This window comes from Pelobates fuscus, chromosome 7, assembly GCF_036172605.1.
Source record: "Pelobates fuscus isolate aPelFus1 chromosome 7, aPelFus1.pri, whole genome shotgun sequence".
In the NCBI taxonomy this organism is placed as follows: Eukaryota; Metazoa; Chordata; class Amphibia; order Anura; family Pelobatidae; genus Pelobates; species Pelobates fuscus.
Window position 1 is genome coordinate 28,053,733 of NC_086323.1, and position 60,948 is coordinate 28,114,680.

Below are 60,948 nucleotides of genomic sequence, written 5' to 3' on the forward strand. Positions count from 1 at the left end.
TCTTCCCTCCCAACACTTTATATACACGGGCAAAATTAGGTAACTGATGGTATTTTTGAGAATACATTCATTAGGCTGCTTACATCTCCGTATATTTAATTATTTATATGTGTTTTGGAACACCTATTGTGAAATATATACGCTTTATGACAAAAATTCTATTTCAGTTTCTTTGCTAACATTTTCATGTCTTAAATATTGCAAAATAAGGGGTACCATCTAATCTCTAAAACGTTTTATCTCCCCCCCCCCCGCCCCATCCACATACTATTTCTGTTCAACAAATGAATGAAAAAAAAAATGCAATTGTGTAAATTGACATAATTTGAATAATCCATGTTTACGTTGACTGTTTTTGACTATTTAATGTAAAAAACATTTAACCTCTTCCCTCCCAACACTTTATATACACGGGAAAAATTAGGTAACTGGGGGGCGGGGCTTTGTCTGAGCCCCTGCCTCGGAGCTGGTAAATCGGCGCAAACTGTGGGCCATGGGCACACACCAGCCCGAAAAAGCAAGCACAACATCACCCAGGCGATGGCGATTCGAGGGGTACCCGACAGGACCCCCAACGGCTTCAAAGTCACCCAATCGAGGCCTGAGGCCTACGGGCTTGAGCTCGGGTGGGACGGCTGCTCACCCAGTTCTCTGGCCGGAGGTCTGCCACCCCCCCCCCTCTGGGCCGGGGGGGTCATCCCGGTCCCCACGGGAGACCACCACCGCACACAGCTACATCTCTACTCGGATCGAGCACTGTGAAACGGATGGCGCGCACCAAGATGGCCGACCCCCAGCTATACGGCATAACCACAAGCAGCGCACTAACGAGTTTATTACCTCGTGGCGAAGAACTGCTGCGGCTTCCTCACCAAGCCCACCTAGTGCCATCCGGGCTAACGACCTCCCTGGGCATTCCTCTTCAGGCAATGATGCAGGCACACAGGAGAATAAATATCAATCGGAAGCTACGACTACACACACTGCCAGTGGCCCCAAGGGGTTTCTAGCTGGACTCTCACTCTGCCCACACAAAGCAGCGGACACAGCACACAGACAGTGCTCTGCACCCAAAGCTGACGCTGGAAGAAGCACAAACGCAAGCACGACCATGGCTAGCAAGTCCCAAAGCAATCAAGCACCAAGCGGGAAATTATAAAGGACTTGACGATGCCCAGGATGCCAGCCGAACCAGCGCAGCAGCAAGAGTGGCTAAGCGGCTGAATATATATCAATATATGCATGTAACTATCATTCTAGCAGAGCACTGTTTATTATTGAGTCTGGCATACCCCTCTTATTATTTTCCTTGATGTAAATGCAATATTTAGTACTACTGCTAATCTGCATAGATATTACCTAAATTGCCTGAACCTTGCATGACAACTAAACCTGGCTAGCCCAGTGACTCACTGCCCCCTGGTGGTCAACCTTAAGCAGTGTGAAGAAACTTGCACCCGACACAAATTTATGTAAGCCTGTAACCCACTACTTGTAGCACCCCTACTTAAATAAGCTTGTATAGCTCAGTTATAAAGTTTTATCAACGTACACCAAACCTGTTATATCTAAAAGCTAAATGAGCTGCTTACTTTACCATAACTTTGTATGACGCTATTGTTTAACACTGATCGCCTAAAAAAAAAAAAAAAATGTATGCATACCCAACTTGTCACAATAATGATATCATATGTCTATGAAAATCGAGCCTGTCAATGCTATTGTGGCGACACAGGCACTGTTGTAACTACCTGCATACCAAAAATAAAGAATTAAAAAAAAATAAAAAAAATTAGGTAACTGATGGTATTTTTGAGAATACATTCATTAGGCTGCTTACATCTCCGTATATTTAATTATTTAAATGTTTAAATGTGTTTTGGAACACCTATTGTGAAATATATACGCTTTATGACAAAAATTCTATTTCCGTTTCTTTGCTAACATTTTCATGTCTTAAATGTTGCAAGATAAGGGGTACCATCTAATCTCTAAAACGTTTTATCTCCCCCCCCCCCCCTCACCATCTACATACTATTTCTGTTCAACAAATGAATGAAAAAAAAAATGCAATTGTGTAAATTGACATAATTTGAATTATTTTTTGGTATGTACACCAAAAGTGCAATTCTTGTCCTAATTCAAGGTGCTGATTATATATCTGGGTTTCAAATAAATGTTACGTTTTAACAAAGTGATAGCGAATGAGTTATATAGATAACGCAGAAGATACATTAAAAACGCATCATCTTCATGATGATTTTCATACTTTGATGGATACAATATCGGGATCATTCTGAAGGTATATCAATGTGGATTCTTCAGATGTAATGTAATAGGCAGGCAGATACTGTCATCTGTCAAAGGAGACGATTCAATAAGGATATGAAGGGTTATGGTAATTATGAGACGTTATCGTTAATATCACTTATTTTATCACAAGGTCAAGAACCTGGCTGAGCGAGAAGCTTTGTAGTTTTACCTTTGAAGTGCTCACTGAGATTCCTCTTGTGATATGTAAACGACGGTAGCAGGGCGGCTGGGCGAGGAAGGGACTTTAGAAAAATTGTTTCTTAAAGCTGAACCATGACTTCTCTGGAAATTATAGCATTTAATCAATCAATGGAAATCACCTATAACTTGTGCTAACCTTCTCTTCGCGTGATGCTTCATTTTATTTAAAACGTACATTAAAGATTTAGCAAATTATGTCGCAATCCACTACAGTACTGGCACTTTGGAGAAGAAAAAAAAACGTGTTTGCTCTCTCCTATGCTGTCTGCCAGGTGCAAATTTTTTATTTATTTTTTTATTCTTTATTTATTGGAAAATGAGAAGGTTACACACGCGGTAAGTGGTATGAATGTAGGTTGCCATTTTTCCTTAATAAAGAAACAATTCCATTCCACATTGCCAGGTAACATAAGACTTATAACATAAGGTGCATTACCTTATTACCAATCACATCTCCTAGATATGTGTGTCTGGAGCATTTAAGAATGCTCTTCAAAGATGTGAGTGCTCCTGGTTTGATTTTTTTGGAGGGGGAGGGAACGGGTATCCTAGAGGTGCAGTCTCTCTCTCAGAGATTTAAAGTGAACCTTTAAAAATCTACACTTCAGAAAACATTTAAACGTGGCTATATGTTTTTAGATTTTGATGAAATTGTGAAGCATTTTTTTTTCCCCGAATGTCTAAAATTAGGTTTTCTGATGTCGGGGACCCCAGAACCACCTTCTTGTAAGCAAAGAAACATAATCATTCAACTTGTTTAAAAAATAAAAAAATAAAAAATTAAGCTTTTGAAACAAAAACCTCTGATAAAAGGGGAGAGTTCGATGAGGTACCTGCTAGAACACCACAGAATTAAGGGGTCTTTATTGCAGCTGTAAATTCAGTGTGTGAACACATCCTGCCCCAGTGAACACACATAATGCAGAGGCATGTGAAACCTGGCTTAGAGTTATATGAATTACAGTCTGCAGTATCTTCATAGTATAACCCTAACTGAAACCCCTAAACATAAACAACACAAAGCATTGGGCAATGCTTATACCTCAATAAAAATAATACATTTTAAAAAACAAACACAAAGAAGGACAGATACGCTCAAGAAATTAGATCCCAGAGCCAATCCTCCTGTAGTTTCCTATGGTAGAATTAGTAAGAGCAAAAAACAAATGTCCTTAGTGCATGCTCAGTAATTTCAGTATTTGGCTTGCCCTGTAATGTCTCCGTTGAGTGGATGAAAGCAATTCTGTACAAAATATGCACCGTGTTATAAACCAATGTGCAAGTGTTTATGGGAAATGTTTTTACTTTTGGAAGCGGGCAGTAAGGAGATAGTCGTATAATGCAAGATTTTTTTTGTTTTTTTAAATCACAATGTCCATCCAGACTGAGGCTAGCTAAGCATCATGGCAAATATAATTCACACATGTCTGGACTGCCATTACTGCTCTGTCAGATGCAGTCTGTCATGGATGGTGCCTGCAACGTCCCTTTAAGTGCTTAAAGGAAGACTATAGGGTCAGGAACACAAGCATATAGTCCTCACCCTATAGTGTTAAAACCACCATCTAGCCCCCCTGACCGCCCTAAATATAGTAACATTTTACCTTTATTCCAGTCTGCTGGTGCTGGCACTGCCTCTTTTGCTGATATCATCATAAGTGATAGTCTGATCCAATCACAGTGCTTCCCCATAGGATTGTCTGAGACTGTCAAGAAGGAAGATCAGGGCAGGGCCGGACTGGGGATACAAAGAAGTCCCCCCCCCCCCGAACTAATAAACTAATACACTGCTGACCCCTCATCCCCCCTATAAATACACTGCAGATCCCCCTCCCCTAATCAATCTACTGCTGATCCCCTCCCCCTGTCTAATACACTGTTGGCCCCCCTCCCCCTATCTAATACAGGGTTGGTCCCCTCCTCCCAATCTAATACACTGCTGACCCCCCTATCTAATACACTGCTGACCCCCCTATCTAATACACTGCTGGCCCCCTCCCCTAATCTAATACACTGCTGGTGGCCCCCCTCCCCCTAATCTAATACACTGCTGACTGCCCTCTCCCCCAATGCACCCCCAAATGTAATAAACAATAGGTCTCCCAAGCCCCTTTACTCCTACCTGTACTGCAAGATGCAGACACAGGGCAGCTCAGCTCAGTACAGTTCAATAGTCCAGTGATGGCCTTCTGACTTCTGCACAAGCAGATCTTGCACTGCGTGCAGCCAGAGGGAAGGGATGCCGCTGGCCCATCGCTATGCTGCGCAGTGTAGAGCCGCCGGATATGACGCCATATGCCGCTCACATCGGCCGCGACCTCATGGAGGACAAACATAAAAAATATTTTCCCACCTTGTGGGTTGTGGCTGAGTGCAGCCACATCTCAAAGCAGTCCCAGGGCCGGCTGCCTACCGGGAAATTTCCCAGTATCCCTGGAGTCCTGTCCGGCCCTGGGTCAGGGGCAGAGCCAGTACAAGTCAAACACAGCCCTGGCCAATCAGCATCTCCTCATTGAGATTATTAAATGCATCTCTATAAGGAAAGTTCAGTGTCTTCGTGCAAAGGGTGGAGACACTGAATGGCAGTGCTGCTTACTGTGCAGCACTGCCCCAAGAAGCACCTCTAGCAGCCATCTGAGGAGTGGCCAGTGGATGTGTCCCTAGGCTGTAATGTAAACACTGCCTGTTCTCTGAAGAAGAAAAACATGTGTTTACTGCAAAAAGCCTGAATGGAATGATTCTACTCACTTCCATTTCGATTCTGTGCACATTTTAGGATTCGTTTTTTTTTTTTTTCAATTTAGGATTTTTTATTTTTTTTTTTCGTTTTTTTAAATGTTATCTCTGACGTTGAGATAGTTTGTGTTGCATTTGCAGCTTTTCTAACTGCAGGTTCGAATCTCAGCACATTTAAACTCAATCTTCCATCTTGATTGATAGTAACAAGTTGGATAATAACAAAGACATCCAAAAACATCCAGTTGCTAGAAGATAGTTGAACACATCAAAGAGCTCAATTGCACGTGTAAATGTTCGTTTCATATCTGTCTGGATAAAATTGGTAAGTCTTCCGAATTGATTTTTTTGGGGGGGAGTTTCCCGTAATATATTGCCTATCGCAATAGACAAGCTTGTTCTTAAAGGAACATTCTGGTCACCATAACAACTTTATCTAACTGTAGATGTAATGATGCATGGAGACCGCTTGACACATTCTAACCTTAAGAGTTTAAACCGTTCTCGAATTATTATTTAAAAAATATCAGGAAGTATTACTTTACTGAGAGGGTAGTGGATGTATGGAATAGCCTTCCAGCTGAAGTGGTAGAGGTTAACACAGTAAAGGAGTTTAAGCATTCATGGGATAGGCATAAGGCTATCCTAACTATAAGATAAGGCCAGGGACTAATGAAAGCATTTAGAAAATTGGGCAGACTAGATGGGCCGAATGGTTCTTATCTGCCGTCACATTCTATGCTTCTTAGTTTAACTCCAACGCTTGATTCTCTTACAGCTGACTGTGAATGAGGGTACTCTCTTTACCATCACATTTTCAATACTATATAGAGTGATCAAAGTGACCCTTCATTTTTTGAAAAAGATTGACATATAAGGATAAATTCCACAGTACAATAAATGTGACAAAACTAGTCAGTAAAGCTCTGCTTATACAGATGTTTGTAAGAAACCGGAGGGAAATTTGGGGGATTTATATTTTCAATGTTGCCACCAGAATGCAAAATGTATTGGCTAAAATCAGACTTCTGCTATTAAGGCAACTTCGACAGTCTACACAGAAGCTCAACAAAATTCCCAGAGTCCCAGAATTTTGTATACTACATTTTTTTCCCATTAATTTGCATTTGAAAGCCAAACTACAGACATTTTGTAGACATAGTTGGGAAGGAAACGGTTAATAGGACATTAAACTTTAAAAATAAAACTTTAAAAAAAAAACTTGCTTCTTTAATATAAACAAAAAAAAAATGGCCATAGCTTATTTGACAGTAAAACTGGGGTACTAACTGAGATACATGTCATTTTATCGAGAACAAGGAGCCACCATTGCTTCTTCCAGTGGTTTCATGTGGAAACAATGGAGGGGACACTGGATAGGAGAAATGCCGTGCTAGACTTTGTCATCTAAAAACAACCTAACATTAATTAGTTTATTTATTGGACCATTTTTTATGTTGCAGTAGTTGAAAACATATTTTCAATAAGTGATTTTTAATGCAATTGCCACATGCTGTTGTTAATAGCTGTCTCCTGATGCATACCTCCCGAATGTCCCTATTTTGGGGCACAAATCCCTCTTTCCCTCTTTTCTATCCTAAGGTTCCTCTTTTCTAGGAGCTCTATATTGTTTGTGTGCCTGAATGTATGACAGAGCTCCTGTCATATCTACCTGTTATATCTACATATATACTTTTCATGTGTAATGCACCTTTAACTACTTGTCTACCGGCCACACTCACCTGGCTTCCACTCACAGCCCTAGAATTAAAGTATCCTTTTTTGTGCATTAGAAATATTGTGAGGTATGCCAATGTAATCAAATGTACACCTATGCCAAAGATGTCAACAGTCCAGAATGTACTAGGTCAAATTTGGGCTCTTTAAACGGACGTCTCACAATTTGTCCGCTGGTGTCTTGCTTCTGGGGAAAAGCATTAGAAACACAGTTCTGCAGTTAGCGTTTCCAAATAATTTCACTGTCTGTCTGTCTGTCTATCTGTCTGTCTGTCTGTCTATCTCTGTAGTGAGATAATGCTGTAATTGGAGTGTTTGCACCTGTATCACATTTCAGTTGATTTAGAAGGCTAGTTTACACCGTTTTGTTACAGAGAATTCCTTTGTAAGTAGAGGCTGTTTGTTATTATGTTTGTACATTTTATGTTTGTTTACCCTGTCTGTGAGAAGTGAAGTGCTTTTGGTGTGTATACTGAGCAATTTGTAAACTTTCCATGCTTAAACTGAAAAATACCTCTGGGACTGGATTCTAAATCAAAGTCATTTTCCAGCGGACACTATGCAATTTGTACTGTTTTCGTGTTTAAATGGAAAAATACTGCTGGGATTGGATCTTAATAGAAATGTTTGAACCAAGAGGAAGACTTACTCAAAACATAGTTTACAAATTAAACTAGACATTGTGTGAATGTTTTTTGCTTGTTGTTTGTGTTTTATGCAATTCAACAATTACACTTGTCATTATGTTTCCTCTATAATTAACAAATAATCCCTGCCCCATCCACTCCAATCCGAGAATGGCCTTCTTTTACGGTCTATGTATTCCCTCATTGCTCATTGCTTGTCACAGGATTTGTCAAGATTCACAACATTCTTACGGATCGCACTAACTCACCCTATATCACTTTCCCCATTCCTTTAGGAAGTAATTGAAAACCCATCATTACAATACCCTTCCTGTCCCACCACATATGACTTGTGTTTCTACAGTACATTTCACTCTTGAGTTCCTTTAACCCCTTAAGGACACATGACATGTGTGACATGTTATGATTCCCTTTTATTCCAGAAGTTTGGTCCTTAAGGGGTTAAACACAGAATTTACAAGCTTAAAGGGACACCCTTAGCACCAAAACAACTATAGGTTAAAGAAATGCTCCAAGTACTTTGATGGATCATGCTCCAATCACACTTCTATGTATAAAAAGGAAAATCCTATTAGGGAAAGAAATGGCACAACATAGTGCAAAACTGTGCATTTACAGTGATGAAATGTAAGACAAGTGGCCACTCACAATTGTAAGATGTTAAATTAGCCTTCAGTATATTTGTCGATGCATGTCTGTTGAAGATCTTGAGTTATTGGTTTCTCCAAGTAATAAAAAAGAAACAGCAACGTGTCCAGTTATAAGGCAGCCAAGATAGAATGCACAAAGTGTATTTATTAACTTACATTCACGTTGACAGGTATTAGCATGAAAAACGTCCTACGCGTTTCATCCCATTCAGGGACTTCATCAGGGACAATCCAACAGTTTTAAAAACAATCATAAATATGCACTTTAAATATGATAGTGCAAAACTGTGCATTTACAGTTTCATCCCATTCAGGGACAATCCAACAGTTTTAAAAACAATCATAAATATGCACTTTAAATATGATTGTTTTTAAAACTGTTGGATTGTCCCTGAATGGGATGAAACTGTAAATGCACAGTTTTGCACTATGTTGTGGCATTTCTTTCCCTAACAGGATTTTCCCTATTTATACATATTGGTCAATTTCGAAGATAACGTTGAGGAAATCTTTGGGTTTATTATCCTAAAGGGAAGTGTATTCATTTATTGATTCACTTTATTTGTATAAATAATCATATTAATTGCACTTAAGCACATTTTATTCAGCTGTGAAAGTGACTTTTGCACTATACTATATATTTTTCCAATCACACTTCAACTGGTGCAGGACTCAGAGTATAACTCCCCTTAGAAAATGAAATCCAGGTGAACCAAAACCTAAAGCACAGAAGCCTGCAAATGCATTATTTTATTACTTTTCCTCTAAAACAGAATATTAATATGTTGACAGGACAGATTGAGCCTTCACTAGAGTAACAAGCACTACAGTATTTTCAAATTCGGCAAATGGCAAGGATAAAAGTATACTGAAGGAAAATTATAGCCAGCACATAAAAGGCATCCATAATTATATATATTACAGATGAAGTGTCTCTCAAGACTAGTCTTTTTTCTATATATCACTGCATTCTTCTGATATTAACAAATAATATCAAAGAAAATAAGCAGGGATACTCAATGGTTATTATTAAAAGTGACAAACAGGCCAATTATTCTTTACATAGTGATTCTGTCTTTGAAGTGTTAGAAAAGAAGAAATGAATTGATGAGAACAATTTCTTGATTTTTGCACTGTCTACTTTAAACATTTGTTTGTAAAGCAAGATAACCACCTGCCATGATCTGATATTTATTAATTTAGCTACAGAATCACAGACAGTGTTTTGTTTTTGCTCTTATACCTTACTTTTTATTTAAGGGGGTAAAGTGTTTATTCAAACGTTTTATTTTTTTTGCCTTAAAGGGATATTATAGGCATCAAAACGACTTTATACAAAATAAAAAAAAGGGCCAGCACTGAGTAACCAAACAGAAGTAAAATATTGTAAATTAAGGAAGCACATCTGAGATTGCTACCTTAATTACTACCCCAAGATAAAACTTTGGAGACAAAAAAAACAGAAATAGGTTGTGACTCAGAAACAGTAAAATACATTTAAAAAGTCCAAATCACAAGCCAATATTCCCTTAATTAAATGATGAAGCACTGTGTTGGCGAAACGCGTTTGGTTTATTTTGTTATCTTATTGCTTAAATAAAAGATTGTTGGCTACTTTTACCTGATATTATGCAATATACCTTTTTTATGGATTTTTAATTTATCAACCTGGCCTCCTGCCTCCAGCTCCAGAGAAGACCTTACTAATGAATCCTAGGATTCTACCACTCACGCCTTATACATTGAGCAGTTGGTTATGATCAACTAATTGTGAGTACAAGACTTTTTATTTATTTTTTATTGGTTTTATACAGAGAACACTATTTCTCTTTTTTTTTCTGGGTACTACACTGCTAAGACATCTGCAGAAAGCACTCTCCCCAATATCCTACCAGTGAGGGATCATACCACTGAATGCGAACCACACCAGAGCTTGTATTAGCTCTATTAAATGTGAGTAAGACCATTAAAACCTGCATTTTACACATTATCTTGCTGTGATATACTACACCATTGAAGTTCTTTTTTTTATGTGGATACGGATCCAAAGTGACCCCTGACCTCTGTATTCTTACAAGGAAAGAATTCATAAAAGGTCCCTTGCCATTTTATTAGCTATACCTCAAATTCTGGACTTTTCATTTTAGCTAATTTTGTTGTTTTTTTCATTTTGGCTTTTTTTTTTACTGTTTCTGAGGTGCAACATTTTACTGTTTTGTGTATCAAAACAACATTAGCTTGGAGGGACACTATGGTCACTAGAATTCATGTAGCAGCTTTAGTGTATAGATCATGCATTGCAGTCTCTCTGCTATTCAGAAGTTAAATCACCTTTGTTTCTGTTTATGCAGCCCTAGCCACACCTTCCCTGGCTGTGACTCACACAGCCTACATAAAAAAAAGGTTTACTTTTCAGATGTTAAGTTACTCTAGAAGTTTATTTTTTTTAAAAATCTTCTGCTCTGTAAATTGAAATGTAATCACGCACAGGAGCCCCCTGCATGGTCTGGGAGGCTATTAACAGAGCAGGAGATAAGAAAATTTAGATTAAACATACTGGGCAATAAAGGAATCCCCAAAAATCTAGGTTCATTTTCAGGAAGTGTTTAGGAAGGCTGCTCCAGTCACATGCAGGAATGTATGGCTAGAGCTGCGTAAACAAAATGATTTTAACTTCTAATAGGCAGAGAACTGAGCAGAGAGACTGCAGGGGCATGATCTATACCCCAAAACTGCTTCATTAACTAATGTTATTTTGGTGCATATAGTCCTCCTTTAAGGGTGACCCTGGAAGCAGTGATCTGGCTCTCAAATTGTGTATCCGATACTGGAATACTGGGTAATGGAGATTTTTGTCAAAAGTTTTTGTGTTGTTTTTTATATACTCAAAAATTCTGAAAATGTAATATAAGCCAGGATTTCCAGGCTGAGCCAAGCACAGAAATATCCTGTGTACTCGTACAGCATTATGGGGGGGGGGACCCAAACTAATTTGTGGGGCACAATAATCATGAGGTTAAATGACCCCATAGATGACACCTGCCTTTCTTTCTTTTATTTCTTTTTATTTTTTTTACATGTTATGTCTGCAAACTTGATACATTACTTAAAAATGTTCTGGAGCAAACTCTCCACAAACTCCTTACATCACCTGTAACAATATGATAGGTCACTGTGTAATATTACGAGCATACCTTCCAGCTCAGCCGAAGAGATCGGATACGCAGAACAATCTGTTGGTGCGTCGCGGCTATGGACATATTAAAGAAATATAATAACCTTACACTATTTTAAAATAATATGCACCCACGGATTTTTCCGAGAGCTCATGGGTTTGGCATATTCACATTCGATTTAGATTTCTGCAATATTAAAAAAGAAAAACAAACAAGTCCATAAACAAAAACCACAAATGAGTCAATTATGAAAATGAAAGTGACCGGTGTAAACGTTTGTTATAAGCAACTCTGTCTCTGTAGAAGGAATGAACGGCAGGAAATGATCTATTCTTCTGCAATTCTTGCAATTAACGAAAAAGCAGGCTGAAAACAATTCCGCCTCCCAGCAAAAACAGCTCTTAATTATAGCTGTGATCGTGTTTATGCAAACAAGTTAAGGGCCCCTACGGTGAAAACAAGATCCTCACGGCTATGCAAACGCTATGGGAAATAATGTATTTTACACACGTGTAACACAAATCGAAGAGATGCTCACTTTAATGTTGCTTCCATAATTATAGTGTTTCGTGGCATCTAGTACATAATTATAGATATAATTAACCTTCTAAGTGGAACAGGGCTGAACATAAACGAGGAAAAACCTCAGTAGTGCTCAAAGAAGGGCTCCGACAAACTGCCCTGACAAACGGCACTCAAGGGACTTTGGCAAGAGATCAGGTTAAGAAAATATAGAACTTAAAGCAATACTCCAATAATATTGTAATCTGAGCACCGTAGATTGTATTTTTTTTTTGATTAGTGATACATTTTATAGCGTTAAAGGAGAACCGTCTCATTACATTCGATGTTTATTAATTCTCATTGCTGTCTTTATACTGCAACTGAGCGCCTCCATTTTAGCTCCCTGTCAGACCTTGTTACAAGTTATTCCCTTTGCACCTGTCAATCGCCATAGAGAAGCAATTACAGAGAGATAAATATTGAAACAATGTTTCTATGTCTCTTCTTCGCATGTAATGGGTGCCCTGGTTGTGCCAGGACTTATCTGGATTCTGATGTCAATTTTTAAATCTTTAATATATATGAAAAAGGGTAAATACAAGATATGTTTGTTTTTACTGCTTTATTATTATTAATATATGATGTATTGAAAAAAAAAGTTCTACAAATTACATTTTATTTTGTAAATATAAATGTAAAATATTTTTTCTAGGTTTACAACCATGCATATAAAGTATACGCCTTTAAGATAAAGGTTTGCATCAATTTGGACTTTTTCTTAAATCACCCAGCAGATCACTGCTTGAAGCCATTGTGGCCTTTAATAACAAGATGTTCTTTATGTTAATAATAACTATTACAAATATGTGTCTTGAGTTGGAACATTGCACAGTGAAGAATGTGAAACAAGTTTGATTTTTTTTCAAATAATACATTAAAAAGGCTTATATTCAGCTATAAATTAGCTTCCATCTGTATGGTTATAGTAAATGAAAAATAGATTTTCATCATTGAGGTTTTAGGTCCATCTCATTCATTTTGCACATAGACCCATTGATCTACTGTGATGCAGAGGACTGCATTAAAAAGACAATGGAGATAGTTGAAGCATAATTGACGTGTATTTTAACGTAAAGAAGAAGAGCTGGGTTTATATCTCACATGCGCATGGGCACAGAATTCTCATACAAGTATCTGCCTACAGCATGTGAGCTACAGCAAAATAAAAAAAATAAAAAGATAAAAAAAATACTTACTGCCTACTGTGTGACTTTGGTTGCTATCTCCGTACATTCACAGTTCAAAATCTCTCTAACCCCCTTCATGTCAGCAGTTGTTAAGAAGTTTAAGCTTTTTTTTATTTTATTATTATTACTACTATAATATTAACAGCAGGCACAAGCTGTATTGGGATTAAAAGACGGGGAAGCAGAAAGTGTGTGCATTCCCCCACCTGTAGACGACGCTCTAAACGACTTCCTTGGAGGCTGGTGAGTTCCATGTAGTATACATTGGCAGTTTTCATATCAGGTCTGAACAGATCATTGAAAATGTGGCGTGCGGTTGGGAAACACGCAAACATACAGACCAGGTATTCCGTATGTTTGTGAAAAGAAAGCAGGTGAAGGAGGTCTGCAGGAGCATAAATAAATGTATTTTAACCCCAATAGAATATTGTGCCAGGTATCTTTTCTTGCGATCTTAACTCGTACATTGAAAATAGAGGCCTGCAAATATGTTGGGATAAAAGTATAGAGATCCCAGCAGCATCCAACTTCGAAGGCAGCAATGCACCATTTACAGGTGTTATGATTGTGCGTGAGTGACATCATTTCTATAGCCTCATTATTTTTTGATCAGCACCATTGTGTCTTATTCACATGTTCGCAGATACTGTTATAGCAACAGTTCCTCGCATAACAGATCCTATAACTTCATGGGAGTCCTGATCCCTGTTAGTATAAATACCTTGGGTTTGCTATTCTTTTTTTTTTTTAATTCTTTATTTTGGTTGTGCAGGTGATCACAAGATATGAACAGACGCCACAACAGTGTGTTACAAGGGTTACAGATATTAGACAGTGGCATAGAAATTTGCACATTTTTTGTTTTTAAATATAGACAACTTGCGTAATTAAACATTTGAGTTGTGAGTAGATGCATAACGTTCAGCAGGTTAGTTAAAGAGGACACTTCACACATTGCTAGTGAGATGACTATGACATTAGATTTGTATGTATGGTTCAAACAACGATTGTTAAAGTATTTGCTTTACAAAATTATTTCAAGTGTAGATTTCTCCACACTGCTGGAGAGTAACCACCAGGGGGCAGAGAGTCACTGAGTTTGTCGGACACAGCACATATGTATACTTAGGCATTTTCTATGCAGATCTGCAGTAATAGCATCAATACTAGTAAACTCAGAAACAAGGAGATGCTAAACAAACTAATATACAGTGCTAGTATTATGATTAGATACTGTTAGCAGCCGCTTTGTTGCTCTTGCAGCAGTGCCGAGTCGGCTGATGTCCTGGCCATGATCAAGTCCCCTGCGTGTCCCGCTGATTGCTTGAGGGCTGAGGTACTTGGCGGTCAGGGGTGTGCTCGTTCTTGTATTTCAGCTGGCGTCAGCCTGGGGTCCAATATGATGCCTGCATGCTGTATCCGTTACTCCTCTTTGTGTGGGTGAGGTGGGAGCTCAAATAGGGTGCCCTTAGGACTGCCGGTAGCAGTAAAAAGGTGTTGTCTCCAATGCTTCAGATTGGAGCGTGTGTTCAGGCTTGTACTGGGCCCGGCGGCCATCTTAGATTTTTCCGTGCGGTTTCCATTTGAGCTGTTCACCGCTCGGTTAAAGGAGGTGGTCCCTGCCCTTCTGGTGAGGTCCGGGATAACCCCCCCGGCCCACAGGGGGGGAAAACGGGGCCCCAGTAGGCGCAGGAGAGGACCCGCCGGACTAAGTGCGGGAGATCGGCCGTCTCTCCCGCCAGAGCCTCGCGGCAGGCCACAGTCCCAGCTGCCCAGCATACATCGCTGCCGGTAGGACGGGGGCCAACCCGGGTAACGGTGTGGTAGCCTGAGTCCCTCTAGCCTTCTTGTGGCTGCTGAAAGACAGGTTTTACGGGGATTTCAGGCTGTTTGTCGGAGTTTAACTCAGGAGCCGAGGAGCCCCACGTCCATCCAGCTAGGCGGTCAGGCCCCGCCCCCCGGGTTTGCTATTCTGATGATTAAATGTTCATGTATGAATATCTAAATAAGTCTGACATTTCCTTTGTATGATATTTCTAGTCTAATCTAAGATGAAAATGGCATGAGATGTACTAATCTTTAACAGCTTCACAATTTAAGGCCATCTAATAAGTTAAAGATTAAAATAGCACTCGTTTCATTAGAGCATTTTTTTGGGTGCAACCTGGTCTGGGACTAGCACAATCCCCAAAGAGTTGAATCCAGAATAGAAGGAAAGGTCCAGAACTCCAAAGCTCAGCAAGGCAAATTTATTGGGACAAGGTTTTCAGCAACGTTTCCACCCTAGAATGGATCTTGGTCAAGCAAACACCCACAGTCAACTTATAGGCAGCCTAATTGCAATACAAGGACATACGTCATAATATAATTAACAGAATTAAGTCATTAAAACGCATACTCACTATGAGCTAATGTCCACCATGTGTGCTGGGAAAAGACTCAGTGTTACGTTGAAACGTTGCTGACATTTTTTTCCAGTAAATTTGCCTTGCTGAGCTTTGGAATGCCTGGACCTTTTCTTCTAACTGTATCTAATAAGTTAAAGGCATTAAGTTACATGACATTCTCTATTAATTTCCTGTTCACTCATTTTAGACTCCCTGAATATTAAAGGTTAAATGATGAACCAGATGATGAACCAGATGATGAACCAGATGAATGATGAACCCGATAAATGATGAATTATGAGACCATTGTCAATATTCAGTGAACATAAAATGTTCAAAACTGTTAAAGCTATAACTATCTCAGTTTTACAGTGTTTATATCTAAGCAAAACTTTAACTTGCTAATGTTGATTGTTTTCATCGAACAAAGCTTTGGCCTTCATTAGATCTATTACGTTCCTATTGTTTTCCAACCAAAATGTCCAACAGACCTATGGCAGACAGTAGCATGTTCCAACTTCCAACCAATGGAGATCTGCTAATGTAGATTGTGGACACAGTCTTAGATCCTTATGAGGATAAGAACTATTCGTATATCCATTATTTCAACCATGACAGGTGGTTTTAGGAACCTTTATAATCCTATTTCATGTGTTGGAAGCAGGAAAAATGGGCAAGTTAAACGATGTGTGACTGCATTCTGGGTAATCGCAGTTGGCTCTCTTATAGCTGCTAAACAGATACAAGTATCAGTTCTTTATCTGTTAGATATCGGATGTACACGGCAAAACCTGTTGAGTAGTTTCTAGGAGCGGGTATCACCACTACTATCACTACTGATGCTTCTCTACCAACTAATATGCGATTTGTTAAATTCCATGTATGTTTGGAAATTTTACTGAATTTTATAAAAACAACTTTGCAAAAAAAACAAAAACGTAATATTTAAGAAAAACATTTATGTTATTACAGCAGTTATGAAGAGTTATGCATGCATATTCTATTGTGTTGCCATGGCATCTAACACCATTTTAATTATTAAAGCATGCACACATTGTTCCCAGTGTAACCTTGAATTCCATCCCACTAGGGGTCATGGCAACTTCTACGTAATATGCTACATTTAAAGAAGCAGTACAATGGTATAGCAATGGTATGTGCATGGTATAGCATTAACGCTGCTGCTCTGCTGAGATTCATTAGTCATGCTTTATATCTCTCTGGATAATTCCTGTATTATTTGCTTCCTCATCAGAAACTCCAAAGTTTCCATGCCTCGTCCATTGAATTTTCAATGATTATATCCATCGATTTATTTATAGTCCATATAGCCATATGATTCTGTGCTTCCAGTTGTTGTTAAACTACAATTCCCATAATTCTCTATAAGTATATGGCCATGGAATAATGTTATGGGAATTGTAATCCAACATCAGCTGGGAATAGCACTTTTAAACACTTGCTGTAGGGCTCTTGGGATTTATCCTGGGATTTATTTCAAATAGACCCAGATTTCAAAACTAAATGCAAATGTTACTGTTCCTATTATTGCCAAACAGAATTTTGCATTTGTTTCAGCAAAATCATTTTACCTCCCTAATAATATGGTCTGTGTAAGTGAACGGGAAACCGAACTGACATCAGAATGGCGGCACTGTGTGATTTAGAAACATTATAATTAATAAAAAATAGTGGAGTTTCTATGACAAATGGTGCAGAGAATACAAAAGGCTGATGTACTTCACTGATCCTTTGGAAATAAATGAAATATATATCAGTTTTTCCCAGCAGGAGTAAACACTGAGAAAAGGGTTTGCTCAATGATGCATCGTCGTGTTTCGTCAGGGACCAGCATCTCTTTAAAGGCACCACGGGTTTCGATCACTAAACTCCAAAATGTAGCAAATTGAAAACAAAATGGAAAAAAAATAGGCAAAATTTGGCTGATTTGAGGCTATATTTATAAACAGCTTCTTACTTTTGGGTTTGGCCATACTGGATTGCCAATAAAGCGAAGTTGTAAGAACGCATGCTAGCGACCCAACTGTAACGAAAATATACCCCAACTCGCAGGATTCAACTCGACAAAAGAGAACACAGAGGGGAGATACGTCTACCGGACCTTAGAATGGCCGGACTCGACGTATATGAGAGGAGACAGAGTCAGGAACGATCCGAGGTCAAGGGCACAGAGAGACAGCGTAAACTAGGACTAGCCGGGGTCTGGTACACAGTAAACAGCAAGCCGGCAAACAGAACAGATAAGGATAAAGAGATAACGTAATCAGAAACAAAGCCAAGTTCAAATACGAAGGAACACAACTGAACACAACAAGCGCTAAAGTGAACTGAAACAGAAACCACGATAGGGCAGGGAGTAAAGGGAGAGGTAAGTTTAAATACCTTCAACTTATTCTTGATTGGCCCCTGTCATATCCATGCCCCCAATATGTGAGTGTATGGGGAGCGTGGGGTGACAGGGGCCAATAGGAGACCGTTTTGATTTCCGGCTCCCACTTCCCCTTTAAGAGCGTGCTCGTGACGCGCGGCGCGCTCTCAAAGCTAGGCGGGACACGTGACCGCATTCTGCGGTCAGCGCCCGCCGTCATCAGCGTTCTCAGCGCGCCGTGAACAGAGGACCTCGGCCGGCCCCCGGACAAGGTAAGTAACGCTACACCAACATGATTTGTGAGTTGCCATATTACTAGGTATTAACTAACTATTTTAATGCACACTTTATAGACTAACAAAATCTAACATTATGCAAAGCCCCCAAACGATATCTGCATTCCAAACTATGGAAACTAATTCACTATTTTAATTCAACACAGATCACAATGCAGCATCATTATATCAGTCAATCATTCTTAGCTCTAAAACTGACTGATACATTCCCTGCTGAGAGATTCCTTTAATCTATTAAATGCAGGGTAAGCTTTGTATGGAGTATGTTCATTAGGTGAGATATACATATGAAATAGTATCAATAATCACCCTTCTTAAACATAAAGTGCTGTAGCTTTAACCCCTTAAGGACACATGACGTGTGTGACATGTCATGATTCCCTTTTATTCCAGAAGTTTGGTCCTTAAGGGGTTAAAGACTTCAAAATGAGCCAGTTAGCCTGTCTCATTCACCGTCCGTGAACACTAATGGCTTCATGTCACTAGGCAACAAAATGGAGTCTAATTTACCAAAATAAGGTCATTGTCCATTAGAGAGCGCATTTGGAATGCTGAGCGTCAGTACAAGATGATATGCCTTTATACACCTTGGGTAATGCATTATGGGAGATATAAACTAAACATATACACTGTATCTAGAGGTTAGAATAAGATTTACAATGTTAGATTTAAAACCCACAAAGAAAAGTGTTACTTGCGCATTATCCCAAATCTCTACACACATTTAAATAACTGGAGGTTTTTGGTATCACGTCAGTGGCCAGTTGAGTGTAAGCTCACCTGCCACGTCAAGGCAAACCTCCTAGGTGAGTCCTACGCTAACAATTCACCTTGCTTCCTTCAGCTTCAGGTAAGTAATCTCTAGTGAGACAGAGAGGGGTATTTTAATAAACACCCAGGGCCGGCATCAGGGCATGACAACCATAACAGTTGTCATGGGCCCGGCGGTCCTGGGGGGCCCCGAGCCCCACATACTGCTGCAGTAAGTAATGGCTGAGCTGGGGAGTTAAACAATCTCCCCAGCCAGCCTGCACTCAGCAAGGGTCCCGCACAGCCGTCCGCGGGCCCCTGCTGCTACTAATCATCTCCTCCGTGCAGGGCACACTGAGGGACAGCTATAGGGCCCTCCCAAAGACCCCATTAGGCTGCCCCTCAGTGTGCCTGTCTCAGAACACAGCCTCACTGAGCTGCCTGTAACTGCTCAGGGCAGCTCCCTGGGCTGGTTCTGCAGGAAGTGACATCACCAGTCACAGTGCAGAGTGAGCTGTGCGGAGCTGCCCTGAGCAGACTTACAGGCAGCATGTCAGCATTGTGAGGTTCCTTCAGAAGAGGACCACCAGAGAGGTAAGGTTTGGGAGGGTTTTGGGAGCCCCTACCCCCCCCTTGCTCCCACTGCATCCCCTACCCCCCCCTGCTTCCCCTACCCCCCCCTGCCCCCACTGCATCCCCTACCCCTCCTTGCTCCCGCTGCATCCCCTACCCCCTGCTCCCACTGCATCCCCTACCCCCCTGCTCCCACTGCATCCTCTACCCCCCCCTGCTCCCACTGCATCCCCTACCCCCCATCCCCCCTACCCCCTGCTCCCACTGCATCTCCTACCCCCCTTGCTCCCACTGCATCCCCTACCCCCCTTGCTCCCACTGCATCCCCTACCCCCCTTGCTCCCACTGCATCCCCTACCTCCCTTGCTCCCACTGCATCCCCTACCCCCTTGCTCCCACTGCATCCCCTACCCCCCTGCTCCCACTGCATCCCCTACCCCCCTGCTCCCACTGCATCCCCTACCCCCTGCTCCCACTGCATCCCCTACCCCCTGCTCCCACTGCATCCCCTACCCCCCTGCTCCCACTGCATCCCCTATCCCCCCTACCCTCACTGCATCTCCTACCCCCCTGCTCCCACTGCATCCCCTACCCCCTTGCTCCCACTGCATCCCTTGCTCCCACTGCATCCCCTACCCCCCTTGCTCCCACTGCATCCCCTACCCCCCTTGCTCCCACTGCATCCCCTACCCCCCTGCATCCCCTACCCCCCCTTGCTCCCACTGCATCCCCTACCCCCCTGCTCCCACGGCATCCCCTACCCCCCTGCTCCCACTGCATCCCCTACCCCCCTGCTCCCACTGCATCCCCTACCCCCCTGCTCCCACTGCATCCCCTACCCCCCTGCTCCCACTGCATCCCCTACCCCCCTGCTCCCACTGCAGCTCCTGCCCCCTGCACTGTGCACAATGGTAGGGTTTCGCTTCTGGTAGTGGCTAGTGGGCTACACAACTGCTCCCACGGCAGCTCCTATTACCCTTTGCACCCACTACATCCTGTCCCTCCTCTGCACCCACTACAGCCTCTATTCCCCCCTGTACCCTCTGCAGCCCCTTCCACTCACACCCTTTACAGCCCCTTCCTTTCGGCACCCTCTGCAGTCCCTACCCCTTTGCACGCACAAACATAAAGGGACACTATAGTTACCAGAACAACTACAGCTTAATTTATATTATACAGCTTAATGTAGTTGTTCTGTTGAGTATAGTCTACCACTGCAGGGTTTTTGCTGCAAAGACTGCCTTTTCAGAGAAAATGCAGTGTTTACATTGCTGCCTAGGAACACCTAGGCGCTTCCTGTGTCAGTGTTGCAAAATGTGCAGCACTGACATTCAACATCTCCATGCTCTGCATGTCGACGCTGAATGCTTGTCATAGAGAAGCACATATATATACACACACACATATACACACACACACACACACATATATATATATAGCGATTTTCGCTATATATATGTGCACAGAGGGCCCCCTGCTACCTGTACGATGAAGAGGGGGCCCAGCAGCACACTCTGTCCTCCTTTCCAGCTGCTCTCTGTCTAACTTTCCTGCACCCTGCGGCTGCCAGAGCGTTGCCACGGGTTACTATGGCAATGCTCCGCACAGCACGCAGGCCTGTCTTGTGAGATTAGTCAGAGAGGAGCTGGAAAGGAAGACAATGTGTGCTGCTGGGCACCCTCTTCAATGTACCGCGGCTGGCTCCCTCCACCATGCCACTGGATCAACAGGAAATGCGATATCCCCCCCCCTCCCTGGCACGGTAAGAACCAGGGAGGGGGGAATAAAATTGAAATATACACAAATAAATAAATAAAATCATAATCCCCTTCCCCCTATTTTACACACACACACTGAATCCTTACAAGCACACTCTGCACTACACACACACACACTACATTCACTCAACACACTGCACTACATTCACTAAACACACTCTGCACTACACACACACTACATTCACTAACACACTCTGCACTACATTCACTAAACACACTCTGCACTACACATACACTACATTCACTAAACACACTCTGCACTCACTACAAACACTACATTTACTAAACACTCTGCACTACACACACACACACTACATTCACTAAACACACTCTGCACTACATTCACTAAACACACTCTGCACTGCACATACACTACATTCACTAAACACACTGCACTCTCTACAAACACTACATTTACTAAACACTCTGCACTACACACACACACTACATTCACTAAACACACTTTGCGCTACAGACACACACTACATTCACTATACACATTTTGCTCTACACACACTACATTCACTATACACATTTTTCACTACACACACACACTACATTCACTAAACACACTCTGCACTACATTCACTATACACTCTCTGCACTCACTACAAACACTACATTCACTAAACACACTCTGCACTACACACGCACTACATTCACTAAACACACTTTGTACTGCACACACTACATTCACTAAACACACTTTGCACTACACACACACACACTACAAACACACTACATTCACTATACACACTACATCCACTAAAAAACACACACTCTGCATTCACTATACACACACCTACATTCACTACACACACTCTGCATCTAATGCATGCATACAAACATTACATACATTACACAAAACGTACAATCTGCATCCACTATATGCACTGCATCCATGACACACATACTGCATCCACTATACACACTGTATCCATGACACACATACCGCATCCACTATACACATTCTACATCCACTATACACACTGTATCCATGACACACATACCGCATCCACTATACACATTCTACATCCACTATACACACTGCATCCACTACACACACACTTCATCCTTGTGGGCGGACTCGGGGCTGGCCCCGGGGGCCCAGATCTTGAGCTGTGTCAGGGGCCCTAAAATTTCTGATGGCAGCCCTGTAAACACCTACATACTTATAAACCCTTAATAGGGAATACATGGGGTACGCGGGAGCATTGGAACATGGCTGTGTGACACAAAGCAAATACAAATATACAAAACTAAGTCCTGCACTCAGACTCCCACTACTCCTGAGCGGCAGCAATGACCACAGTACACATCAGCTCCAATACATACACTGAAAACCAAAGATAAGAGTTAAGCGCTCCCTATCACTAACTCTTTTCTTTTGTTTTTAGTTAGATTTTTAAACTGCTACTATAGCCTAAATGTATGTTTCCCCCCTATCGGTTCTCGATTCATTGTAGAGAATAGATTTCCTTTTCTAGTTTATACGAGGTCAGCTGTTTGTGTTTTCTTAGACTGGGAATATATATTTTCATTTAGTCACTGCCTGTCAGTTGTATTGAGTTATTTATTATCTAATGTGTCTCTTATTACGAGAGGCAGGTCATGTTTTCAAATCCTATAATGCTCAATGTGACTGTTCCATCAGTTTGAAGGCTGACTAGTGCATACATGTAGCAACCTACCTGAGACTAATGTGAGTTGCACTCTTATATTTTTATTGTCTACTTAAAGGGGCACTATAGGCACCCATACCACTTTATCTTATTGAAGTGGTCTGGGTGCAGCGCCCCTGTCCCCTTTTCCTGCTATGATAATTATTGCAGTTTATAAGAAACTGCAATGATTAGATTTGCAGTGTCAGCCATAAGAGGTGCTTTGTGGTGTTTCACAGTGTTTTACTCCCTACAATGATGCTCAGCATCTTGAAAAACCCCATAGGAAAGCGATCATTCAATGCTTTCCTATGGGAGAGCCCTAATACATGCATGGCACTCTCAACGCATTAGGTCCCCCCACCACTGATGGTGAAGAAGTGCATTCCGATCTAGTGCCGAGGGACCTCAGTGCTGGAAACAGGGGGGAAAGGACACCAGAGAGGTGGTCCCATGGTTTGGGATTTGTTGTTTCTCGATGATTTTTTACGAGAATGATTTTTTACGAGATTTTTTATGTTTTCTCTATTAGGCTACTAATTAGTAGTATTTATAGCACCAACATATGCCACACATTGCGTTACAGAGGAGATAATTGACAACACGTCATTAACATACAGAGACAAGACTGCTCAAACTATGAGGATTTTAGGAACGCTGATATATATCAAAAGGTGTTTTGCCACACTTAGTGGTAATGTGATGTGTGCCTGGGATTCGAACTTGGGTTTACTTTTTCTAAGGCAGTGACGTTACCACTATTCTAAACTAATGACTTTAGAATGTTTTGATGGATTTTTTATTTGACTTCCTAATTGATGATGTTTACATCAGAGACATTAAATCTGGAAGTAGTTCAGTCCTTGCACTGCAGTATTTTGAGCAGCTATATATATATATATGTTTAGGGCAAAGGCCTATATTTGTGGGAGGTGTTTGTCCTATAAAAACCCTATCTCCCCTTTTACCTGGGCCGTTCCGTTTCAGGTCATCCCACCCACCTCACCCCTTATTTAATTTATTTATTACATTATTCTCCTTACTGGGCCCTCTTTTATTTACAGACCTACCCGTCCGTTGGTTTCGGCACACCACAACTGACTTATCACCACCACTAATTGATACGTGCTACTATCATGTTTCCGACCACAAATATATATTATATATCCACAAACTTTCAATTCTCGCTTCCGTGATCAAGTACCAAGCATTCCGGCCAACATGACGAGCTGAATGGAAATACACATCTGTATGCCTTATTCATACACACTTGGGTGCAAACACACGCGACAAACATGTATATGTATTTTTTTTGTTCAGATGTGTTTGTACCCAAGTGTATATGAATATAGCATACAGACGTGCATTTCCATTCATCTCGTCATGTTGGTCGGAATGCTTTGTACTTGATGAAGGAAACCAGAACTGAACGTTTGCAGTTCTACCATACTGTTAGTCTTGTAAGATCCTTATTATAAAATGCAATATTTCAACACTTTGCATCTGCATCGCTGGACTCATACCATACCAGTAATTTCAAGCTACATTTGGAGTTTAATTATTAAGCAAATTAAACTATTCTGGCTCTCCACATCTATATAGCAACCCAAACAAAAATATATAATAATTAACTATGCACTCTACAGCACTTACGGACCTTCAAATGCTGGACTTATCATTCTCAGACAGTTATGGGTTCTCTTAGGATGAAGGAAATTCTTGTTCAAAACTAGCTGGAGAGCCACTGTCTAATCTCCCGTGGATTAGAACAAAGTTCCGGGAGAATGTGAATTTAATCTCTGCCTGTGTATTCGTTGCACATATAAAGTACATTTTCTAGATATTATTACCATGCGCTGGCAACCAAAGAAAAAACGATTTAGTGTGTGATTTCTGCCCCCCAGTGGTGAACCTTGGAATTTCTTAGCAAACACAGAATAAAGGATTCTGATTGAAAATTAATTGCAAAAAATCTGAAAATGTGATGAGTTAAAAAATAAAATAAAAATGACACTTATAAGTGAATGCACGGTGTGTTTTAGACAGTTTTTTTGTATCATTAGTTTTATTGAATGAGCCATCATTTGAGGGTGTTTAGGCAGCAGCATTTTAAAAGGTCCTAAAGCATGATTAACCAGGGGGAAGAGGATGCAATGGTTTCAAATGTCCCCAAGTTCGCCTTATCTTAGTTAGCTGACAACAGGGCTGTGAGTATCTCACAGAAAAAGATGTTGCCTAAGGAAGTAGCCTAGTATCCATTTATTTATTTGCAGCAAAGGGAAAGTTTCAGTCTGTTTTTACAGAGATAAGAAAAAGAAATACCATGCACATCCATCTAAAGCTATTGAAGGAAAGAATTTGATCAGAGATTGCTTTCGTTATATTTCCAATAAAGGCACTTCTACTTTTTCAGAAATACTCAGTGCTAATTTGGTTATTTCTAAGGCTGTGGCTGCAGGAATTAAAGGGGCGACAAGTATGAGTCACTTCTCAAACTTGAGTTAAAGAGCAAGAGAAGCTTCGTCTCTGATGTCAATATACTCAGGAAAACAGTGTCCCCAGAAGAAGAGTCTATGGAATATCCATATAGTCTAGTTGGAAAATCCGTGGATTCACTTCTATCTCATCAGGGATACATTACACATTCCAGAAGATAAAGGAGAAAGTAAGGAGTCTGATATTTATTATGAGTACTAGCACAAGAAAAGAGACACTTCCCCAGTGCACTCTAGACATGGGCACCAGTGAAATTTTTGTTTTCTACGAATGAATTCGTACTAAATAAAAATGTCATTTCCAAATTTAGTCCGTAAAACATTCATTTTTCAGACGAAATTCGGTAAAAAATTATTTGTTTTCGTCCATTAGGATGAAAATAACACTGCGTATGTGCAAAAAAAAAAAGCAAGGACGGAGTCGGCAGCGCTACCAGCTTCCTCCTTTTAATACATATTAACAATTTCTACCTCCCCCCCCCCCCGCATTCAAACCTATGGGGGTCCCCTCTGATGAACCTGTAAGGTGAAACGCTCGTCAGGGGAAGCATCACTGGCGCTATCCACCAGTCACTTTACTAAGAGTGACCTGTCACTGCACTAAGAGTGACCTCTTTACTTACCATATGTCAGGGTACCTGAGGTCTCTACCTCCGAGAGAGGTAGAGACTTAGACGTTTATCCGTCCGGACGCCATGTTTCTTCTGTTCCTCGCGGTCGACCCGGTCACATAAACGCCGGCCGCGAGGGAGTCACTTCCTTATGTAGCATGGTGTCCGGAGACCGACGTCATGACGCCAATCCGGAACGACCTGTCACTCCATCCGTTGGAGACCAATCAGGACTCGTCGGAGGCGTGTCTATCCTCTCTAGCCAGGGTATTTAAACATACTTCGCCCTGTTGCTCATTGCCCTGTCGTGGTTCTAGCCTGTCTAGTCACACAGTGCTCTGGTGTTTTTCAGTTATCCTTTTGGTTCCGACCCGGCTTGTTTGACTTACTCTGTTTACCTCTGTTATCCTTGACCCGGCTTGTTACTCGCTTTCCTGTCCTCTTGTTCCCTCGACCTCGGCTTGTCTCTGACCATTCTCTATACTCTCTGTACGTTAGTCCGGCCATTCTAAGGTCCGGTATACGTACCCTGTACCTGTTTGTACTTTGCGTGTTGGATCCCTGTCCCGATCCTGACACCATACCAATTAGAGCTTTCTATCGGCATCGGCTTGGCCGTTACCCAGCAGCTCTTGAAGCAGCCTACAAAGTCTAGGCAGTTCCAGCACACTTCTTTAATTGTAGCAGTATTGGTGGGAAATTTTCTATTTGTATTTCCATAGGAGATTGTAGGCTTTTGGCTAAGGGGGTGCCCTCGAAGGCACAAGTGCTTAGGGACCACAAGCATTGGAGGATTCCTAGTGTTTTTGTAGTTAACCCCTCTCTACCCATAGCTTGTTGGTTATTTAGCCAGTTACTGCAGAATATACCAGGCAATATCTTTGCAGTCTGCACCTCCTAGTTATTATACTGCAGGTACTCCCGCCTGCACATACCATTACACTAGGATTTCCAGTGTTTTTGCAGATAACCCCTCTCTACCCATAGCTTGTTGGTTATTAAGCCAGTTCCTGCAGAATCGACCAGGCAACAATTTGCATTCTGCACCTCCTAGTTACTACACTGCAGGTACTCCCGCTAGCACATACCACAACACTAGGATTTCCAGTGTTTTTGTAGTTAACCCCTCTCTACCCATTGCTTGCTGGTCATTAAGCCAGTTCCTGCAGGATCTACCAGGCAACATTTTGCAGTTTGAACCTCCTAGTTACCATACTGCAGATACTCCCGCGGGCACATACCTCTAGATGCTATTTCTCAGGGTCTTTAACACAGGACCCTGTCATCATTTCTGGGATTCTCTTTTCTGCAGTATACTGGCACTCTCAAGCTTGTTTTGGAGTCCAGAGACTGCAGTTTCGTTAAATATTATCAGCTTTGTTAACAGCTTCAGTGCAGCTCACTGGGACTTGGCTATTTTTCCTTGAGCCCGGACACTGGTATCAGGGGCGTATTATCCGCAAGGCAAACAAGGCATTTGCCTTGGGCGGCATTTTCCAGGGGGCGGCAAAAAACGCCGCCCCCAAATGCCCACGGCAAATGTCTTGTTAGCCTTGCGGCTAACAGACATGCTGGGCTGGTTGCTGGGCGGGCGGGCGGGCGGGCAGGCTGGGTGGCCGGCGAGGGAGCTCTTCCCCTGAGCTCTCTGCTCAGCTCCCTCGCGCGCCGCCCGCAGAGTGAGACTGGGAGCCGGAATATGACGTCATATTCCGGCTCCGCCTCCCAGCCTCACTCTGCGGGCAGCGCGCGAGGGAGCTGAGCAGAGAGCTCAGGGGAAGAGCTCCCTCGCCGGCCACCCAGCCTGCCCTCCAGTGCCGCCCTGCAGCCACTGGACCACCAGGGAATGGGAGAACCCCCCCACCCCCAGCATTCCCAAAGGTAAGGAGACAGGGGGGGGGAAGTAAATAAAAAAAAAAGGGTTAATGTGTGTGTGTGTGTGTGTGTCTGACTGTGTGTGTCTGATAGTGTGTGTGTCTGTTAGTGTGTGTGTGTGTGTGTGTGTGTGTGTGTGTGTCAGTGTGTGTGTGTGTCAGTGTGTGTGTCTGTTAGTGTGTGTGTCTGACTGTGTGTGTCTGTTAGTGTGTGTGTGTGTGTGTGTGTCTGTTAGTGTGTGTGTGTCTGACTGTGTGTGTCTGTTAGTGTGTGTCTGACTGTGTGTGTCTGACTGTGTGTGTCTGACTGTGTGTGTCTGTTAGTGTGTGTGTGTGTGTGTGTGTCTGACTGTGTGTTTGTATGTGTCTGTTACTGTGTGTGTTAGTGTGTGTGTGTGTGTGTGTGTGTGTCTGACTGTGTGTGTCTGTTAGTGTGTGTCTGACTGTGTGTCCGACAGTGTGTGTCTGTTAGTGTGTGTGTGTCTCACTGTGTGTGTCTGTTAGTGTGTGTGTGTCCGACTGTGTGTGTCCGACTGTGTGTGTCTGTTAGCTAGTGTATGCGTATCTGTCAGTGAATGTGTGTGTATTTAGAAGGCGGGGGAAGGGTTGGGTGGGGGTGGCGCGCGCGCGGGGGGGGGGGTGTCTGAGTTTTGTCCTGCCTAGGGCAGCACAAAACCAAGATACACCACTGACTGGTATATCAAACATTATTGACACTACTAATTTGTAGCTTTTGTTCCCACAGTGGCATTTCACTCTGCTAACAGGCAGTGTAACTGTATCACTTGAGGATTTCTTACAGCAGTTATTTGAACTAAAATGTGTTTGTATACCCCCCTTTTAACTATTTACATTAAAAGTGAAGTTTTAATTATCTTTGCTCTTTTGTGATCTCCCCGAGCCCAACCTATCCTAAGGTCACCCCTCTATAACAAGGCAACTACCACTCTGCAGGACACTATCATTTATCCTGTCCCTTCTCCTGTCTCCCTTCCTTATTGTTTAATTATCCTGCAGTGACCTTAACCGCTTAATCCAGAGCTCTAAGAGTCTGGACTACAACTTTAAGTGAATGTATTCCCAGTGGAACAAACAGAGATGCCCTCCTGGTAATGGCTAAAGATTTAAAATTAGCCAAATAATTTTTCATGGAGGTGTCAGTAGATATCACCAAACTTACATCTAAAGCAATCGGGCAATCTGTGGCAGCAAAGAGAGCTTCATGGTTCAGAACATGGGGAAAGAGATAATTGGTCAAATACTAATCTATTTCTGCTAGCCTTTCAAGGCAACCTGGTATCTGGGAAACTACTAGATGATGCCATATCTAAAGCAGCCGGGGTAAGAAGGCACTTGTGTCCCAAGACAGAAGAATAAAGATAAATTCAGGAGGATGGGGAAGAGGTACCAGAGACCAACCTTCCTTTTCAGACTCTATCTCATACAAGCCAGGAAGAGAATATAGTAGAACAGGGCTTGACAAATTTGAATCGAGGAGCGAGCTAAAAAAGTTAGGTACCATACTTTTTTAACCCCTTCACGACTGTTGATGGTTCAGGACCGTCATCGGAAAAATCCCCAGATCGCAGCCGTTGCCCCCGGCCATGCAATCGCTCAACAGAGCGGTCACATGGCCGCAATAGGTGTCCAAGTATCTGCCTGCAGGGGGACTGCCTGTGCTGACACACATCAGACTGGCAGTCTCCCTGCATGTGTAAAATAAAAATACAAATGTTAATGTTAATAAAAATATAATTATAGACATATTATAGCTATATAATGTATGTCTATATATCTTATATACATAGTCATACTAAGTGTATTTTTATATTAATATATACATATATTAATATAAAAATACACTTAGAATTAAAATACACACGTGTGTATATATATATAATATATATAATAACTATATATTGTACATATATATTTTATTATAAATACAAATAATAAGCACATTTTAAATATATTAAAAAACGTAAAAATAATTTGAAATTTTATTCTTACTGTATTTTGATATAAATATATATATATATATTTATATCAAAATACACTTAGAATGAAATTATATATACATTTATGTATATATAAATAAATCAAAATAATATGAAATATATATATATCCATATACAAAATTACATAAATAATTTCATAAATATACACATAGACTTCAAATGTACAAATATGTATATATATTTAAATTCTACGTGCATATTTATGTAATGTTTTTACATAATTAAGTAATTTTATTGATTGCAATTTGAGGGACCTGCCTGACAACCCAGGCCGAAAGTCCAGAGAATTTAATTTGCTAGCACTGTATTTAACCCTGTAACTTTCTATGACACCCTAAAACCTGTACACGGGGGTTACTGTTTTACTCGGGAGACTTTGCTGAACACAAATATTATATTAGTGTTTCAAAACAGTAAAACATATCACAGTGATGATATTGTCAGTGACAGTGACTTTTTTTGCATTTTTTTAACACACAAATGGCATTTTCACTGATTATATAATTGTTGTTATACGTTTTACTGTTTTGAAACACTAATATTTGTGTTCAGCAAAGTCTCCCGAGTATAACAGTATGCCTCATGTACAGGTTTTATAGTGATTTTGAAAGTTACAGGGTCAAATATAAGGGTCAAATATTTATACATTGAAAATTGCCAGGTTGGTTATGTTGCTTTTTAGAGCGTATAGTAGCCCAGGAATGAGAATTACCCCCATGATCCCATTGCTAATTTACATAGCAGACCGAAGCACAGACAGGAACGACCGTCTGCAGCCCCGAGGAACCCCGCGCCCCCCCCGGATGGAGACTGAAATCTGATACGATACATGCGATACCATGGGCACGGGCAATGGGACCCCCCACCCCTCCACACCACCCTCCCCACTCTTCCTCCAAACCGCTTTCTCTTCCCCCCTCCGCCCCCCCATCTCCTTCTCTTATCTCTCACTCATCTTTCCTCTAAGTTCTCCGACAATGATTCATGAACTATCTGAATAACAGATGCAGCCCACCTCAACCCGAGATTGCTAACGGATGCATCACACACTCACACTCACACATCAGACTGGAAGCAAACACCTCTACCACGACATCACACAACACAAACAAGAAACACTCGTAAACAGCAAATGATCACTAAAGTCGGTCCAATAACCTTCACCATCTCATCAGGGAAGAGGCCTAAAGGCGGCAAGGAAATGTTAAGTGACCAACAAGCTGACACAACATACAAACTATAAGTATACCTATCCTCAAGCCGCAACCCGGTCACCCATATGACTACTCTGACATGTTAAACATGATTAAACAAAATTTCTGTATAATACGTACCATTGTTCAAATGTTGTCCATACATTCTTCGCTGGGACCTGCGTGTCCATTATATTATGTTTGCTTGTTAAATCTAAAATTACATGCCACTGTACATCGATCAGGGCAAGCCCTGAAACGTTTCTGTATGAATAAAGCCATTTTTGACAATAAAAGAATTACCCCCATGATGGCATACCATTTGCAAAAGAAGACAACCCAAGGTATTGCAAATGGGGTATGTCCAGTCTTTTTTAGTATCCAATTAGTCACAAAGACTGGCCCAAATTAGCGTTCAATTTAGTTTTTTGCATTTTTCACACAAGAAGGTTTGCTGTGTCTGTCAGCGTAGTGTCCAGAGCATGGAGGCGCTACCAAGAGACAGGCCAGTACATCAGGAGACGTGGAGGAGGCCAACCCAGCAGCAGGACTGCTACATCTGCCTTTGTGCAAGGAGGAACAGGAGGAGCACTGCCAGAGCCCTGCAAAATGACCTCCAGCAGGCCACAAATGTGCATGTGTCTGCTCAAACGGTCAGAAATAGACTCGATGAGGGTGGTATGAGGGCCCGACGTCCACAGGTGGGGGTTGTGCTTACAGCCCAATACCGTGCAGGACGTTTGGCATTTGCCAGAGAACACCAAGATTGGCAAATTCGCCACTGGCGCCTTGTGCTCTTCACAGATGAAAACAGGTTCACACTGAGCACATGTGACAGATGTGACAGAGTCTGGAGACGCCGTGGAGAACTTTCTGCTGCCTGCAACATCCTCCAGCATGACCGGCTTGGCAGTGGGTCACTAATGGTGTGGGGTGGCATTCTTTGAGGGGCCGCACTCCCCCTCATTTGTTCGCCAGAGGTAGCCTGACTGTCATTGGGTACCGAGATGAGATCCTCAGACCCCTTGTGAGACCATGTGCTGGTGCGGTTGGCCCTGGGATCCTCCTAATGCAAGACAATGCTAGACCTCATGTGGCTGGAGTGTGTCAGCAGTTCCTGAAAAACAAAGGCATTGATGCTATGGACTGGCCCGCCCGTTCCCCAGACATGAATCCAATTGAGCACATCTGGAACATCATGTTTCGCTCCATCTACCGTCACGTTGCACCACAGACTGTCCAGGAGTTGGCAAATGCTTTAGTCCAGGTCTGGGAGGAGATCCCTCAGGAGACCACCCGCCACCTCACCAGGAGCATGCACAGGTGTTGTAGGGAGGTCATACAGGCACGTGGAGGTCACACACACTACTGAGCCTCATTTTGACTTGTTTTAAGGACATTACATCAAAGTTGGATCAGCCTGTAGTGTGTTTTTCCACTTTAATTTTGAGTGTGACTCCAAATCCAGACCTCCATGGGTTGAAAAATTTGATTTCCATTTTTTAATTTCTGTGTGATTTTGTTGTCAGCACATTCAACTATGTAAAGAACAAAGTATTTCAGAAGAATATTTAATTAATTCAGATCTAGGATGTGTTATTTTTGTGTTCCCTTTATTTTTTTGAGCAGTGTATATATATAAATAAAAGAAGAAAAAACCTTGCACTCCTACTCACATTGCTTTGGACCCGGTGCTCGATTGCACTCAATAAATAGAACAAAAAAAAAAAAATCAGCACAAGTTTCTTTTCACAAAATCCTGGGAGTGCTGTTTTTTTTGTTTTATATATATAAAGGCTTGGCCTGTAGTTGTGGGAGGGGCTTGGTTTCCCTATAAAAGGGCTACCAATCCACTCTCACATTACCATCAATGGTCTGGCGAGTCAGAAACGTTACTTCCGGTTCTGACCGCCATCTTGGATTTCCCCTTACCTGTTCATCGTGGTCTCCGGGTCCGGTGCCCTCCTGAGTGGTCCAGGTTCTCCAGTGCTTTTGCCGCCACCGCTGCTGCCGCCGCCGCTGCCGCCGCCGCTGCCGCCGCCGCCGCCGTCCGCACAGCTTTCCGGTACTCACTGCCGCCAAAATAACCGTAAGTTGGGCCCGCCGTAAAGCAAACCGCTTCACATTCACGGCGGAGCCCCTATTCACTTAACCGCATCCGGAACTATTTTCGCGGCAATCACTCCGCCGCTAAGCAAAATAATCCCTATCTTTAAAACGATTAAAACAATCAATACATTCGTTAATATACTTAAAATTATGCTACTAAACGAAACGGTTTATGTATAAATTAATCACACTATTTAAATCCACTTTTTTTACTCACTATTTATACACGATCCTGCATCCACTTCTTAGGTGGAATCTCGCCCCCTACTGGTCTATAACGATATTACACCTAATAAAAAAAAAAAAAATAATAATAATAATTTTATGTTACATTTAATTAGATTCCTGATTTCTGATATCTTCCCACAGGTTTTCTGACCAGAATTCATATTAATATTTGGGAACCCTGAGATCGGTATCATTTATATACGTTATAGGTTGGTAACATTGTCATATGACCCATGTTAAATGACCATATAAACATATGATATTAGTTAAAATATAATTTACTCTCCTAGGTTTAGTCATCGGAACGGTAGCTTTTACAAGCAAGAAACCGGTTTCTCTCGCTTATATCTCCTCCGCAGTTATCGGGTAGGTTCTGGTTCTAAGGTCCACGATCTGGCCTAACCACTACCCCAGATTCAGATATTTATATATCATCTTATACCCACAGGTTAACCTACCGACAAAATCACAGATTCTCTTCAATTGAGAGGCAAGCCTGACTCACTTTTCAGGTACTACGCCAGATCCCACTATTTCCAAAATATTATTTGAGGGGTACTGGTCCCAGGTTAGGGGGGCCAATTAGATAAATATTTTCTGGTCTTAAACCATAGGCTAGTGGTCCCGTGAGGCTAACATCCCTAACCTCACACTCGGAGGTGACACGTCCCTCGGGCCAAATCATAGCTAGCCGCCTCGCATCAATGTAAAGAGAGGGCCTCACCTGTCACTCCCAATCTTTCTTATGCTTTATATGACACCGAGAGGCCAACACCCCGCCACAACGTTCGGTGGCCTCAAAACGTCCCCTCGGGCCCACTCATAGATAGTGCCTCTCAAGCCGCTTGGCAACTAGCAGGGCCTCATCTGTCACGTTCAAAAAAGCTTAATTGTTTCACCGCTTGGTATTTTGTTAGCCCACCAGTACCCACCCACAAAACAATTCATACGACTGACTATATATATTTATAATTTCAGTTATGTCACTAACGCCAGATATTCCTGAAGAACTGTCACTACCTAGCACACCCGCTAGGCCTGCCACCCCTGGTCCAAGTACAGACGTGAATAGCCCGGCATCCCTTAGATCGTGGACCATACCACGTCTTACAGCTGAACTAAGAAGACGCTGCATCCCTTTCCCAGCTACAGCTAGAAAGGCGGAGTTGTATAGGCTTCTAAACACTACCACTGACAACTCCGAGGCAGGGGAAGGCCCTAGCGGGTCTCAAGTACCAGCATTTCATACAATGATGACGTCCCTTATGACATCCATGGGGAAAATCACTGACAGGCTGGACAAATTGGAGGCCGGTAGTGCTACTCACTCCACTACAAATACAACGGTCACCACTCAGCCTCTTGCTGATACCTTACCCGGTAATACCCCACCAGCCACGGGTGACATAGAATCTATTGATCCCTCACACATGGTCCCAGCTCACCTTAAGAAGGACATTCTGGAAGGCAAGGACGTTAACCTAGCTTCATTGCTTATTGCCTCCCAGGATGTCCTTGAGAACAGGACCTTTGCTTGTGGGGACATTTCTGTAGTTCTTAAGGCTAGGGACCCTCGCCTGAACAAAAAATTGAATATACCAGAATTTGTGTTAGGTTTTGGCATCTATAGGGACGTATATTGCACTGTATACCCAGGGAAAAGAGCCGAGCTAGATGCGTACATGCACAAGTTGGTGGATTTGGGGCACAAATACGGTGGTACAGCGTTTTACGATTACCACCGTTCCTTCTCTGCAAAGGTGGCCGCAGCTCTGGCTCAGTTCAATTTAAGCATTAAGTGGAATAAGTTGGACACTGAGCTATTCTGTAGGCACTTTGCAGGCCTCAAGCCCCCAACTTGTGCAGTATGCTCATCAGCAACCCACAGCACTAATTTCTGCCCTAATACAGCTGAGGTAGAACAAAACCAAGCAACTACTAACCCCTCAAGGTCAAATAAAGGTTTGAAAGACAAATTAGGAAGAGATATTGTCTTCTTAGGGAAATCCCAGGTATGCAACAATTTTAATGCTGGCAATTGTGGGTTTAGTTCGTGTAGACTAATGCATGTCTGTTCACATTGTTTTAGGGCTCATTCCAAGACAATGTGCCCAAATAAAGCTTTTCCTAAACCCTATCTCACATGCGTGAACCTCAGCTTATTCACCGATTTACTACATCTACACCCATCACGACATTTTAGTGACTACCTCATAACAGGTCTATCGGAGGGTTTTCACACAGGGTTGATACATTTACCTACAGGCACATTGGAATGTGACAACTTACTTTCCACACGAGATGACCCACAGCTGGTACATAAACTTATCACAATTGAGGTGGACCAAGGGTTTTTGCTGGGTCCTTTCCACTCACCACCTTTTACTTCTTGGAGAACCAATCCCATTGGGATTGTCACGGGGAAAAACTCACTTAAACCCAGGTTAATCATTGATTTATCCGCACCACATTCCTCTACAGTCCCCAGCTTAAATTCCCTCATACCATCGGAAGAGTTTTCACTGCATTACGCCACCATCGACCATGCCATTGGGGCTATCATTAAAGCAGGCACAGGGGCATGGTTAAGTAAAACGGATGTAGTGAACGCCTTCAAATTACTTCCTATGCACCCTACACTTTGGCACCTTCACGGCATTAAATGGGAAGGGTTATACTATTTTTTCACTCGCCTCACTTTTGGCTCTAAAAGCAGCCCGCGTATTTTCGACACATTTGCAGAGGCCTTATGTTGGTTGTTACTCAATGTATGTAAATGTCCCTCAGTGATTCACTATTTAGACGATTTCCTCACAATTGAGAACAACACACTTCCACCCACAAGTTTAAGACACATGTTGGCATTATTCGAGTCACTTTCTATCCCAGTCTCCCCACATAAGACCCTGGGGCCTGACACTCAGATGCAATTTCTGGGGATACAACTAGACACAGTACACATGCAGGCTAGCCTCCCTCATGAGAAAATTGAGCGTATCCTGGCAAGCATTGACCATTACCTACAGCAAGGTTGTTGCACAAAAAAGATCTACAATCATTGCTGGGATCGCTTAATTTTGCAATGAGAATCATTCCTCAGGGGAGATCATTTATTTCACATTTGCTGTCACTATTTCCACAATTTACCTCAGACACATCTTACATTTCATTAGACAACCACGCAACATCCGATTTGCGCATGTGGAGAATTTTCCTCACTTCTTGGAACGGGCGTGCCATGTTTATACCACCTCACTCAGACACTTCACCTACACTATGGACAGACGCTGCAGCAAACACAGGTTTCGCAGCCATATGGGGAGACCAATGGCTTGGGGGGCCGTGGCCAACTGAGGTGAAAGCTCTCACAAAATTCACAGAGACCTCAGCTTTATTTGAGTTGTACCCCATCGTGGCAGCAGCCGTTACCTGGGGCCACCAGTGGTCCGGTCACACGGTTTGGTGCTATTCTGACAATATGGCTACTTGCCATATTGTCAATAAAGGCCGGTCATCATCACTGGTAATTATGAGGCTCTTGAGACGACTCACATGGGTAGCAGCCACTTGTCAATTCTTTCTAACATGTATTCACGTTCCTGGGTGCACAAACATCAGTGCTGATCACTTGTCTCGATTTCGTTTTCAGGAATTCTTCACGACACTGCCCACCGCTTCCAGACTGGCAACACCAGCCCCACTTTTCACAGACATGATAATGGATTAAAAGCCTTGTTAAATCACGCACGTCACATTTCTCACCTTGCACTTTCTGTAAATACAAGAAACACTTACGACAGAGCATTTCACATATTCAGGAAATTTATCACTGATTTCCACATTCACGACATGTTTACGATAGAAGCAATCTTGGGTTTCACTTCTTTTTGCCACATCAACCTAAAACTATCATTCAACACTATTAAATTATACCTCACGGGAATTCAACACCACATGCTTATTCAACAACCCAAAGCCACTAGTTTCTTGTCATCATATCAAATCAAGACAGTTCTTAGAGGCATTAAAAAATTAGACACACATGTCCCAGCAAAACGACTACCTATAGATAACCGTATATTTCATGCACTAAGCAACTTGTTAGATTCCTCCCCGTTTGAGCCCAGGACAAACACGGTCATAAAGACAGCCATATATCTAGCTTTTTATGGATTCCTCCGTCCCAACGAATTCACAACCAGGACTATTACGACCACTGATTACTTAAGAACCTTGGACTTAGAGAAACATAACGACCATTACCTACTCATACTCAAACACTCAAAAACCAGCACCATGGGTCATACCGTTACGATCCCTTTGTACCCTACTCATAACAAATGGTGCCCGGTACAAAATGTTGACAATTATCTGCAATCACTCCACAAACAACCATTACAACCTTTGCTAGAACTGCACGGTAACGTTCTAACTACAGCAAGGTTTATGCTCTATGTAAGATTGCTGTTGACTAGACTCGGCTTGAACCCTAGTCAATTTTCAGGTCATTCTTTCCGAATCGGGGCAGCATCCACAGCCTCTGCTAACCACATACCTCCACACATCATCAAAACAATGGGACGCTGGAAATCTTCCGCTTATACTCTCTATATACCCAATCCTGTTAAAGAATTAAGACTAGCTTTTTGTGACTTATCTAAATAAAGTTTGGTCAACGTATTATGTCTTATGGTATTTATTTTTGCCCACTTTTTACAGGCCTACTGCTCTGTCGGTTTCGGCACACCACAACCGACTAATTCCAACTAATGGGTATTTATGTTATTATATGTTATTATATGTTATGATCTCATATACGGCTATATGGCCACGACCACAAATATAAAGGCTTGGCCTGTAGTTGTGGGAGGGGCTTGGTTTCCCTATAAAAGGGCTACCAATCCACTCTCACATTACCATCAATGGTCTGGCGAGTCACCCCACCCGCCACTCCCTCTATTACAAACACCCTCTAAGGTGGGCCCACTTTTTACAGGCCTACTGCTCTGTCGGTTTCGGCACACCACAACCGACTAATTCCAACTAATGGGTATTTATGTTATTATATGTTATTATATGTTATGATCTCATATACGGCTATATGGCCACGACCACAAATATATATATATATATATATATATATATATATATATATATATTAAAAGGAGTAGAAAAAAACAACCCAAACAAATCAGATCACAGTAAAATAGTGCAATCTAAAGTTTGAACACTGCAGAGAGTAATCAATTGGCAGGGACGGGGTTCAATTTTATTAGAGCAGGGTAAAGGGGGGGGGGTGTATTTTCTAACTAATTATATTTTATTCACAGAGTGAAGCAGATCAGAACCCATCCATCTTCCTGCACTTCACACTGAACATGAGTTCTTAGAACATTTGAATGGGTTCTCTATGTTCATCCCTCCAATATCTGACCAAACCCCACTCTTTTGGACAGACGCAGCCGCCAATACAGGGTTTGCAGTAATATACAAAAACTCTTGGTTAAGAGATTGCTGGCCGGAGGAGACTCTCGGTTTACCCTCCTTTCGTTTACCCTACTTATTCGAAATTTACCCGATAGTGGCGGCTGCCTTTACATGGGGTAAAACCTGGTCAGGTATGGCCGTTAAGTGTTACACGGACAACATTGCAGCCTGCGACATAATCAATAAGGGCTGTTCATCTTCATTGGTCATTATCGCAGACTGACATGGTTAGCAGCCACCTTTCAATTCTTTCTATATTGCGAACACATCCCAGGCTACTCTAACTCCGCTGCTGACACTTTGTCCCGTTGTAAATTACAGGAATTCTTCAGCCTCCACCCAACTGCCGACAAATACCCAACCCAAACCCCGGATTTCGACAAGTTAATCCTGGATTAGCTCAGGTTTTGGCACACAGTTATGAATTGGCTCAGGTAGCCTTATCCGCGAATACCAAGAGAACATACGACAGAGCCATGACCGTCTTCCAAAGGTTCTCAGTAGAATTCAACTTACACGACTATTCAGTTCAAACCATCGTCGCATTTGCCGCTTTTTGTCACCTTCAACAATACGATTAAACTTTACCCGTCTGGCATACAGCACCACGTCTTGACTGCCATTCCAAATCATACTCCTTTCCTCAGTACTTACCCGATAAAAAATATATTAAAAGGCATAAATAACCGTGATTATCACACTACAAACAAACGTCAACCAATAGACGGGGAGAAATTCCGGGCATTATCTGACATACTGGACATACTACCATTAGAACCTTGTACAAACCTAGTTATAAAAACCTCTATGTATATAGCATTTTATGGGTTCCTAAGGCCTAGAGAATTCATGATTGCAACACAATCAGACAATCAATTATGTCTCATCAAAGAGGATTTAAAAAAAAAAGGTAAATGACCATTACTTCCTATCACTCCGACATTCAAAGACCAGACAAACAGGCCATCCGGTTGAAATACCATTTTACCCGACTGGAAATAACTGGTGCCCGGTTCAAGTCCTAGACTCTTACTCAGCACGGATCAAAGATAATCCCAGCCACTCTCCGCTTTTTACACTGCTAGGCAATCCCCTAACTACTACCAAATTCATGTTTTACATTCGTACTCTGTGCATTAAATTAGGCTGGGTCCCCGCATCTCAGTCTGGACATTCATTCAGGATAGGGGCCGCATCAGCCGCGTCCAGTACTAATACGCCATTTCACATAATTAAGAAATTAGGGCGTTGGGAATCTGCTATATACCACAGGTACATACCAGACCCAGAGAAAGAGTTAACACAAGCATTTAAGAACCTTGTATCATAATTATGTTAAGAATAAAGTGTGTTTATATGCAATCTTTTTTGCCCTCTTTTTTACAGGCCTACACCCTACGCCGGTTCCGGCACACCTCACCAACTTTAACCAATCATATGGTATTTCACTAATTAACCGACCACAAGTTTAAGGCCGTAGGCCTGTATTTGTGGGAGGAGTTAGCGTTCCTATAAAACGCTCCTCTCCTCTCCGTACCTTTGCCGTGACGTACGCTGTTCACCCCACCCAACGCACCCTCTCATATTCACACAATACCTTCTGAGGGGCCCTCTTTTTTACAGGCCTACACCCTTTGTCGGTTCCAGCACACCTCACCGACTTTAACCAATCATATGGTATTTCACAGTCACTAATTAACCGACCACAAATATATATGGCCCCCATGTACGCTAATGCGTACATGTACGTTTATGAGCGAGAAAACATCCTATCAACATATGCCCACTTGATCCAAGGATACTATTGTTTTATTGACGATTTGTTAATAATATGGAATGGCACACTTACTGAGGCACACCACATGGTTGAGCAGTTGAATTCACTACCAACGATCAGATTAACGGCAAACATTAGCCCTATCAAGGTACAATTCCTGGATGTTGAATTGATTGTTGGTGAACACAACATTGAATACAGTTTGTATACCAAAGATACAGATCGGAACACTCTACTCCATGCGCGAAGTGCACACCCGGAGCCGTTGAAGAGATCGTTACCTGAGGCACAGTACCTCAGGGTTATGAGGAACAATTCTGATGAGACAACAAAGGAAACACAGTTAAGGGAGATGACTGACAAATTTTTGCAGCGTGGATATCACAGTCAAATCCTAAGCAACGCCCTGGAAGGTGCTAAAGCACCACGAGCTAATAAGGAGACAAATCCACTTCAGCAGTTAGTCCTTCCGATGACTTATCACACTTTAAGTCCTCAAATCTCATCTGTCGTTCGGAAAAATTGGAGAATCTTGGCTACAGATGACACGCTCCCCAAGGTGTTCCGTGAACAGCCACTTATTTGCCATAAGAGGAATAAGAATCTAAAGGACATTTTGGTACACACAGACCCATTTAGAAGTTACTCCAAGGAAAATGACACCCAAAAACGGGGGTCGGTACGTTGCTTGGGATGTGTAACATGTGGGCACATGACACCTTCCAAAACGTTCTGCCACCCACATACAACTAAGAAGTATACCATACAACATACCATCACTTGTAAAACGACGCATGTTATTTATAAACTTACATGCCCTTGTGGATTGGCATACGTGGGCAAGACTGAGACCGCCCTGTGTGAGAGGATTATTAATTATTCAAGCATTAGGTTGGCCTAAAGGGACGTTTAGTCAGACAAGCCGGTGGCTAAGCATTTTCTACAATTTAAACACCCACTTGCTTCGTTGAAATTTTTGGGTATAGACCATGTACCCGTGTCACGCAGGGCCGGTGATCGTGGGACAACATTGTTGAACCGGGAAACATTTTGGATTTTGGAGTTAGACACTGTGTCTCCAAAAGGACTGAATGAAACTATATCATACCTTTCATTCTTATGAGCCTTATCTCCAGCTTGTAATGTTTTTAATTATAATTAGGTAGTTATTTTACTCAAATAAGGTATTTTTGGGTAGATGTTTACAGTAGAGTGCATAATATATAACATATATCATAGAAAATATAATGGCACATAGATTAGATAAAAAGGAAAATTCTGAAGAATAAACTTTGTTGCAGCCTACTATTTATCCCTATGTAGTACTGAGAGATATATATAGCATAACAGTATAGTCTACAATAGATATTTTAAGTCTATGGTATGTGCATTAGGTAGTAGAGAGATATATATGCACAAAGTCACTACTGTTAAATGTATGTCTTTTAATTTTTTAATATGTTCTAATTAATTAAGTAATTATGGTATATACATTATGTGATGTTGATCAGTCCCCTATAATATATTCTTACAGCCCTTTATATATATCTTTACAGCACTTTATATATATTTATTATTACACTTTGCACATTTTGCACAGTTTGCAATATTTGCTAGTTTGCACAGCATCAATAGTCTTATTAATATTAGCACTTGCACTTGTTTATATATATCTGCTATTAGCACTTTATTATGTAAATTACTTATAATTAGCAACATAGGTTAACCTGAGCACTTCTCAGCAAACCATATACTTTAAGCACTTAATTTACAGTCATCCTTCAATAGTTTTCGTCCCCCCACGGTTAAGGTGACATTATTTACTGTTCTCGGCAGCTTTAGTTCCGTTTCCATGGCGACCGCGTTTGTATCCGGTCGTCATGGAAACGGGCGCGATGACGTCATCACGTCATATGGGCGGAGCCTCTTTGCACATGCGCACAGGGCGGCACAGGACGCCGATCAGAAATGCACTTCACCTGAGGGTAAGCTCATTTATGTAATGTATTTCGCTATATAAGTTGATTTTATTGTATGTATTAATGTGTTTGATCCTGAGGAAAGTCCTATTTGTTGGACTGAGACGTCGATCTCATTTTAACATGTTCTAATAAAGATTGGATTTTTAAATTACTCCGTGAGTGCTGCTACCTTGTTGGATATTCTATATATATATATATATATTTGTGCTCGGAATTTAATATGTAATGGATAGTGTCTGAGATGAAAGTTGGTTGTGGTGTGCCGAAACCAACATCCGAGTGGGCCTGTAAATAAAAGAGGGCAAAGAGAAGTTAGAAAAAACACACTTTATTGCATTTGTTACATAACTAAATTCCTGAAGGCTTGGCGCAGCTCTCATTCTGGTCGTGGAATGTACGTATTGTATATAGAGGATTTCCAACGACCCAGTCTCTTTATGATGTGGACCGGGGTGTTAGTACTAGAAGCTGATGAAGCGGCTCCTATGCGGAAGGAATGCCTGGAGAACGAAGCTGGGTTGTAACCCAATTTTCCCAATAAGATTCTAACATGCGTGGTGAATTTTGCTGTAGTGAGTGGGTGCCCTTGTAGTTGTAAGAGCGGCGAGTCTGGTAATTGCGTGTTATAAGTTGACCGTAGGTGGTCTAGTGCCTTAACTGGACACCAAGCATTATCTGTTGGAAAGAGAGGAATGATAGTGGGGTGTAGTGAATGATTAGTTTTGGTAGATGGGATTGTGAGAATGTAATAATCGTCTACTTTTGCGAGTTGTGAGGTTTTAAGGCTGTGTGTGGTATCTCCTTGACAAACAACGGTAAATTCCCTAGGTCTTAGGAACCCATAAAAAGCCAAATAGATAGCAGATTTGATCACCAGGTTTGTGTTAGGATCAAATGGGGATTCGTCAAGGAGATTGCTAAGTAATCTAAAGATAGGCCCATCTATCGGAAGTCTGGTGGTGATAAGTGGGACCGAAACTTTAGAGATACCCTTTAAGATTTTCTTGATGGGGTATGATGACAAAAAGGGGGTGTTGTTAGGGAAATTTGTGAGGCTGTGATGCTGCACCCCCGTGAGGTATAGTTTAATTGTATTGTGGGAAAGTTTTAAGTGTAAGTGGCAAAAGCCACCATAGTTTGGGTAGAAAAATCACCTTGTAATCTGAAATCAGCTGTGAATTTATTGAAAACGGTAAGTGCCCTACTGTAAGTGATAGTTGTGTTAGGTGATAGTGCTTGGTGTGTAAGAGTCCTAGCGTGGCGCATAAGTGTGTTCAATCCAGGATTAACTCGTGAAACCTCGGTGTTCTGGATGGTTGATGGTGGGCTGACGGGAGTGCCTGGAAGAATACCTGGAATTGAGATCGAGACAGAGCATCAGCAGCCTTGTTCTGAATACCCGGGATGTGAAAGCAAATTAAGTGTAACTGGACGGTTGCTGCCAGCCAGGTCAGCTTGCGAATCAGCTGCATAATGGTAAGGGAGAAAGAGCGCCCCTTGTTAATGATATCGCAAGTTGACGAGTTGTCGGAATAGCATTTTACTGCCTTGCCGGACCAGAGGTGACCCCAGGTGTGTGCGGCCGCCACGAGAAAAAAAGGGCTGAAGTTTCTCTAAAACCTGGCAAGGCATCCGTCTCAGCGGGCAGTGACCCCTAAACCAGTGATTACTGAATATAGCTGCGAAACCCATGTTGGCTGCAGCGTCAGTGTAAATGCAGGGTGATGAGTCAGAGAGAGGGGGAATAAACATGGAGATACCGTTCCACTCAGTCAAAAACTTCCCCCACATGAGTAGGTCAGCTTTGGCGTGCTGGTCCAACGTAATTGGGCAGGCGTCCGGAACCCTGTGAAGCAGACAAAGAAGCCTGGACACAAAAGACCTTCCCTGCGGAATGATGCGCATCGCGAAATTCAGGGACCCCAATAAGGACTGAAGTTCTTTCCTGGTGCATACATCATTCCGCAGGAACATATCTATTTCCCCTCTCAGGCAGACCAGTTTTTCGGGGGGAAGTCTGGCGCGGAAGGTACCAGAGTCCAGCTCTATCCCCAAGAAAGTAAGTTTAGTAGTGGGGCCAATTGTTTTGGAGGGAGACAAAGGTACCCCAAGTGTGGAGAAAAGTGCTGAGGATATCGGTGGGTGTGCGTGCGCTCGGTTCTATTATGAGGAAGTGCACAAAGTAATGAATGACGGCGTGACACCTAATAATGTTCAAAAGCAGCCAGCATAGAGTTTCTGCGAAAATATCAAACAGTTTAGGGCTGCTTCTGGACCCGAAAGTGAGTCGCGTGGAAACATAGTACCTGTTTCGCCATTTAACACCGTGCAAGTGCCAAAGTGATGGGTGCATAGGCAGTAATTTGAATGCATTGGTTATGTCTGTTTTACTAAGCCAAGCGTTGCTACCAGTTGAAATGATGGTTTGTATAGCGTCGTCAATTTTTACGTACTGTAGTGAGAATTCGACTGCGGGAATGAGTGCGTTAATGCTGGGAACAAAAGAATAGTGCGGTGCCGTTAAATCAATAATCATGCGCTTTTTATTTGAGTATTTGTGTACAGCTATGCCAATGGGGTTAGTGCACCAGGAGGAAAACGGTGAGGAGGTGAAGGGGCCGATCATGAAACCTTGTGCTATTTCTGTGGAAAGGAGAGCGTCCGTGGCCTCTGGGTCTAGGCAGGCTGATAGGAGATTTGGGCATTCCAGCGTGCCTGAGGGAATGGCTACGAGACCCGTGAGAAAGCCCTGGGTGAACCCTGTTATCAAATATTCCACCAGATGTCTACTTGGATGAGTTTTCAAGTAAAAAGCCAGGTTGTCGATATTAATGTTGGTTAGTCACTTGCTAGGGGACAACCTGGCCGGGCACATTGTCTTAGTGTGTGCCCTGAAGCAGATAGAGCAGATGTGCAACAATCTACAGGCGCTGAAGCTGCAGGAACCTGCATTGAAATTGTTGCACACCTGTGCTTTCCCTAGAAAGGAGATGGGCCTACCCAGTTTATTCTGCTGACCACCTTCATGTTTATTGTGAGGAGTGGAAGTGGGTTGAGGGGTGGGAGTGGGGGTGGATGGATCAGCCACAGAAGGGCACAAATCGGCCAAGTGAGTTGAAGAATTACATATGGCACAAGACAGGGGCCTCAGACCAGCGAAGTGGCGACAGAATAATTCTGTATCCATCTGACACCAGTTAATTCTTATGTTAAATTGTTTCAGATGTGTCGCCGCTTTCGCTGATATCGATTTATGATAATCATAAAAAGATGAGCCCCCATACTTGACGCCCAAATCCACCACTTTATGGAGATACAGGTCCAGTTCCTCTCTCCTGTGGGGATATACCGAGCAGATTACATCACGGTATATCCCGAAGGCCAAAACGAAATTGGGAATAGATATTTTTTTGTTGAGCCTAGGGTCTCTGTTTTTAAGAACCACCAAAATATCCCCAGAGTTATAAGCCCTGTTCTCCAGAACGTCTTGGGAGGCAATAAGCAATGACACCAGACACAGGTCCTTCCCATCTAGGATTTCTTTCCTAATGGAGTCTGGGACGGAGTGAGCTGGTGACACAAAAGGAGACGTATCTGAGGCAGGAGCTGAAGGGGAAAGTATAGGGACGGGTGTTGGTGCCATAGGTACTGCCAGGGTGAGGGCTGAGAAGTCAGGAAGGTTACCTGGGGGGGCTATGGCACACTCCACCTTGCTTAACCTGCTGTTCAAGGTCTGCAGGTTGGCCAGGATTGCCGCAAGGGTGTCCTGGGTGGCTGTGCAAGCGCCAGATGGTTGACCTTGAGAGCTAGTGCCTGGCCTAGGCTCAGGGGCTTGGTTGGTCAAAAGTCTTACGAGCCGTAGCAGGAGAGGGGTTGCCCCTAAGCCTAAGTTCAGTCGTAATTTTTGGAATAGTCCATGCTCTCAAAGACGTAGGGGTAGAAGGGGCAAGAGATACGCCTGGAGACTCGGGTCTGATAGGAGTGGATGGTATTTCCTCAGTAGGCAACTCGTCAATGGGAGATGTATCTTGCGACATTCTAGAAATGAATTAATGAATTGGATTTAGTAGGGGCGTCTGAGAAAATTTACACAAAGGGTGGGGGGGCATTCCTCAGGTGAACTGGACTGTAAGGCTATTGCCGAAGCGAAAAACTAAACTTTGACTAGAGACAGATGAGGCCCTACTAGTGCCAAGTGGCGGTGAGAGGCTCTATCTATGATTTGGGTGAGGTGAATATGTTGCCACAGATGTGGTGGCGAGATGTTGGCCTCTCGATGACATTTAAAAGGTTTCAAAACGTGTGGCCGTGAAAAGTGAGGCCCTGACTACGGTCCTGTAGAAGAGCGAATGAGGCGTTTAACTATGATTTGGACGTGGGGCCGTACCTCCGTGTTGAGGTGGGAGATGGCTTTGCGGGGCCTGTAAATGCCTCGGTGAGCTAGGTCTGGAGCCCAGACCCTGTGAGCCAGTTCACGTACCATCTATGGGATAAATTGGCAAATTATGTAATGGTTGGATACTAACCTTGATAGTGGTTATACCCGGGAACTTGAACCTTTGAGTATTTTTTGGAAGAGAGGCACAGCGGTTGGTTATATCGTAGAAGAAGCCTGAGGCGTTTGAGACAGATGTAGATCTGTGTGAGCGTGGCGTATGAGCGCAACATGAGTTACTGGGGGGTCTGAACAAGTGATACGAGAGAGTGGCAAGTGTAAAGTGAAGGCTGCCTGAGGCCTTGAAAAACAGAAACTGAAGTGAAACAAATACTATACCTGGATTGTAGGACAAGAACCAGGTTTTTCAGTTTAGAAGAGGTACCGCGGTTGGTGATATCGTAGAAGAAACACGAGTCACCAAACCCCCCCAACGTTTCGGCACCAACTGGCTGCCTTTATCAAGGGTATTTGAGGTACCCTTGATAAAGGCAGCCAGTTGGTGCCGAAACGTTGGGGGGGTTTGGTGACTCGTGTTTCTGTCTGAGGCTTGTAAGGATTTTTGTGGTAATTTATTACTATTATTTTATTGTATCTGCCTTTACTTCTGTTACTTTGTTTATATTCATTTTTTCTTATATGTTTACATTCTGGTACTTTTTTGTACATAATAGAATTTAAATATTTTTTTGAGATTGTTATGGTGTGCATTCTATATCCTATATACATAGTAATTTTGTGGTAACACCTCCAAGTAAGTAAGATTGCAGCTGCTGCTAGATTTTCGTGCAGGGAAGCTACATATTATACAAAATAAACCAGCAAATACCATAAAAAAAACACTAGGTGGCGATAACAGCCCACTAAACTTGGTCTGTGTAACTGATACACGAAAAACAAATAATGGAAAGTATGAATTAAAGTTTTACAACCAATATGCCGTGCACACTATAGTAAAATTACTGGCATCCCTTATACACACAGTATAATAGCATAGCCTCTATAACATCAGAGGTTTTAACCCCAAGTGTATTTAATTGCCCCTATTTGCAAGAGTAACGTTTTGATCGCGGGTGGCGATGTACCGCGAACCCATGAGTCCGTGAGGGGAGGTGTAGGACCCCCCCCAGACAGGTGTACGAAAAGCGACAAGCCTAGATGCTGACCGTGGGTGGTCCCCGGTAAGATTGCCGCCATGTGCGTTCCGGCCCCCTGATAAGACCACAGAGCGGTGTGGAGGGGACCGGAATGTATCGCCAGAGGACTCACGGTTTTTAGCCAGGAAGCCGGACCGCCGATAGAACGGAGGATTCTGCCGGAGATTGCAGCTGATAGACAGGACGCCCGGACCGGAAGTCACGCGAACCGGAAGTAGATCAGGAACACTTGAACGTCAGAGGTGAGTAGGGGCTGGGAGTTTAAGTAGGGGACTTACTCCTCCCACAAATTCAGGCCTAATGGCCTTTCTACATACATAGACTATATGTATGTATATATAGTGTCTATCTGGTTTATAGCTCTGTATCTCAATATAACATTTATAACTATTTACACTGTCGATAGATAGATAGATACAGATATTTTGGCAAAAGTATCTGAGCTGAAAAAAATTGCACACTTTTCCACAGCAACTTTAACCTAATGTTTGTCATTCAATTTCTGATCAAGGACTCTCTAGTAGCAGTCTGAGTGATTGGCACTAGAGGTGTTACTAGGCAGCAATGTAAACAGCAATGTAGTGGTTCTGGTGTCTTTAGTGTCCCTTAAGAATTGCATTTTTCTCACTGAAAATTAAACTTAAAATTAGTTTTTTAAAAACTGGCCCCTAGATTCCAAACAAATTTATCAGGCCCTGTATTAGAGAATGAAAGAAGCCAAATTGGCTTTAGCAGTTCAGCATCCAAGCTAACAAAGAAGAGGAATAATTCTGACTCATGACTGATCCAAAATTATATTTTATTAATGAACTTTGTGATCCCAGATGGCAGCTTTTTTTTGCTCAGACGTGATTAGTCAATTACAGGTTAAAAAAAATAAACCCATTAAGTAGAAATGATCTTAGTTGACTGTGCTTCATGGGAAAACAATTCAGATGCAGTGGCAAGAAATTACTGATGCAGCCTAGCCGAGGATTGTGAAAATGTCGCCAAACTTTTAACATAGATTGTGATAGAATTACATCAAGTAAATACATATTGATATTCTTGTCCTCTTCACTGTAAAACAAATTACACTGCATTGTTTCAATAGATCCTTATGATTTTATTTAATGAAACAAGGAGGTTGTCAAACGATCAGATGAGTGTGTGAAGCTTTCATTCTCCAAAAGTGATTTGTGAACTCTCCTTCTGTTTCTTGTGTAATTCCATAGCCCGGTTTTTAAAGGTTTCTGCTTTAGAGTCATTTTGGCTTACCCCATCCCCCAGTTTGTACATGCGGCTAGCATTGGCACAGGCCCATGTGTGCCCCAGGTCACATGCCTTCTCAGAGTAATGTAGAGCCCTGCTCAAGTCCTGTGCTATGCCAGTATCTCCTTGCAGGTATATGGCGCTCAGGTTGAAACAGCTTGCTGCAAAACTGGCTTCACATGCCTTCTCATAGTAATCTCTAGCTAATACAGGGTCAGGCTTTTCATCATTTACACGTCCATCATGTAACAGCAAACCAACATTATGGCAAGAGTCGATGGATTTCTTTCCACCCTTGTTGCAAGATTTTAAAAAGCAGTTGTATGCAGCCTTAAGGTCCACTGGCAGCCCACCTGAAAAAGCAGAATGATTAAATGAGAATAGAGCTTTTTCCTACAATGATGCATATGTCACCAATTCAGAATGGCTCACAGAGGGTTATACTACCTTTGGCCCAATGGGGTCGAAGTAAGCAATTCAATGCCCTCTATCCCCCTTCCCCCATGCTTGATTACTTTTTTTTATTTTCCCCAATTAATCTATATAGGAAAAAATATATTTATATTGCAGCTCCATTAAATGGCTGAATAGCACAAAGATCTTACCCACAGTTTTCTACATGCATACCTCTCCCAGTTACATAATATCCCCCAAGTTTGTAGCAACTCTCGCTAAGCTCATTTTGCTCGCAGTTCAACTTCAGTATCTTTGCTGCAGCTTCAAAGTTTTTTCGGATGCTCTCATAATACTCTGCAAGTCTATGGCAACCTGGAAGAAGAAAATTAAAATATGGAAAATTAATTCTCACTGACAAATATCAGAAATGGGATTGTAAATGGCTGTGCGATGTATGTTGTAATAAAATTTACAAAGCAAGAGGTATGCATATATCAACACAATGCCAAATTGTGTACTGTGTGTGATCTTTAACCCCTTAAGGACCAAACTTCTGCAATAAAAGGGAATCATGACATGTCACACATGTCATGTGTCCTTAAGGGGTTAAGAGAGGAAACATTATGAACCGTAAATATGATATTTTTTTAAATTCTTCTACAGCAACTCTTCAAGTGTTAAAGGATCACCATATCGTTAGGACAAGAAACCGGTATTCCCAACAATATGGTGTTTTACTAATTATTTAAATTATTGGGCCCTCCCAGAACAAATAAAATAAAGGAATTACTCACCTGGTCTCCATGTAGCTGCCCTGCCTTTGCTGGCTAAGGTCATCAATCCTGATGATTTCAACCAATCCTATGCTTCCCCATAGTATAGCATGTGCTGCAAATTTCTGTGTAGCGAAGATAGCATGCTCCCATTTTTCCCCCCACAGTATCTCAAAGTCAAGAATGTCCCTTTAAAGGGACACTGTAAGCACCCAGACCACTTCAGCTAATTGAAGTAGTCTGGGTGCTGTGACCCTTTTGCACATAGTGCTACAATGTAAAGCATTGCATCTCTAAGTCTGCCCTCTGTGGCACTAGGGGTGCTTCCGGAATCCAAACGGACTTTTGGTCCCTTATCGGACGCTGGAGGTCCTCACGGACCTCCAGTGTCAGATCTTCCCAATAGGAAAGCACTGAATAATGCTTTCCTATGGGGAGGTCTAATGTGCGCACGGCCATTGCCGAACATGTGCATTATCTCTCCCCCGCAGGCTGACGTCAGCAGGTGAGCAGCGTGGGCAGAGCCTGAACCAGCGCCGAGGGACATCGGTGCTGGATTCAGGTAAGTGGCTGAAATGGTTTTAACCCCTTCAGCCGAGGTGGGTGGGGTGGGGTGGAGGAGACCTGTTAACCCTATAGTGCCAGGAAAACGGCTTTGTTTTCCTGGCACTATAGGATCCCTTTAAGCTAGTCAATATTATGCTGGGTTTTGCAATTGGGTTGGTGTGGCCCATAAGTGAAAATTAACTTTCAATAAAAAAAAAAAATTCACACTTTTCTCAATAACCCTGATGCTGTTTTTTTTTTTTCTTTTAAAGATATATTTGCATTAGTCCACAGTTACAGGAATGGCAAGAACTTGCCATTATTGTTTTAAACCTAAACATGTGGTACAGCCGGTCTCAGCATAGCCTGCCGGGTCCCTCACCTTCTGGCTGCTTCTCCCGGTGGCACTGATAGGTGTACTCCGTGCCGATATTATCCAGGTATTCTTTCACCTCCTCCTCATTCTGGAAGTTCACGGGCGCTGCCATATTGCCACTCACATGGACTACCTGTCACCCTGGAGCTGTGAAGCCCCGCCCACCTCCGGAAGTGTCCCTGTCTCCCTGGTGATAGAGGTTGCGGTCAAGGAGAGCACCGCCATCTTTCCAGACAAACGGCACTGACATCACGACGTAACTTTAAAGCGAGGCTTGAAACGCTCACATTCTGAGATGCATTTTAAATAGAGGCTTGATACGCATTATGTCAGGTTCATTGGAGTCATGTGACCAGCTCCTAGACAGCTGATTTATAAATGCATAAACAGGACAAAACATGATGTATTCATTTCTAAATTATGTTATAAAGGGAATTGTAAATGTTAAAGCTGAAATAGAACTGATTTGGAGATTTATCCAGTTTTATAATCTTGCCCAATATGTATTGTAATGTCTTCACAGTTTAGTAAATAAACCCATATTTAGCTTTCTCCAAGAGTTTCTTACAAACTGTGCTAATACTGGACTATGTGACAATATAGATACTATATAACACACGTGGAGTTAGTGTTAACCGCCCTTTAAAAGTGTACCTCACAAACACTACAAAAATTAACCAACACAAAAAAATATATACCCCAACGAGATATATAAAAAGGGGGCTATCAAATACGCATGATTTCTCTATATGTGTAAGTGCAACCTTAAATTACATTTGTATTTTTACTATTTGTTTCTCTTTTTATATTCTTCGAGGAGCAGTTTAGGAAGACACCAGCCATCCTGATACACCCCTGAGGGGGAGACAGGCCCATTTTATCCAGTGATCTTGTAAGTTCTCTACCCCCTGGATTCTCCGGGGACAACATAACATACTTCACCATATACTTCACCATATTCAGTCTCTTTATTTTTAGATCCCATATTGTATTCATATCTATCCTGATTTTCAGGCTGTATGTTCCTTTAACATTCTCTATGTATATTTGATACCCACCTTTTTTTATATATCGATTTGGTGTACATATTTTTGTGTTAGTGTACTAATACTGGGTCTTATTGCCTTTGGCTTCAATCAGCACAAATGACTGGGCACAATCTTACAGTACAATGGCAGGTGTATTATATTTCTTTGCTACCTGGAACTGTGAGTGTAGCAGGGGACTGATGTGGTATCCGTTACATAGATGTATTAATTGACAGTTCAAGTAGCTTGGAAGCAGGAGTTCTTTAAGAGCCTGTAATCACATCTACATCTGCATTTTCTTGTAATGATTTATTGCTGCTTACATTAACACTTCAAGAGGAATTATAACCGTTGAGTTTGTGATATGTTTGCTTTCACTCAACCAATGGATTCATACCCTCCAAGTGACTCTATTTAGGAAGGACATTCCATATTTCAGGTCCAAATGCCTCTGTTCCTCTTTTTTCTAAGAGCTCCATATTGTTGGTGTGTCCGAGTGTATAACAGAGCTCCACAGCTCTAATACTTACAGAGATGTGTCTTTAAACTGCAATAAATGTGTTTAGAAATCAGTCTGTGTAAATAAGATACGTTGTTCTTGTTCTATATGGTATTTCAATCGCATAAACAGTTGTTAGTAATTTACCTAAACTTTCTCAGAATAGCTCTGCCCCTGGTCACTCCCCTAAAATTAAAGTGTCACTATATTTCCATTAGAAATGTTGAGTTGTATATGGATTACAATTATTCAAATTGTATGCTATACCTTGGCATACCTTGATTACGTCATGTATGATGTAAATTTAAAGAAAAGAGTGATTTCTAAAAATGTCTTCTAGTTAGCTCATTTACTGGGTGGCTGAAAACAGAGTTGTCACCAGTTTATAGGTAACAGATTACCTTGAACGAACTTGAAATAACGGACAGTTGACACGAAATCTGCTGCCCGAAGGAAGCGGGCTTGTACCCATGTAAGAAGCAAATCAAGTAATCAAAGGCAAAGTGGGCCCTGACCAAACATCTGAGAGATATTGGAACTACTTTATGATGGGGCACCCATAGTGCAATGATTGTCAAAAAAAATTCCATTCTTCTTTTAAAGGAACAGTGCCTGAAGATAGTTTTTATTTATTTAGGTATTTCTAATGTTGAAAAAGTCCATAGGACTTGCTTCCATTATGTCGTCTGCCTCTAATGTAGAACCTGAGAATAGATGCTGGAAACCAATATTGCCCTCAACCCCTTTGTTCCTCTTTCTGCATCACTATCTGATCAAACAGGAAATCATTTGCAATTGTTTTTCTGCAAGTGCAGTTTGACATAATGCATCTTTTACTTTGTTGCAAGTTGTTGTTCTTTATTTTTATTTTGGTTGAGCAATTCCAGTGAACAAGTGATATAACTGGTATTTTCTATTGCTACCGCTGATCTGAGATCTTTTTTGTATAACTTCCTCCCACCCAAAGTCCACCGGTGAAGTGGCAGTCACTTGGTGATTTTGTAATGTGTATTATTTTTATATTCCTACATAATTAGTAATGAGTGGTATCCTGATACACATTTTGAAATGACGTGATATCCTGATACACGTTAGAATTTCCAGAGCCTAAACTTTTAGTTATAATCAAAAGCTGGCTGCACTGGGCTTTTCATATTATCTGGCAACACACAATAATTCTTACAGCAGGATTGAAAATTTCCACTTTCCCGTAGCCATTGGCGAGTAAAACTGTATCCCTGGCACATAGGATCCCACCCAGGGTGAGAGTGCCATAGATAGACCATCCAAGTTTGTAGTGGCGAACAAGTGTTAAGATCTGCTTAGCCTATAAGTCATCAATGTCCCACACTCCATAGAAAAGACTATTGTCACTTCACACATTAGCAGAATTCTGGACTTTCTATAGGGGTTTATATATAAAGACACAAACTGTATGTAGAGCTGTACGCTAGATAGAGACTGTATATGGAGATACAACTAGATATAGGCTGTATATCGATATACAGACTGGATATGGAGCTATATGTTTGATATAGACTGGATATGGAGCTATATGTTTGATACAGACAGTATATGGAGCTATATGGTTTATACAGACTGTATATGGAGCTATATGTTTGATACAGACAGTATATGGAGATATATGGTTTATACAGACTGTATATGGAGCTATATGTTTGATACATACAGTATATGGAGCTATATGTTTGATACAGACTGTATATGGAGCTATATGTTTGATACAGACAGTATATAGAGCTATATGTTTGATATAGACAGTATATGGAGCGATATGTTTGATATAGACAGTATATGGAACATTATGTTTGATACAGACAGTATATGGAACATTACTGGATATGTAGCTATATATTATGTATTTCATACAGACACAGTATATGGAGCTATTTATTTGATATAGACTGTATATGGAGCTATATGTTTGATACAGACAGTATATGGAGCTATATGGTTTATACAGACTGTATATGGAGCTATATGATTGATACAGACAGTATATGGAGCTATATGGTTTATACAGACTGTATATGGAGCTATATGTTTGATACATACTGTATATGGAACATTATGTTTGATACAGACAGTATATGGAGCTATATGTTTGATACAGACTGTATATGGGGCTATATGTTTGATATAGACAGTATATGGGACATTATGTTTGATATAGACAGTATATGGAGCTATATGGTTTATACAGACTGTATATGGGGCTATATGTTTGATATAGACAGTATATGGAGCTATATGGTTTATACAGACTGTATATGGAGCTATATGTTTGATACAGGCAGTATATGGAGCTATATGGTTTATACAGACTGTATATGGAGCTATATGTTTGATACAGACAGTATATGGAGCTATATGGTTTATACAGACTGTATATGGAGCTATATGTTTGATACAGACAGTATATGGAGCTATATGGTTTATACAGACTGTATATGGAGCTATATGTTTGATACAGACAGTATATGGAGCTATATGGTTTATACAGACTGTATATGGAGCTATATGTTTGATACAGACAGTATATGGAGCTATATGGTTTATACAGACTGTATATGGAGCATTATGTTTGATACAGACAGTATATGGAGCTATATGTTTGATAAGGACAGTATATGGAGCTATATGTTTGATACAGACAGTATATGGAGCTATATGGTTTATACAGACTGTATATGGAGCTATATGTTTGATACAGACAGTATATGGAGCTATATGGTTTATACAGACTGTATATGGAGCTATATGTTTGATATAGACTGGATATGGAGCTATATGGTTTATACAGACTGTATATGGAGCTATATGTTTGATATAGACTGGATATGGAGCTATATGTTTGATACAGACAGTATATGGAGCTATATGGTTTATACAGACAGTATATGGAGCTATATGTTTGATACAGACAGTATATGGAGCTATATGGTTTATACAGACTGTATATGGAGCTATATGTTTGATACAGACTGTATATGGAGCTATATGTTTGATACAGACTGTATATGTGATGTGGAATTATTAAAAATCTTTATTGTACTTGTATTGAATTATTGTACTAACTCCATTTTAACTTTATACTGTGACTTCGTCCTCCATTTTGTCTTCCTAACCTGACTTCTTCAATCCTCCATTTTGTCCTCATGACTTAACTTGTTCATTTTAAAACTACATTACGTGACTGAACTTCTCAACCCAATTAATACAGTAGACAAAGACCGTGTTTCCTTCAAGGACAAGTACCAGGAGGTGCTGGCTACTCCTTAAGACTTGCCGGCTACTCCTTAAGAGCTTGTAAGATAGTACAGTTTGAAGGCCACAGAACACAGTAGTAATGAAATGTTCTATTCATAAGAGACCTTGCACCTGGACATAAAGCCTGATATCACTGACCGTGTAAAATGACGCTTAGGACCCCCTTGTCCCCCACCCGTGTCCAGAATAATCCCACCTCTGATGGGTGGGCACGGGACTAACCTCTTAATTTTACTAACCAATAGGTAAGACACTAACTCCGTCACTTAACAATTAATCCAATTGATGATGTTTATTTGCTGATATTCTAATAATCAATGATGACGCAAAATGCCTCTTAAAAGGGCCTGCGCGCCCGCTTTTTCTTCACTTGCCAATAAACTTTCTCGAAGTTATTTTAACCTGAACCTCGTGTGTCAGACTTAATTACTTCAGCGTATATACGCAATTTAACTTTATTGATTTGGACAGGAACAGATAGACTTTGAACATTTTGGTTTACTTTCAAAAAGTACCATAACAACTTGGCGCCCAACGTGGGGCATCGGGCTATGTCCGGCCGGTGAGCCGTCCTAAGGAAGACAAGGGTGGACGGAGGAATCCAGGGGGAAGGAAGGGAGATTGATCACCTCCAGATACACGGTAGAGACTTCTGCAGAGCCACCGGTACGTTCCGGCCCCTTTGATTGACCCGTCCACGTGTCTGTGACTGCTTCCCGGGAGGACATCAAAGACAGGTAATATCTTGCCCGGTGTCTCGTTACTCACTTGCTTACCTGCATTTTAGTCTATCTGTTGCCTGGGTGTGTTTGAATTGTTTGCCTGTTTCCCCATTTTGAGATAAAGGGGGGGTGGGGACCTGCAGGGGATTTGCCTGGGGTTCTCTGTCTTGCTTGTTTTCCCCTTTTTGGGATAAAGGGGGGTGGACCTGAGGGGATTTGCCTGGGTCCTCGGTGTGACTGTCTATCTGTTTGTATTTTCCCTCTTTTGGGATAAAGGGGGGTGGATCTGAGGGGATTTGCCTTGGTCTTCTGTTGCCTGTTTTACCTCTTTTAGGAACCACTGTGCTGTGGTTGTAAGGAAAAAGGGGGGTTGACCTGTGGATGTGTTCCTGGGGGTCTTCTGTTGCCTGTTTACTTCTTTTAGGAGCCTCGTGGCTGTGGCTGTAAGGAAAAAGAAGTTGGTGGAACTGTGGGATCTGTGTAGAATCATAGGTTTCTGTGATCCAATGGTGTGTCACTTTGATAGCCTAGCTAGCTTCACTGTGCACGTTCGGACCATCCAGCTCTAGTTGAGTTGGGGACGTCCTGGCCCGGACCTTTCGGCTCTAGTTGAGCCGGAGATCCACTGGTTATTTAATTGTGGTAGGAGACTGAGCCTTGTGGCAGGGGACTTTGTTTCCTGGGGGAATTCAGGCAGGTATTGCTTGTTTTTCGCATCACGTGGTAGTGAGACTTATAAGTGGGTTTTATAGGGGCACTACGGGAGTGAGGATAGACGTGGCCACATTCTTGTGGACTGCAGAGTAGAGGGAGGCTGGAAAGGATTTCGGACCGGTGTTAGCTGTTATCCTTGGCCGCTGGTAGTGAGACTTACGAAAGTCGTTCTCCGAGCGGGGACACTACGAGGTTGAGAAAGGTGACTTTGGAGTAAGCACATGTAGAAGGAAAGGGATTATTGTTGATTTAATTTGAACTGTAATGCATGCACTGTATTTCAATTGTATTGTTGTCTTGTCTGTTTTATTAGGAGTCTCATGAACTCCTGTGTCTGTCTCTAAGGATTTTCCTTGTCTTTCATCTTTTCTATACTTCCTATATTATTATACTATCCACTCCCATTTCTCTTGAAAGAGAAGTGATTGGTCACACACTTCTCACCTCGCTCCAATCCGTGTCTACCACCCCGGGTAGGCGGATTCAGTGACTAGTCTACGTTTTGGGAAGACGCACCTGAGAAAGTCCCACGATTCTCGGGTGGCAGTCGAGCATTGTAGACGTTCTTGTTCAGTTTTCCTTCTCTCTCCCTATATCTAGGACGCTGGTATAGGGGTAAAGGGATTATGGGACAGGATTTAAGCAAGCCCAGTAAGGGCTGGTTAGCATGTGATTTAGTCGAAGACAGAGAGGGTGAGGAAATGGTTAAAGGTGTTGAAAAGATTGCGAAAGTATGTAGAATTGCTGTACCGACATGTGGGAGATTGCAACCAGAAAGTTGGCGCAGGTTACTGACAGAAAAGAAAGGCAAACTTACAGATAATGGTTTATTAAAGACTGCTGAAGCATGGTATAGAGTAGCGAAGGCTATTCAGCTAGAAGGTTGGGTTGAGGAAGAGATAAATCACAAGGGTGTGAAATTGTTTGTGTATCATAATAATTGTGTTGCTGGGGTTTATCCTCAGCCAGCGCCCAAAACCGGCGCCCAGGGAATGTCTATCCCCAAGGTTCAGTCAGCAATAAGTGATAGCCAGCTGACTATGTTCCCCACTCCCAATACCCATCCCATCACCTCCCCTGTCTGCCCGGTCCTGAATTCTGATGGATCTTTCTTTTCCCCTGCCCCATCTTTAACACTCCCATCATCCTCATCCATCCCTACGCTACCTGCTATACCTTCCCCTAACATTTCATCTGCCATTCCTGCCCTACACTCTCTCTCTGTTCATGACCCCCTCCCCTCTTCCTCCACCCAACTAACCACCTCCTCCGCCCTTGCCCCGGCTCCTCCCTCTACACCCACCCCTACCAATCCCTCTCCGTTCCCTCCCATCTCCACCCCAGCTCAATACCCCACCTCCTTCCCCTCCCCAGCCTGGCCCTACCCCTTCCCATATCCCATGGCCCTGCCCTATCCCGGATATCCACTCCCCACTCCCCAAGCCACGCCCCAGGTTCCGGTCATGCCCAGTCCGGCACAGTCTGCCCCGGATGTGCCCTCTTCCAACATGGCCGCCACTTCTTCCCTTAACCCTAATGTAGTACCTTTTCCGGCCACCAATATGGCGGCCCCCAGTTCGGCCCTGATGCCGGTAATTCCCGGTGACTACCTATCCCCAGGTTATAACTCGCTAGCCACCCCTGCATCTGGGGCTCGTTCCCAACCACCGATCCTTTCACCTCATTCAGACCCTGCACCACGCAAAAGAGCCAATATCATAGAATTCGATGATGACGAGATGGACAGGGTGTCCCATGTCTCATCGGAGCTTGCCGCGGGAGCCCCAACTCATCGTTCTATCGATGACCCCTTTGGCCACAAGGGTCGGGGAGAACAGGCCCCTCCTAAATATGTTGCTTTCAACCCCACTCAAGCTAGTGCTCTAATGAAATCACTCCCTGACCCAGAAAAACAGCCTATGCCCTTCTATCGAGGGATAGTTCAAATTCAAAAGACTTATTCCGCAGCATGGCGTGATCTACTGAGCATTTGTGCTATAAAAGCAGGGGATGCATATTGGCCAAGTATGGCCCGACACCTCAGTACGGATCTGCTCGGCAGTGACGTTGATTACCCCTCCGGAGTAACTTTTTGCACCCAATTAAGAGAATGGGCTAAGGACAAACTTGCGGATCAGGCTGCTGGCCTTACTGATGTTATTCAAGATAAAGGAGAATCAGTGGAAAGGTTTCATGCAAGGCTGTATCAAATGTTCACAGATTTGGGGTTTGATCTTACTGACAAGATTCATTCACAAATGCTGTCAGGTGCGTTTGTCCAAGGTGTTAAAGACTCTATACGCAAGGGAATCATTGCCGCACGCCCTGAATATAAGGTTGTTCCCCTGGATACCCTGCTTTTAGTTGCTAGAGGGTTGGAATCTGTTCAGACCCCAAGAAGATCCAATCCAGCTCCCCTCATGGTGGCTCGCGCTACCCCCGTCACCTCTGGCACTAAGAAAGTCAGGTTAGAAGATGTAACTTGTTTCAATTGTGGGGCTCAGGGACACTACAGAGGCGACTGTCCGGAACCTAAAAAGGAACCAGGGGCACCCAAGAAGTTCTCTAAGCCTGCCCCAGGCCCCAGGACCGAGACAAAGGTTCCAATTGTTGAAGAACCGGACGATTAGGAGACTGGCAAGCCTGTGTCTGTAACCCCTGTAATGGCAGTGTCTACAGGGGATAAGGGAGGGCCACTTGCCACAGTGACTTTGCCCATTGAAGACCATCCTACTACATTTCTAGTTGACACAGGTGCAGCCCGTAGTGTTCTACGAGAACAAGACCTGCCAGACCCATCCTTCCTGTCCAGTATTGATGTCTCTTGTGTTGGAGTGGATGGCCAGCCAAGACGTAGCCCTTTAACAACTCCACTACGAGTTGGCTCTAGCCTGCTTGCTCGCTTTGTAGTATCCTCCACATGCCCCATTAACCTGTTAGGTGC

At 42.3% G+C, this 60,948-nt stretch overlaps 1 protein-coding gene across 1 annotated transcript; it reads right to left on the reverse strand.

The window, feature by feature from the left end:
• Positions 1-49,243: 49,243 nt before the first annotated feature.
• Positions 49,244-51,923, reverse strand: LOC134568561 (cytochrome c oxidase assembly factor 7B). Its single transcript, XM_063427204.1, has 3 exons — positions 51,757-51,923; positions 50,287-50,427; positions 49,244-50,012 (listed from the first exon to the last, which is right to left on the reverse strand). Exons 1-3 carry the CDS (start codon positions 51,860-51,862, stop codon positions 49,567-49,569), a joined length of 693 nt encoding a protein of 230 aa, XP_063283274.1. The 5' UTR covers positions 51,863-51,923; the 3' UTR covers positions 49,244-49,566.
• Positions 51,924-60,948: the final 9,025 nt, after the last annotated feature.

Coding starts and splice junctions, on each gene's coding strand:
- LOC134568561 (XM_063427204.1), bottom strand. CDS start 51,862: ATGGCAGCGCCCGTGAACTTCCAGAATGAGGAGGAGGTGAAAGAATAC. Junction 50,428..51,756: donor CCGGGAGAAGCAGCCAGAAG/GTGAGGGACCCG, acceptor TTCTTCTTCCAG/GTTGCCATAGACTTGCAGAG. Junction 50,013..50,286: donor ATATTATGTAACTGGGAGAG/GTATGCATGTAG, acceptor CTGCTTTTTCAG/GTGGGCTGCCAGTGGACCTT.